This window comes from Rana temporaria, chromosome 9 (genome assembly GCF_905171775.1).
Source record: "Rana temporaria chromosome 9, aRanTem1.1, whole genome shotgun sequence".
In the NCBI taxonomy this organism is placed as follows: domain Eukaryota; kingdom Metazoa; phylum Chordata; class Amphibia; order Anura; family Ranidae; genus Rana; species Rana temporaria.
In genome coordinates, this window is record NC_053497.1 from 163,955,978 (window position 1) to 164,028,066 (window position 72,089).

At 44.3% G+C, this 72,089-nt stretch overlaps 1 protein-coding gene across 1 annotated transcript; it reads right to left on the reverse strand.

Moving 5' to 3' along the window:
* Positions 1-10,728: 10,728 nt before the first annotated feature.
* LOC120914268 (zinc-alpha-2-glycoprotein-like) lies at positions 10,729-43,111 on the reverse strand. Its single transcript, XM_040324895.1, has 5 exons — positions 42,974-43,111; positions 32,847-33,104; positions 26,991-27,266; positions 16,807-17,076; positions 10,729-12,287 (listed from the first exon to the last, which is right to left on the reverse strand). The coding sequence occupies exons 1-5, from the start codon at positions 43,041-43,043 to the stop codon at positions 12,112-12,114; spliced, it is 1,050 nt and encodes a 349-aa protein (XP_040180829.1). The 5' UTR covers positions 43,044-43,111; the 3' UTR covers positions 10,729-12,111.
* Between the last annotated feature and the right edge of the window lie 28,978 nt (positions 43,112-72,089).

The following is a 72,089-nucleotide window of genomic DNA, read 5'->3' on the forward strand; positions in this document are numbered from 1 at the left end:
ATCATTAGAAGTGGGTGGATGAAGGGAGGTATTCTAATGGTGGGCATACCCACCGATCAATCTCTTTTTTTCGTTCAGCCAACAGGCTGCATGAAAAAAAAAAAGATTACAATACATGTCCAACAAGAACCATCAACGTATGGTATGTTGCTGGACTTTGAATGGTTATACCAGAATGATGCCTGCGGGTTTAGGTATCATCTTGGTATCATTCTTTTCAGCCAGCGGTTGGCTTTCATGTAAAAGCAATCCTAGTGGCTAATTAGCCTCTAAACTGCTTTTACAAGCAGTGGGAGGGAATGTCCCCTCCCCGGATATAAACCGCGCCATTGGAAAAGTGGATCTTGGTGTGGTCAGATGCTTTAAGGGCAGAGGAGAGATCTAGGGTCTAATAGACCCCAATTTTTTCAAAAAAGAGTACCTGTCACTAACTATTGCTATCATAGGGGATATTTACATGCCCTAAGATAACAATAAAAATTATAAAAATTATAAAAAAAAGTAAGAAACAGTTTAAAATAAAATTAAAAAAGCTAATGAAATAATAAAAAAAAAAAAAAAAGCACCCCTGCCCCCCCCTGCTCTCGCGCAAAAGCAAACATAAGTTTCAGTCTGGCGTCATATGTAAACAGCAATTGTACCATGCATGTGAGGTATCACCGTGAAGGTCAGATCGAGGGCAGTAATTTTAGCAGTAGACCTCCTCTGTAAATCTAATGTGGTAACCCGTAGAGGCTTTTAAAGGCTTGTAAAAATGTATGTAGTTTGTCGCCACTGCGCATTTGTGCGCAATTTTAAAGCATGTTGTGTTTGGTATCTATGTACTCGGCCTAAGATCATCTTTTTTATTTCATCAAACATTTGGGCAATATAGTGTGTTTTAGTGCATTAAAATAAAAAAATATGTATTTTTGCCCAAAAAAATGCATTTGAAAAATCGCTGCGCAAATACTGCGTGGTAAAAAAAAATGCAACACCCACCATTTTAATCTGTAGGGCCTTTGCTTTAAAATAATATATAATGTTTGGGGGTTCAACTTAACTTTCTTGCAAAAAAATAATATGTTTTTATGTAAACAAACAGTGTCAGAAAGGGCTTTTTCTTCAAGTGGTTAGAAGAGTGGGTGATGTGTGACATAAGCTTCTAAATGTTGTTCATAAAATGCCAGGACCCCCCCAAATGACCCCATTTTGGAAAGTAGACACCCCAAGCTATTTGCTGAGAGGCATCTCGAGTCCATGGAATATTTTATATTTTGACACAAGTTGTAGGAAAGAGAATTATTATTATTTTATTTTATTTTTTTTGCACAAAGTTGTCACTAAATGATATATTGCTCAAACATGCCATGGGCATATGTGGAATTACACCCCAAAATACATTCTGCTGCTTCTCCTGAGTACGGGGATACCACATGTGTGAGACTTTTTGGGAGTCTAGCCGTGTACGGGACCCCAAAAACCAATCACCACCTTCAGGCTTTCTAAGGGTGTAAATTTTTGATTTCACTCCTCACTACCTATCACAGTTTCGGAGGCCATGGAATGCCCAGATGGCACAAAACCCCTCCAAATGACCCCATTTTGGAAAGTAACCTTGGGGTGTCTACTTTCCAAAATGGGGTCATTTGGGGGGATTTTGTGCTATTTGGGCATTTTATGGCCTTCAAAACTGTCTTAGGTAGTGAGAAGTGAAATCAAAAATTTGCGCCCTTAGAAATCCTGAAGGCGGTGCTTGGTTTTCGGGGGCCCCCGTACGTGGTTGAGCTCCCAAAAAGTCTCACACATGTGGTATCCCTGTACTCAGGAGAAGCAGCAGAATGTATTTTGGGGTGCAATTCCACATATAACTATGGCATGTGTGAGCAATATATAATTTAGTGACAACTTTTTGTAATTTCTTTTTTTTTTTTTTTGTCATTATTCAATCACTTGGTACAAAAAAAAAAAATATTTAATGGACTCAACATGCCTTTCAGCAGATTCCTTGGGGTGTCTACTTTCCAAAATTGGGTCATTTGGGGGGGTTTTGTACTGCCCTGCTATTTTAGCACCTCAAGAATTGAGATAGGCAGTCATAAAATAAAAGCTGTGTAAATTCCAGAAAATGTACCCTAGTTTGTAGACGCTATAACTTTTGCGCAAACCAATAAATATACACTTATTGGCATTTTTTTTACTAAAGACATGTGGCTGAATACATTTTGGCCAAAATGTATGACTAAAATTGAGTTTGTTCGATTTTTCTTATAACAAAAAGTAGAAAATATAATTTTTTCTCAAAATGTTCGCTCTTTTTCCGTTTATATCGCAAACATTAAAAATCGCAGAGGCAATCAAATACCATCAAAAGAAAGCTCTATTTGTGGGAAAAAAAGGACGCAAATTTTGTTTGGGTACAACATTGTATGGCCGCGCAATTACCAGTTAAAGCAGCGCAGTGGAAAATTGTAAAAACACCTCTGGTCTTAAGGCTGACAAATGGTCCGGTGGGAAAGTGGTTAATACCATTTTACCTCAGGAATGCTTAGATGAGAAATCCCCTCCTCCACTTCTCTGAGGGGAATGAGAAAAAAAAAGCCCATGAAGACTCCTGGAATGTATGAGATCATTTTGGCCTAGGCCAGAAACCAGGAAGTAGCTGAAGGAATGTAAAACATAGTTTAAAAAAAGTAATTATAATATACTTTCCTATCTATTTAATAGCATCATAGCCAGTTAAAGCATAGTTTCAGTAATTTTTGTGTTTATTAAAAGTCAGCAGCTATGGGGGGTGGAGCCGGCAGCCAGAGCTAATGGATGTGTGTTAGGTGAGCTCTGACACACCGGGTGATAGAACGCGGCTCACAGCACACCAGAATACCAACAAAGCACCTTGCGGGGTAGAGGAGGAGTGGGGGCACACACTGGCTACGATGCATAAGCGTAAGGAGAGAGAGGGACCCTGAAAATTGACGGATTTCTTTTCTCCAGCCGGGAGCCGAGAAATCCAAGATGGCGCCGGCGCCGGGAGCCACGCTTCAGACCCCACACACGCTGCTGCAGCTAATCTTCTGCCATTCTCGGGTGAGTCACATTCCCATGGCCATCCTCCGCCAGCTTCCCCCTTTAGTAGCCCTGTCAAGCAAAAAAGGAAGCTTGGGGAGGACTCTGGGACCCGGGGTGGTGCTGATACAGCAGGGGAGGACATGGAGGAATCCTCTACATATGCCCAGCAATTGGATGCATTCCCCACCTCAGGGCAGCCCATTATTGACACCACCATGAAGGAGATGCTGCAAACGTTAAGGGGGGCCCTCCAGTGTGACATGGCAGCGTTCATGCAGACCACTAAAATGGAAGTCTCTGCAGTCAGCAACAGAGTGGAGTATGTAGAGCAGAAAATGGAGGAGTTTACATTGGCACATAATGAGCTGGTGGATGCTCACTTTGAAGTGGAAGAGGAACTTAAAGCTATGCGCCTCAAAATGGCAGATTTAGAGGACAGGGCTAGACGAAACAACATTATATTCAGGGGGATCCCTGAGACAGTAAAACCTGCAGAGCTTACGGCATACCTGCAAAAACTGATGATGACAGCCCTTCCAGCCCTGAGCCCAGCGGACATCACTATCGGCAGGGTCCACAGATTACCAAAGCCTTCATTCCTGCCTGACCAAATCCCTAGGGATGTGATAGCAAGAATCCACTTTTATCACAAAGGATCAGCTTATGCGCTACGCCAGACAACATCCTGAGTTACCTGATCCCTTTGCTGGAATCGGATTCTATGCTGACCTGTCGCAAGCTACACTATCTGCAAGACACAACTTGGTCCCCATCACTAAGATACTGCGTAACCACAAGATCCTCTACAAATGGGGCTTCCCAGCTAAACTGCTAGTGGACATGAACAACGAATTGCATTTGATCGCATCGCTGGATAAAGGTCTCGGTCTCCTCCACAAATGGCGTCTGATCCCTGCTGACAGTCTCCCTCCAGAACTTGATCCTCCTCTCCACAATCGCAATTCCCAACGGCAGAACAGGAGGAGTAAGTAACTTTTATTTGCAGAAATGCTATGCTGCCTGATATTTTCTTCTGAGAACTGCCTTCCCTTTATCTTAAATGTTTTTTTCGTTTTTGCTTGAACCTGGTGACATTAAATTTGTCTTTTACTACCTGTATGGCACCCGATGTTCGGCTGATACTATGTTTCTTTCCTCCACACTTTGTTACAAGATGTTTTCCGTAACGTGCTCACCGCGTGCCAAGCGGCCTGACCTTTTTGGGACGTTTTTGGTTTCAAGAGTCGCAAGGACACTTTTTTTTTTTCATTTTGATTCTATGCATTCTGAACATACCTAGACTTATCCTGTTGCCGCTCAAAACTACCACTAGATGGCACTGCTGCTCAGCCTACCAGTGGAATGACACTTAAATTCATGTCATACAATGTGAGGAGACTCAATAGCCCTTATAAGCGCAGGGCCCTTTGGAAATCAGCTCTAGATTCCAAATGTGATGTTTTATGCGTACAAGAAAATCACTTTTCTAGCATACAACCCCCAAAATGTACGCATGCCAAATTTCCGCACATCTTTACTGCCAAGAATGCTACCAAAAAGAATGGGGTCATGATAGCTTTTAAAGACACACTAACCTTTTCTTTGTTGCAGAATTATACTGACCCCTATGGACGCTATCGCATACTGGTTGCAGAAATAGACCATGTCACCTATACTCTGGTAAATCTGTATGCGCCTAATGTCAGGCCTTTAAGGTTTATTCGAAAGGTTATCAAAAAGGCAAAAAAAATGCAAAGGGGTGGTTTAGTAATATGTGGTGACTTTAATATGATTATGAACGAGGAATTAGATGTGTCTTCAGTGGCCCTCAGGCGGAGGCCCTCCTTAGGATCATTGTGCCATGAAGAAAGACTCTTTCATCCATGGCGATGCCTGAGGACTACCGAGAGAGACTACACCTTCTACTCAAATGTACATGATAGCTACTCCAGAATCGATTTCTTCTTGACTGATATGCATATGCTGCAGAATGTTCAGAATGTTCAGGCTGCTGACATCCACAGCATCATGTGGTCAGACCACACGCCAGTGGGTGTGGATGCCAGCAAAACGTCCCACAGACAGTTGTGGCGTAATAATACATTCCTCCTGTCGCACCCCAAAACCAGGGATGAGATAGGTGAAAAACTGAAAGAATTTTTTCTCCTTAATGACAATGGCGAATGCTCTCCTATGACAATATGGTGTGCACACAAGGCTTTCGCTAGAGGTACCCTTATACAGGTTGCCTCCAGGGAAAAGAAAAAGAAACAGCAACGTATGGTGCAACTGCACGAGTCCATAGCAGAACTGGAAGCACAACACAAAAATCCCAACACCAGGTCCAGTGACATCCTTAAGCGCCTCAATGCCTGTCGTGAGGAATTACGGCAAGTACTAAGAGCGGACTATGACACCTTCTTTAAAAGTCAGCAGCTACAAAAATAAAATTATACATTTGGGTGTGGTCAAATTTCACTAACATCTGAAGTCTTTACTCTTCCTTCTTGCAAGATAGAAGCACTCCTCCCCAAGATAAGTGATTATACATCGGGGCCGGCAGGCTGATGCACAAGCTCATCTGACCTCCTTAAAACCGGGGTCCAACGATTGGGTAAGAGTCAGTGGGGTAGATTCAGAGAGCAATTACGCCTGCGTATCCATAGATACGCAGCGTAATTGCTTAGTTGCGCCGGCGTATCTACTTTCTGTATTCAGAAAGCTAGATACGCCGACTTTAGCCTAAGATACGACTGGCATAAGTCTCTTATGCCGTCGAATCTTAGGGTGCATTCTGACGCTGGCCGCTAGGTGGCGCTTCCGTAGTTGTCAGCGTACAGTATGCAAATTACATACTTACGCCGATTCACAAACGTACGTGCGCCCGGCGTTCGTTTTTACGTCGTTTGCGTACGTCGTTTTCGTCGTAAGGCTGCTCCTGCTTAGGAGGGGCAGCCAATGTTAAGTATGGACGTCGTTCCCGCGTCGCGATTTGAAAATTTTACGTCGTTTGCGTAAGTCGTCCGTGAATGGCTCTGGACGCCATTTGCGTTCACGTCGAATCCAATGACGTCCTTGCGCCGTCATTTACCGCAATGCACGTCGGGAAATCTTAGGGACGGCGCATGCGCAGTACGTTCGGCGCGGAAACGCGCCTAATTTAAATGATCCACGCCCCTTACGAGATCATTTGAATTACGCGCGCTTACGCCGGCCCCTTTTACGCTATGCCGCCGTAACTTTACAGGCAAGTGCTTTGTGAATCAAGCACTTGCCCATTAAACTTGCGGAGGCGTAACGTAAATGTCATACGTTACGCCGCCGCTGTTTTGCGCGCCCCTACCTGAATTCACCCCAGTATTTATAATTCTTCAGCTGAATATATTGCTGAACTATTGCTTGGAAGTATCTGGTGGTCAGGATTTTCTTTGATATATTTTTTTTGAGGACTTTGATCACTCAATTACCTCTTTCTTTATTCGTTTTGGGTTTATTTATATATTTTTTGTTCACCTGGTACAGGGTGTATCAACACATCAATTTTCTCATCACTTTATGGTTTTCATATAACATTATTTCACTCCCTTGTGATTGCACATTTAAATGTTTGGAGCTGCGCGCTTATTTCTTTTTTGTATATACGTCTTTGAAGTTTAAGTATTTGAGCTTTGAATAGGCAGCAGCACTCCCCTATTTAAATTCATTTTTCACTCATTTTTTTCATTCCTTCCTCTATTTAGAGGTCATATATCAATTTTTCCTCACTTGTAAGTGGGTTTAGCGCAGAGTTTTCCCCCTTTTTTTTAGTGAGGGGGTCTTAATAGAGCCATTAAATACCAGAAGTGCATTATTTACAGAGTGCAGAGTTCAGAGGGGGGTTTACACACAGACTGCAGAGTTTGAGGTGCACTACATAAATAGTGCAGAATTCAGGGGTGCGCTGCATACAGAGTGAAGAGTTTTGGGGTGCTCTACACAAATAATTCTGCCTTCTTCCACAGCTGCTTAAATCTGCATCCACAGCTCACTTTCACCACTCTTCAGCTCTGACCTCTGCATGCAACCCCTCTCCACTGCCCCCATCTTCTACCCATCGCCTTAAAAGCTCCACCATCTTCCACGTGTCTTATTTTTGTTGCTGTATTAAACTAAAGCACCCAGTCTGCTCTTGTACCTCCCTACATACTGTAGTTGTCTCTGCCCCTCTCATTTTCAGGGAGATCATCCAGTGGTGATGTTGGCATTGCACTGCACCCTGGACACCTGCATCTCCATTGTCCCCATCCCACTCAGTGGGAGCCACTCAGGAGATTTAATCTGTGGGAGCTGTTTGGAGACAAGCTGTCACTTGTAAGCATAGAAGCCGGACTTTTGTGTTTTCAAGTAATGGTGGTGATCAGGGAGCAGTGGACCTGAGCCAGAGGTGATGGAACCCAGTTCCACCACCTCTGGTTCCACCAAGTTCCAGCTGAAAAAAAGCTCTGGTGCTACAGAATATTTACAGAGATCACATCATTGACAAGAGTCACCCATGAAAAGACATTGCTCTTGTCAGTGGTGCCATCTCAATAAACATAATAGTTTCCTGTGGATGTTGGACAGCTTGCACCCTTCCTTCATCAAGAACTGAATGACAGCACATTGCTTCTGCTTGGAGACCAATATTTAATTGCAATTAACCACTTAAGACCCGGACCAAAATGCAGGTAAAGGACCAGGCCCCTTTTTGCGATTCTGCACTGTGTCGCTTTAACTGACAATTGCGCAGTCGTGCGACGTGGCTTCCAAACAAAATTGGTGTCCTTTTTTTCCCACAAATAGAGCTTTCTTTTGGTGGTATTTGATCACCTCTGCGGCTTTTATTTTTTGCGCTATAAACAAAGATAGAGCAAAAATTTTGAAAAAAATTCAATATTTTTTACTTTTTGCTATAATAAATATCCCCCAAAAATATATAAAACATTTTTTTTCCTCAGTTTAGGCCGATACATATTCTTCTAGCTATTTTTGGTAAAAAACAATCGCAATAAGCGTTTATCAATTGGTTTGCGCAAAATTTATAGCGTTTACAAAATAGGGGATAGTTTTATTGCATTTTTATAAAAAAAAAAAAAATCTACTACTAATGGTGGCCATCAGCGATTTTTTTCGTGACTGCGACACTATGACGGACACATCGGACAATTTTGACACATTTTTGGGACTATTGTCATTTTCACAGCAAAAAATGCTACAAAAATGCATTGTTTACTGTGAAAATGACAATTGCAGTTTGGAAGTTAACCACTAGGGGGCGCTGAAGGGGTTAAAGGGGTGTTCCAGTCAGTTTTTATGTTTATTAAAAGTCAGCAGCTACAAAAAGTGTAGCTGCTGGCTTTTAATAAACAGACACTCACCTGCTCCACGTTCCAGCGATGCTCCGGCCGGGGCTCCGCTCCTCTCCCCCCCTCTCCGGCCGGCGTCTTCATTCCAAGTGTGGGCACCTGGCCGTGACAGCTTTCTGCTTCACGGCCAGGCACCCAATGTGCATGCACGAGCGCCACTGCGCACCGCGCCATCCAATTGGACAGGCGATCGCCTGGGACCTGTCACGTGTCCCAGGCGATCGCCTACAGGGAGGGGCTGCAGAAAGGCGATTAGGCTATTCGCCTTAGCAGCCCCTCGGGGCTTCCTCCTGAAGCCCCCACTCCCCCCCCCCCAAAAAAACTACATGCCAAATGTGGCATGTAAGGGGGCGAGGAGTGGATTAAGCGGAAGTTCCAACTTTGGGTGGAACTCTGCTTTAAGTGTGACCTCATATGTGTTTCTAACTGTAGGGGGGGCGGGGTTGGACGTGTGACATCATTGATTGCCTTTCCCTATATCAGGGAACAGACGATCAATGACAGCGCCACAGTGAAGAACGGGGAAGCTGTGTTTACACACAGCTCTCCCCGTTCTTCAGCTCCGGGGACCAATCGCGGGACTCCGGCGGTGATCGGGTCTGCGGGTCCCGCGGCCGCGGAGCTTCGAACCGGGTCGCGGGCACGCGACCCACGGCTGGGTACTTAAAGAGGACGTACAGGTGCCCAACCTTAAGTGGTTAAATCGAAGAAGACTTGCTACAGAGGAAGAGTTACTCTAGCAACATGTTACATTTGAACAACCTATGTAAGTTTATAAAAAAGTTATGCCCACTTTCGCATTAAGTTCAGTATAGCTCTCATATTTACAATATATTGGATCACAGAACTACAACTAAATTAATCCCAGTTGAATTTTAGCACAACAACCTCCAGTAGTAAATGTGGATGATACATATCACCTGTAGCACTACCCCCGTAGGAGCTGCTGGTTTAAATTTGAGCCTTGTGTCTCTGACATGTGGTGAACTTTGGAGGAGATATGGGGTTACACACTTGGTACATATCTTCTCTGGGGGCCGTCTGCTTTCCTTTGCAGAGCTCCGGGAGAAGTTTGATCTTCCTCAGACAATGCATTTCTACTAATTGCAGTTAAAACATGCCATCAGGACCCAGGCTGGAAGCAACCCTTGGATATTATCCCCTGCCCCGATCTTCCACTTTATGACTGGGATAACTAGCTTTAGGGGCTTAATTTCAAGCTCGTACGCCATGTTACTGACAGCATTTTTGACGGGCCTCCCTTCTAGGGTGGTGACCTCCTGGGAAAGAGATGTGGGTGTTTTCGAGGAGGAACAGTGGGGAGAGGCATTACTAGCTATACAGGGAGCCTCGCTCAATGTAGCACACCGCTTGTCACAACTATACATTGTTCTGCGAGTACATTTTACCCCGGCCAGACTGCACAGGATGGGGCTGACAGATGATAACTGTCATAGATGTGCCAGGGACCATGGAGACCTCATCCATTTGATGTGGCGGTGCCCCAAGCTACACCTATATTGGGCGGGGGGTTCTCAAAACTCTGAATGAGGTGTTTATGATTCAGGTACCACAGACCCCCAAATTGTGCATCTTGGGTATTATAGAGGACCTCCCACTGGAGGATAACCCTAAAAAAGCTGTTGGTAGGGCCCTTTTCCAGGCCCGCAAACTTATCCTTAGGCACTGGAAGGATGCGGAGCCCCCAAGGTTGGGGGAGTGGATAGCCCAGATGGGATTCACTCTCCGGGCAGAGAAATACATCTATCAGCACAGGAAACGGTGGGGAAGGTTTGAGTTGCTGTGGGCCCCCTGGTTAAATTCCCCGGGATTAGCCCCGCTTGAGCTGGTACTGGACAGGCTGCTCATATAAAAGGCCGGAGGCGAGGGTTCAAGACCGGATCAGGGGCATACCGTCAAGGGGGGAGGAGGAGAGGGCCAGGGGATTGAAACTCTGTATACAAAGGAGCGGATTGAGAGGTGTGAGAGCTAGCTGTTATTCTTCAATTGTACTAATGCAAAATGTGATGGTTTAGTGGGAGGAGAATGTAGCATTCCAGAAGTTTTGTGTGGTTTGTTTTCTTTTTTATTTTATTATTTTGTTGTTATGTATGGATGTACAAAAGAGGAAGAGAAACGAAACATACATAATGTATGTAACCATGTATTTTTGCCATATTATTCAATAAACATCCTTTTTTGAGAAAAAAAAAAAATTGAGCCTTGCACGTTACCTCGCTCTTCGTTTTTCTACGGGATGAGATGAGAGTCTAAGAAACTTCAATGTCCACACAAGTTGTAAATCCTTTTTCTGTCAAGTTTTATTTCACACAAACTTGTATAGGTAGAGGAATGGATGGTCAGGGTAAGGTTCAGGCACACGATGCAGATCACTGGGGAACTTCTACGTTTCAAAAGTCAAACTCACCACTTTCCTCAGAGTGGGTATTGCTCACCCGTATAGGCCCCTCTCACTGGCCTAGCAGCCGGGATGATGCACGGACAAAAAGAATAGAATACAGTCTCTGCCACAGACCTTTCTTTGAAAGTAGAAATAAACTGTTCCAGAATCTTCTGCCACAGGATTTAGTACCCTGGATTTCCAGCCATACAGTTTAGAGCCTTTAAGCCGACCTAGCAACACTGTAAGGCATCATAGAATACAGTTTATCCTCCAATAAAGTTACCAGGCCTCTCCCGAGATACCAGCCTTCCACTTGGTCCTCCCCAGGACAGGTCCTCCCCTGGTTTTCTCCATTGAGTGGCTTCCTCCCGCAGGAATGACAGAACAGGATCACCTTCAAAGTGCAAGCCCCAGTCAAGACAACTGGGCCTACCTGGCGGAATTACAGCCTCGGGCCAATGTGGTCCCAAGGCTTAAAATGGACCATCACATACCTCGCGCCAGGAGGGCCACGAGGCAAAGAGACAGAGAAAATGGCATCTACCCCTTAAGTATCCTTCCCCAGCATGCCCAGCGGGGAGAACACTCCCACTGGCCTGTTCGCAGGGAAAAACACTCTATACACTCTGGTCTGCCCGTGTTCCAACATTGGCCTGTGGTGGTAATGCCACCTACAGGCAAACAATGGGAAAACCCTCCAAGGACAGCCATAGCCGGAATTGAGGCTGATTTAGCCTTAATCATCGGAGTCCCAGCTAACTACCAGCTCAGACACCCAAAAAATTTAAACATAGCGCCTGGTCATCAGGAACAGGGCGCTACACACCAAAAAACAAACATTCGTCTTCCAAACCCAGGGTGCTCGATTATGCAAATATTGGTTTGAACTTATGAAGGCTGCCTTGGTCCATCCTTATTACACATCTTGTGCCCTGCTGGCTAGTTTGGATGATAAGATTCTGGGCTTCTGGGAAGGGAGCATGAGATCAGATCTGCACCATGTCCATGGAAAAAAAAATTAAGAGATGATACCGAAATACCGAAATACAGGATTTGCAGGAATAGATAAAACATGCATATGCCATAGCACAGATAGGTGCCATAAGTTGCTGGCAAATTCAAATCAGGGACTTGAATGGTTACCAGTGGAAGAAAGACTTGGCCAAGTTTTTTTTGATGGTTACAATAAAAAATAAAAAAAAATAAACAGTCTTGGTTTCTTCTGCCATTCATAATTAAAAGTAGATGTCAATGGTTTTGTGCTAGTGTGACACATCAGGGTCTTCTGTTCTTTGCCCACCATATAGAGGAAAATACTAGAAGAACCACCAATATGACGATAGCTAGACATATGCCGATTATTCCTCCAGTGAAATATCCACTGTCACTGAAGTTTTCGTCACTGTTCCCACTGCTGCTACTGCTAAGATCAGTTACGTCCTGAGAAAGCCCTGCATAAAGGAAATAAATAAATAAGAACCAGGTTCCAAAAATTATAAAACAGACATATATAAGTAATCAATATAGCCATGATTTCTTAACTGAATTTTCTGTGTATTCCTTTTAAATAAACATCAATGAGAAGCTCTCTTACTACCAAAGTCTCAGACAAATTTTAGAAGCTGTTGAGTATTTTAATTTTGGTGGACCTTTCCTTTAACATGTAATTGGTCAGCTTCCAGGGGCCATTGTGTTTTGAACACAAAGGCGCTAAATGTACAGATTAGACATGTGCAGAATGGAAATTTTGTTTTGTTTCCTTTTCGATAGATTTGTTATTTTTGCAAATTTCATTTAGTTATGAAATTCATTTAGTTTTGTTTAGTTTTCATAAAATGTAGTTTAGTTTTTGTTAAAATTTGTTTAATTTATTAAAGTGGATGTAAACCCTCCGTATACCCAGTGAAGTGAACAGCCTCAAATGATACACAGAGATGAAACAAATCTCCCTACATATGTTTTACATGTACCGTATTTATCGGCGTATAACGCACACTTTTTCCCCCTTAAAACCAGGGGAAAATCGCGTGTGTGTGTTATACGCCGATCCATGCTGTCTGAGTGAAGAGGAGCGAGCGCTGCTGAATTACATAGAGCCGGGATCTCCTTCCTGTGTATCCGTCACTCCGTAGCGCACAGCCACACCTCCTGGCCCCGCATTGGACCACTATACTGTCAGGAGGCATGGCTGTGAGTGACAGAGCACCGGGTACACAGGAAGGAGAACATGGCTCTATGTAATTCAGTGGCGCTCGCTCCCCCTCCTCCCTCGGAGACAGCAGGGATGATCTGACAATGAAAGGTAAGACTGCAGATGGGCACTGAACAGGCAGGGCATTTTGGTAAATGTATAGGCTGCAGATGGGCACAAATCAGGCTGCAGTGAGGAGCAATGTTGCAGATGGGCACAGATCTGGCTGCATCGAGGCTGCAGATGGGCACAGATCAGGCTGCATTGAGACTGCAGATGGGCACAGATCAGGCTGCATTGATGCTCAGATACCATCATTTTGCTTCAAAGTGGTTTATAGTGGGGTGAGTGTTATACGCCGATAAATACGGTATATTGTCTGTCTTTACCTTGATATACTGTTTAGAAAGTTCACGATCTGTTAGAATTTTCAATTCCTGGTTCCCCTGTAGGAGGGGATCATTGCTAGACACTGTGAGAGACTGTGAGACAGCTGATTGGAGGAAAGGCACACACCCCCTCCCACACATGCAGAGCTTTCCTGTGTATAGTTTAGCTCTGCGCTAATCTATTTATAGCTACCTTCTCCAACACACAGCTTAGGCTCCCGTCTCGGAGAGCTTGTCAAATGTTATCAGGTTAATAACTAGGGATGAGCTGAACACCCCCCGGTTCGGTTCGCACCGGAACATCTCAAACAGGCAAAAAGTTATAGTAACCATGCAAACTCTATTAAAGTCTATAGGACACGAACATGAAAAATCAAAAGTCCTAATTTTAAAGGCTTATATGCAAGTTATTGCCATAAAAAAATGTATGAGGAGCCGGGTACTGCCCTAGGGGACAATATCAATTCAAAAAAAACTTTTTGAAAACAATTGTTTTTTCAGGAGCAGTGATTTTAATAATGCTTAAAGTAAAACAATAAAAATGAAATATTCCTTTAAATATCATCCCTGGGGGGGGGGTCCCCTTAGTCTTCCTGTAAAGTTGAACATCTGTGTAATCTGTAGAACAGTGCCGCAGCAATAATTAAATTTCTAAAGGAAAAAATGGCATTTAAACTTGCTCGCGGCTGTAATGTATTGCCGGGTCCTGACAATATAGATGAAAAATCAATGAAAAAAATGGTAAACCTTTTGGTTTGGTATGGATTTTAAGGGGAACTCCACGCCAAAATGTAAAAAAAATTGCGTGGGGTTCCCCCAAAATCTTAGCTGAGCATTATCTGAGCATTCAGCCTGGAGGTCAGGATAGGGGGCACGAGTGAGCGCCCCCCCGAACCATACTAGGTCATGGTGGGGTTGAGGGCATGTGGCAAGGGCCTCTTCCTTTGTCGGGGTCTGCGGGCGGGGAGCTTACCAGAACCTGGAAGCCCTCATTTAACAAGGGGGCCCCCAGATCTCCCCCCACTATGTGAATGGGTATCAGGTACATTTTACCCCTACCCATTCACTAAAAAAAGTGTCAAAAAGTATAACAGTTTTAGAGACAGTTTGTGACACTTTAAAAAGTGTCCCACGATGTACATCCACCGTCAATCATGCCGACCGACAGATCCGAAAAATAGAAAAAAAGGAAAAAAACTCTGCCTTTATGGGAGGCCCCCCGGCAACTGCTGGCTTTTCGCTTTGGCAGCTCTTATATAAGCAAGGGGCCGCCCACTGACGCAACCAGATGACCCCATCCCCCCTGTCATATGATGTCAGAAAGGGGCAGGGTATATAATACCGAGTGCGGTTACGTCCCCGAGTGGCCCCCGCTCTTGCCTATATAACAGCTGTTAAACTCAAAAGACAGCAGACGCCGGGAGGCCCCCCATGGAGGCGGGGCTTCTTTTTTTTTTTATAGATTTTTCGGGTCCGTCGGGCAGCGTAATTGAAAATGGATGGACATCGCGGGACATTTTTTTTCCCTTTTTAATAAAGTAATTGTCAAGAACTGCCTGTTGTGGTTTTTAATTTTTGATAAATTTTTGGGTGAATGGGTAGAGGTACAATGTAACCAATACCCATTTACATAGGGGGGGGCGGGATCTGGGGGCCAAGGTGTATTGGGGCACCCCAAAGCACCATTCCCATGTTGAGGGCAAGCGGCGGCTTTGGCCAATTATGGCTCATGGGGTTTAGTACACGCCCCACACTATAAAAGGCCGCCTGCAGGTTGGCCTTGTGTAGTGTGTTGCAGTGATTAAGAGAGAACAGAGAGAGTGGCATTTTTTGCAGGTAGATAGAGCAGACAGGCAGGCTAGTCAGTTAATGTTACAATGTGTAGAGGATATATATACATCCCAGGTGTTGTACATACAGTATATTTATACACTGTATAGTTTAGCTAGATTAGTTCTTCCTAATTTACTGGCAGGCAGGTGATGGTGCTAGCTGCAGTATTCTTACGTGGTTTATTGCCTGTGTCCTCTGTAGTTTGCACCTAAAGCTACTTGGTGTGTACTGCCCATGTCCTCTGTAGTTTGCACCTAAAGCTACTTGGTGTGTACTGGCCGTGTGCTCTGTAGTTTGCACCTAAAGCTACTTGGTGTGTACTGGCCGTGTGCTCTGTAGTTTGCACCTAAAGCTACGTGGTGTGTGTACTGTCTGTGCTATTTTTCGCAATGATTTTCATCCATATTGCAGGGACCAGACATTACATTAAAGCTGCAAGCTTTAATGTAAGTGGCTAAACACGTGCCACTTCACAGGCATAGTATAGACACCCAGCAGGTACAATATTTAAAGGAATTTTTCATTTTTTTATTTTTTTTTATTTATATTGTATTTTATTTGTACCTGCTGGGTGTCTACAGTATGCCTGTTAAAACGTATTTGAGAACACGGGTCTTGCCCAAAGGAACATGTATCAATGGAAAAAAAGTTTTAAAAACGGTCGTTTTTTCAGGAGTCCTAAAAAAAGGACAGTTTTTAAAACTTTTTTTCCATTGATACTGTACATGTTCCCTGGGGCAAGACCTGGGCTCTCAAAGACGTTTTCACAGGCATACTATAGACACCCAGCAGGTACAATATTTAAAGGATTTTTTTATTTTTTTTTATTTAAGCATCATTAAAATCACTGCTCCTGAAAAAACTACAGTTTTTAAAACTTTTTTTCCATTGATACATGTTCCCTGGGGCAAGACCCGGGTTCTCAAAGACGTTTTACGACAATAACTTGCATATTAGGCTTTAAAATTAACACTTTTAAATTCGAACGTTCGAGTCCCATAGACGTCAATGGAGTTCTAAATGTTCACGCGAATGATCGGTCCATTCAAAGGTTCTGGTGCGAACCGAATGGGGGGGTGTTCGGCTCATCCCTAGCTCTGATAAGGGTCTGGTGTGGATTTTGGGGGGACCCCATGCAAATTTTTTATTTTGGCGTGGAGTTCTCCTTATAATATATGTCAAACCCAAAGGGCCTTGTATGGATTTTGGGGGCACCCCACACAGTTTTTTTTTTTCTGTCATAGAGTTCCCCTTAACCACTTCAATACACTGTATTATATACTCTGCACTGCACTTTATACCCTGCACTGTATTATATATATTACACTATATATTCTTCACTGTATTAAATATACTACACTGACTACACTATATACTCTGCAATGTATTATATATACACTACACTGATGGCACTATATACTTTCCACTGTATTATATATACTACGCTGACGGCACTCTATACTCTGAACTGTATTATATATACTACACTGACTTCACTATATGCTCTAAAATGTATTATATATACTACATGGACTGCGCTATATACTCTGAACTTACTTGCCATGAGTGGATACATGTTGCTGCTGTGATTGACAGAACAGATATAGATGTCATCATCCTCCAGGGTGGTGTACATTGAAAGTTGGGTGAGGTAGGTGATGTCAGGGAAAGGTAAGGTCACTTTCTCCATCAGACTCTCTGACACCGGCTTTCCATTCTTGTATAATGTCATGGAGATGTATTTGGGGTAGTGTCCATATGCCTGACAGCTCAGTTTGTAAGTGGAATTGGCAAAAAATTTCAGTGTCAGCACCACAACTGGTTGTTCTGCCGGAGAAGAAGAATGACAACACATTTCAGAGTTATCTGAGATGCTTTGTATCAGGCCACATTGCAGCAATTCAAGCAATGATAATAAAATACAATCTACTAGGGCTGTAACTGATTAAAATTTTCGTGTTCGGTTAATCGATTTTTTTTATCGATTAATTGACTAATTTCGATTAATTATAACGCACATACATTTTTCGGATCACCACCATATATAGTCCCCACTGTAATATCCACATACATCTCCCCCACTGTAATATCCACAGACATCTCCCCACTTTAATATCCACAGAGACATCTCCCCACTGTAATATCCACAGACATCTCCCCCACTGTAATATCCACAGACATCTCCCCCACTGTAATATCCACAGACATCTCCCCCACTGTAATATCCACAGACATCTCCCCACTGTAATATCCACAGACATCACCCCCACTGTAATATCCACAGACATCTCCCCCACTGTAATATCCACAGATATCTCCCCACTGTAATACCACAGACATCTCCCCACTGTAATATCCACAGACATCTCCCCCACTGTAATATCCACAGACATCTCCCCACTGTAATATCCACAGACATCTCCCCCACTGTAATATCCACAGACATCTCCTCCACTGTAATATCCACAGAGACATCTCCCCTACTGTAATATCCACAATCACCCCCACTGTAATACCACAGACATCTCCCCACTGTAATATCCACAGACATCTCCCCACTGTAATATCCACAGACATCTCCCGCACTGTAATATCCACAGACATCTCCCCCACTGTAATATCCACAGAGACATCTCCCCCACTGTAATATCCACAGACATCTCCCCCACTGTAATATCCACAGACATCTCCGATCGTCTGTGTGGAATTCCATCGAAGAAAAATCCACACATGCTCAGAATCAAGTCGACACATGCTCGGAAGCATTGAACTTCATTTTTCTCGGCTCGTCATAGTGTTTTTTACGTCACCGCGTTTTGGACGGTCGGAATTTAGTCTGATAGTGTAAATGCAAGACTGATGAAAGTCAGCTTCATCGGAATTCCGACGGAAAATTCCATCGGATTTTTTTCTATCGGCATTAGAATTTAGCTGTATACTATTATAGCATGACCATCTGTTTTGGTTTTATTAATATAATATAATTTTTTCATGTACTGAAATGTCTTTTGCAGGGCCGATCCTAGGCAGGGTGCACAGGGAGCTTTGCACCCAGGCTCCTGCAGAGGTGGGGGCGCCAAAGTGCCAGAGTTCTTCCCTCCCTCCTACTCTCCTTGTTTGTGTCTGTCCAGAACTAGTGTTCTGAGCATAGGTGTGTGTCCGTCCAGAACTGATATGTGAGCATAGGGCAGCCCGTCTAGACTGGCAGTGCTCGGACAAGGGGCCGCTCCTCTTCCTGGAGTTCTAGTTTTCAGTGGCTGTTGAGTGCTGATGTGCAGGAATGAATTCCTCACACTGGGAGTCCCTTGGATCCTGCACTGTCTCCACCAACTCCAGTTGGAATGCCTCCCCCTCCCATTTCTATCTCGGGCTGCACAGAGTGAGAACCGAGGTGAGTCACAGTGTTCAGTGAGCTGTGTGCTGGGGGATGGCATCCCCAGCATCCCTTTACATGTGCTCTTGGCTGCCCCTGCTCTAAATGGTTTATCACATGATAGATTGCATAGGATACACAGCCCCTGCCCATTCCTGCGCCTCAGTAGTCCATCTAAAGATGTGATGTATAATAAGATGTACCAAGAGCCCTTTCACACTGACAGTGTGGGGGCGTCGGCGGTAAAGCGTCCTTTTTTCCCCACAAATAGAGCTTTCTTTTGGTAGCATTTGATCACCTCTGCGGTTTTTAGTTTTTGCGCTATAAACAAAAATAGTAACAATTTTGAAAAAAAAAAATTGCTTTTGTTATAATAAATATCCCCCAAAAATATATAAAAAAAACGATTTCTTTCCTCAGTTTAGGCCGATACGTATTCTTCTACATATTTTTCGTAAAAAAAAAACAATTGCAATAAGCGTTTATTGATTGGTTTGCGCAAAATAGGGGATAGTTTTATGGCATTTTTATTAAAAACATTTTTTTACTAGTAATGGCAGCGATCAGCGATTTTTATTGGTACCGCGACATTATGGCGGACACTTTTGACACATTTTTGGGACCATTGGCATTTTTATAGCGATCAGTGCTATAAAAATGCATTGATTACTATAAAAATGACACTGGCAGGGAAGGGGTTAACACTAGGGAGCGAGGAAGGGGTTAAGTATGTTCCCTGGGTGTGTTCTAACTGAAAGGGGTGGTGGACTGACTTGGGGAAATGACTGATCGCTGTTCATACATTGTATGAACAGACGATCAGGCATTTCTCCCCCTGAGAGGACCGGGAGCTGTGTGTTTACACACACAGCTCCTGGTTCTCGCTCTGAAACGAGCGATCGCGGGTGCCCGGCGGTGATCACGCTCGCCGGGCACGCACGGCGGCTTCAGGGGCGAGCGGGGGGCGCGCGTGCGTGCTTCCGGCGGCGTGGCCCTATTGGCTGAACGGCAAGATGACGTAGATCTACGTGATCTCGCCCAGCAGAGCCGACCTGCCGCCGTATAACTGCGGCGGCTGGTCGGCAAGCAGTTAAGGATCCCAGGTTAAAAAAAATAATAAAAAATAAATAAATAGCCAAAAAGGCTACAAAAAAATAGAAAAAATATATATATTTTTTATACTTACCAGAAGTGCCTGTTACTAAGCAGATCTCCTAATCTGCCACTTCCTTGTCCGCGGTGGGCTTCGACTGCCGACATCGCAGGCACCCTGGACAGGTAAGTGTCCTTATTAAAAGTCAGTAGCTAAAGTGTTTGTAGCTGCTGACTTTAATTTATTATTTTTTTTAAGCCAAAGCTCAACTTTAATGAAGACTTTGTGGGGGAGCATCTCTGTGGTTGAGTCATTGCCATAGAAACATTTGTAAAGGGGAGGAGTTAGTAAAATAACCACGCCCATGTAGGGGCTCCTGAAATATTTCTGCACCCAGGTGCCTGCGACCCTAGGATCGGACCTGGTCTTTTGTAATAAACTTGTAATACTTTTATATACATACTCTTTACTCTTATCTGGTTCTTATCCTTGGCCCATAAAGTCCTTGGGGAACCTCCTTTGTTTTTTTTCCCATCTAAGCCCCAGGCTTCCAGCTCTGGTAGGGCATCCATGGATATTCTCTCATGACCCTCCTCCTGCTTGTCCCCTGGTGCGTGCATCTCACATGCTCTGTGTCCCTCAGACACAGCTAATCACAGAGCATGGTAAATGGCCAATCACAGCGGCCCCTTACCATGTGATCAGCTGATCGCGTGTAAACAGACTTGTCAGTTATTGACAGTTCTTTCTTCCCACGCTGTGTCTCTGAGGAAAAGAGAGATGTTAACCAGAAAGACTGTCAGTACATTGTTTAAACTTAATCAGGGCTTTGATCATCAGTGTAGCCTATCAGTGACATCTACCGATGCCCATCAATGCTACCTACCATTAACCCAATTAGTGCTGCATGTCAGTGCCCATCAGTGCTCATTAATGCCACCTATCAGTACCCAACAGTGCTGCCTATCAGTAGCGCCTATCAGTGCTGTCTATCAGTGCCTCCTATCAGTGCTCATCAATGCGACCTATCAGTGCCGTCTATGAATGCCCATCATTGCCGCCTATAAGTGCTCATCAATGCTGCCTATCAGTGCCAATCAATGCTGCCTGTCAGTGCTCATCAATGCTGCCGATCAGTGCCCATCAGTGCCACCTATGAGTGCTAATCAATGCCACCTATCAGTACCCATCAGTGCTGCCTATCATTCCATGCATAAAGGTAAAAAACCTCCTCTGTGTAGCAGCCCCCCCGAATCTTGATCCAGTGATGTGCATGAGAGGCGGGGACTCTCCCTCCTCATTAGCTGAGACAATGGCTCCAACTGCTGTCAATCACAGCCAGTGAGCCAATGAGGAGAGAGAGAGAGGCTCTGTGTGTGAATGGACACGCAGAGCTGCGGTTCGGGAGCAAGCCTGCTTGCGTGCCTCCATTGCAAGCTGCCTGCTCTGGGGGCAGGATGGAGGGGCCAAGAGTGTCGGCAAGGGACCCAAGAAGAGGAGAATCAGGACTGCTGTGTGCAAACCCACTGCAGAATAGGTGAGTATGACATGTTTGTTATTTTTTTTATTTTTTTAAAGAAAGCCTTTAGAATCACTGTAAGTAATATAATTTTTTATTCTGAAATGAGGTACCAAAATGCTTCCACATACTGGAGGTCTAAGAATAAGAAAACTGGACTACCAATATACTGTATCAAACAAATGGGTTTCCTGGCCTTTCAGACACTTGTGTCCTCTGACTAGACATGCAATTTATTTCGTTCCCAAATCGTTTTTCGAATAAATTAAACAAATTTGTTCAAAAATATTCAAATTAAAGAAAACCTGTTTAAAAAAAAAAAATTTATGAAAATTTGTAAATTTGAAAATCTGAAATTCTGAAATTAGGAAAACCGAAAATACGAATGAAAATCTGAAAATTCAAATAACGAAAATCTGAAAATAAGAACGAAAATACTCAAATTTGAAAACCCGAACATTCTAAAATCCAAAATAATAACTATCTAACTAATAATAACTATTAGTAACTATTAAATTATAGGTATTGGAATTTTCTTTCAAACCTGTCTGTTAGTGACCGTCAGGAACACAAATTTATCGAAATAAATAATGAATGCCGCATCTAAACGAATGGAACGTAAAAAATGTATAATAATAAATAATAATATAACCTTTTTATTATTATTGTTTATTTTTATTAATTTGTTTAGATGCGGCATTCATTATTTTGTATAATCTGTAACTTCAGATAAATTAATTTCATTCACTAACAGCCAAAAAAAAGGAAATTCCAATACCTCTAATTTAATAGGTAGTTATTATAAGTTAGTTATTACTTAAAATTTGGGGATTTTCATTCTTATTTTTGTATTTTCGAACTTTCGAATTTTTAAATTTCCAAATATTCGAATTCTCGAATTTCAGGATTTTAGAATTTATGGATTTATATGAAATAACGAATTTCGATCATAACGAATGATGACCCGAAAAAACAAAACAAAAAACAAAAAAACAGGTAAAAAACAAACAAATTTTTCAGCAGTTCACATGTCTACCTCTGACCACTGCAGGCTCACCTAAAAAAAAGAATTTGACTTTGTCCTCATACTGTAGGTCCTTTGTATCATTGGGCTTAGAACAGCTGTATAGGGTTAAATTCCATGTTTACTTGGTTTTCATTAGAGGTGGGAAAGAACAGTACCCCCGTAGGGCTCCATTAGAGAGATTTTCATTTACTTCTGCTGTTTTATCAGACCGAAAGTGAAGGAAAATCTCTAGCAGCAGCACAGAAATAAAAAAATATTTTTAACCGCTAGTTGACCAGCCACCGCAGTTATACTGCAGCAGGTTGGCACTGCTACACAAATCACTGTAGCTGTAGGTCGCTCCTTTAAGACATCACAGCAGGCACGCGCGCACCGTCAGAGGCACGCTCACGAGCCCGCTGCATGTCCCTGGAGCCGATGCGCATGCCTGGGGTAGATGCTCTTTTCCCCGGAGCCGATGCCCGTGATAGAGTGAGAACCGGGATCTGTGTGTGTAAACACACAAATCTGGTTCTTTCAGGGGAGAAGAGACAGATCATGTGTTCATACACAGTATGAACATCGATCGGTCTCCTCCCCTAGTCAGTCCCATCCCTCCCACAGTTAGAAAACACACTGAGGGAACACAATTATCCCCTTGAACGCCCCCTAGTGTTAACCCCTTCCCTGCCAGTGACTCTTATACAGTAATCAATGGCTATTTTTAGCTCTGATCAATGTATAAATGTCAATGGTCCCAAAATAGTGTCCACCCTGCCCACCGCAATGTCGCAGTTCTGATAAAAATCGCAGACCGCCACCATTACTAGTAAAAAAATAAGATAATACAAATTCCAATAACCCATTGTCACTGTAATTATTTCCCTTACTTCTGTCATCACTCTTCAGGGAGTTACACTCGGTTCATTATTTACTAAATAATAAATTATTACTTTTATTATTATTGTAGTGCTTACCCCCGAAGGAGCCGCTGGTTTATTCGGGATCTGCGTATTAAGTTACCAAATTCTTCTGTCTAGGGGTAATACTTGTGAATGTGGGCAAAAGAACAAGTGTCCAGCCGGTAGTATAAGTTTCCAATGCTTTATTCCAAGGCCAACAAGGCCAACATCAACATGACACACAGTAAAGGAAAAGGTTGATGAGAAAGGAAAGCATATAGCATCAGGCCTTGGAAATCAGAAAGCATAAAAGAGAGCAAGCCTGCTCTCAGCACAGACAATTCAAAACGTCGCCACCCTAGCCAGGGTGGGTAAGTGCCCCCTGGACAGGCAATTAGCTTAAACCTGGCAGCCAAAGGGTCACTTGTAATAACCAGATAACTTGGAGGAAATAATGCCTCTGCCACAGGCGTAGTAACTGTATTCAATATAATCCTGAAGGTGGATGCCGCACCTGGAACTCGGGCCCCGCAGACTTTTAGAAAAAATGGCCGGTGCTCCAGATATACCCCCTGCCAGCATGCCCAAAGAGGGAAACTCCTCTGATTGGCTGCTAGGGAATGGATGGTTCTGTCAGAACCCCCGCAGCGCCAACTGCCGCCCAGGGTCCACCCCTGGACACACAGACTGACCCAGGAGGCAGTTCTGAACTGGCAACAGCACAAACTAACAATCAGTGAATGGGAGCAACTAAGATCTCCCATTCCCCACTAACTTTAGCGTAACGCCCCAGTTATTTAAAAGGGGGGGGGCGCTACATTATTATCATACATTTTATACATACTCTAATTAATAATTTTATGTTCCCAGATACCCACATTTGATGAGCTTTACATTTCAAAAATCTTTTTTATTTAGAGATCATTACTTCATTTATGCACTCCCCAGCACTGTCCAATGCTGTACCCCTGTATATGGCCACCTCAGCTCCCGCAGCGAGGTTGGTTCTTGTGGCTCACCCTTTGCCATTTGCCGCATATTGCATTCACTATCCTAGTTGGTAAGTGTGGTGAACCAACTATTTATAGATATTCATCTTTCATGATACTTTCCCTCTATAGTCAGAGTATGGGTTTTTATTACATTTATATTATTTTATAGGAATTTCTGTCACATCTGCTCCTGATGAGTGGAGACATCCACGAAACGTGTCGAGCTATGTATCCAGACTTTGGGGACCCGGTACTGGCCGGCCGTAGGTCCCCTGGACCCCAAACTTGGCACACATATAGCCCCACTCTTACTCTACAAGTGTGCAAAGATTGTCATTCGGGGGACCTACAGCCGGGAAGCACCGACTTTTCAAAATCGGCACCCCTTCTATAGACTCCCATGTTAAACGGAAATTTCTCTGGTAAATTTTGTGACCCGGTATTATCTGGCCGTAGGTCCCCTGGACCCGACAATTGGCACACATGTAGCCCCAGTTCTCCTCTATAAGGGTGCATTTTTTCTAAGCCAGGCACCCCTTCTATATACTCCCATGTTAAACGTAAGTCTAGTCATGGACACAGTGAGGCATGGGCACAGTGAGGCATGGACACAGTGAGGCATGGACACAGTAAGGCATGGGCTTAGTGAGGCATGCATATGGACACAGTGAGGCAAAGTGAGGCACAGTGAGGCATGCAGATGGACACCCTAGGCTTATACTCAAGTCAATAAGTTTTCTCATTTTTTTGTGGTAAAATTAGATACCTCGGCTTATATTCGGGTCGGCTTATACTCTTTTTTATACTTACTTTTTTACCGAATATATATCCATGTTATGAATTAAATGACACCTCCACATCTCACTTGCTTCATTCAAAGTCCCAAAATTCCCTTTCCTCATTTACTTGAGCCAGGGATGGAGGCACTGAATTGTGCTTCACTTAACGTCCCAAAATCTCCCCCTTCTAAATTTCATAAATCTATCACCTATTTTGTAGACATTATAACTTTTTCGCAAACCAATCAATATACGCTTATTGCGATTTTTTTTTTTTTTTACCAAAAATATGTAGAAGAATACAAATCGACCTAAACTGATGAAGATTTTTTTGGAGGGGGGGTATTTATTATGGCAAAAATTACAAAATATTGTGTGTTTTTTTCAAAATTGTCAGTGTTTTTTGTTTATAGCACAAAAAATAAAAACCACATAGGTTAATTAAATATCACCAAAAAAAAGATCTATTTGTGGGTAAAAAGGACATAAATCTTGTTTGGGTACAACGTCACATGACTAGGCAATTTTCAGTTAAAGCGACGCAGAGGCGTATCGCAAAAAAATGTCCTGGTCAGGAAGGGGGAAAATCCTTCCGGGGCTGAAATGGTTGAAGGAGGATGTGGGAAAGCTAGAATCCCTGTCAGATTTGTAATGCTATATTCATAGGCATGCGCAAGGGGTGTGCCAGGTGTGCCTGGGCACACCCTAATCCTGGGATTGGCAACCTGTCATTGGTGGGCAGGTGACAGGTAAACCACAATGCTTCCTTGCCGACCCTCAGAACCTGGACAGGAGAGGTAGCGGGGGTGCAATTTAGTGAAATTGATCTGCATTTTCCTCCTGCAGCAGCTGAAGGTAGGCTTCTCCTCCTCTCCCTTTTGTCAACATTCAGCTGCCACAAGCGGAAAATATAGGGGATTGGTACCAATATATGACACCCCCGCCTCCCCTCAATTCCCTGTTCCTCTTCCTTCTGTTGCCCGGGTCCCCCATGTGCTCCTTTGCTCCCGCTTTCCCCCATTGTTTCAGGATGGAGAGCGGGGAAGAGGCCAGTTAATATTTCAAACGCATATATGTTGGAGCTTTGAGGTGCACACCCTAATGCAATAGGCTGCGCACACCTATGGCTATATGTATCAATGCTACAGATTTTCTTCCATTTCCTGTTTGGTAAAACTGTTGTCACCGGGACAGGAAGGGAGAAGAAAACTCACCAGCAGAGCCGTGTATAGCAGTAGCTAGAGACAAAGGGGCAGATCCTCAAAGAAATTACGCCGGCGTATCTGTAGATACGCCACGTAATTTAAAATTTTGCGCGTCGTATCGTTGTTTTGGTATCCACCAAACAAGATACGACGGCATCTGTGTTAGATCCGACAGGCGTACGCCTTAGTACGCCGTCGGATCTAAGATGCAATTTTCCAGCGGCCGCTGGGTGGCGTTTACGTCGTAATCCGCGTCGAGTATGCAAATTAGCTTTTTCCGACGATCCACGAATGTACGAGCGGCCGTCGCATTCTTTTATGTAGTTTTCGTTCGGCTTTTTCTGGCGTATAGTTAAAGCTGCTATCTGGTGGTTTACTCAATGTTAAGTATGGCCGTCGTTCCCGCGTCTAATTTTGAAAATGTTACGTTGTTTACGTAAGTCGTCTGTGAATGGGGCTGGACGCCATTTACGTTCACGACGAAAACAATGACGTCCTTGCGACGTCATTTGGAGCAATGCACCCTGGGAGTTTTGACGGACGGGGCATGCGCAATTCGTTCGGCGCGGGGACGCGCTTCATTTAAATGAAACACGCCCCCTACTCGCCGCATTTGAATTCCGCGCCCTTACGCCGCGAGAAATACACTACACCGCCGTAACTTACGGCGCAAATTCTTTCTGGATTCAAACCAAAGCCAGGTAAGTTACGGCGGCGTAGCGTTTCTCAGATACTCAGCGCCGGTGCAGATCTTTGAGGATCTAACCTTCCAAAAATGTAAAAAACAAATAAAAATCCTTTGGCATACACTTTAAAAAGCTTTAATTCCACTTATCCCTTCACCAATTCCATGCAAAAGTGATAGACAGTACCTCTCCTGCTAAGTGTGCAGTTTCCTAGGGAGAGAAGCTCATATATATGTGGAACACATATACTCTTCATACTGTTCTTGATCTGCTCTAACACAGTCTTGTTCCTGTTATTTTTGTCAGCGAAGACCTGCGCTCTTGGGTCATCTGCAATCCAGCTCCCATTCTCCGCGCTGAAAGCCATGAATGGTTTCCCGTTGTAGCGAAAACTGAACGTTGCGTCAACTGTGTCATCATCATAGAGCATACAGCCATCCAACAACTGCAATACTTGGAATTCTGAAATCACAAAAATTTGAATCAAAATTGTAAGTTTTTGCTTTTATTCCAGTTTGTGGCATTCACCTGGCTACGTATGTCTTGTAGACAACTAAAAGACTACAGAAATTTGTAACATGAAGAATGTGAATTGAGCTATTCACATGTAACCCATTTGGGCACCATCCCCATCAAATAGACATGTGCACACTGAAATATTTTGGAATTTCGTTTTCGTCCGAAAAATACATTTATTTTGTTACTCCCGAAATTCGTTTTTATTTATTTTGTTTCGTTAAAAAATGCTTTAGTCCGAAAATCCGAATGAATTAAGGTCGAATCTGTCATTGAAGGCTTATGGTGTCTGTCGAATGTTGTAAGAAGATTAAACGGAGCAGCTAAACTGTACGACGCAGCAATCGTACCTTTTTCAGTCGAATGTTCCGCCTACAAGCTATAGAAGAATTCTAATGTTGTATGACACTAGTAATTATTATATTATTATTATTACTAGTTAACCAACATTTGAATTCTTCAATAACCTATGGGCCGAGCATTTGACCGTAAATTTACGATTGCGGCGTCGTACAGTTTAGCTGCTTGGCGAATCTTCTTAGACCTTTCGACAGACACCATAAGCCAGGCATGTCCAAAGTCCAGCCTGCGGGCCACGTTCCGGTTTTGAACGGCCCGCCGGGTTATTTGTATATCTTTTGTGGCCCCCGACAATCACGCAGCGCCGGGGCCACAAAAGATGTATATGCCTTGGAAAGGGACAGGCAGGAGGCGGGACGAGCGCCGCCCCAGCCGTACACACACAGGAGAATTTCCTTTTTACGGGCGGCCTCTGTAATAGGAAGTCCCGCGCTGCCATTGGACGGCGGGACTTTCTATTAAAGAGGCTGTGTAAACAGGAGATTCTCCTGTAATAAATTGTTGTCGCTCGTGAGTGCATTCCTGGCAAATGGTGCTGCATTCCTGGCAAATTGTGCTGCATTTCTGGGTGCGTTCATTCCTGGCAAATGGTGCTGCATTCCTGGCAAATGGTGCGTGCATTCCTGACAAATGGTGCGTGCATTCCTGGCAAATGGGCTGCATTCCTGGCAATGGTGAGTGTATTCCTGGCAAGGGTGCTGCATTCCCGGCAATAGTGATGCATTCCTGGCAATTGGGAGTGCATTCCTGGCAATGGCGGGTGCATTCCTGGCAATGGTGAGTGCATTCCTGGGAATGGTGCTGCATTCCTGGCAATTGGGAGTGCATTCCTGGAAATGGCAGGTGCATTCCTGGCAATGGTGGGTGCATTCCTGGCAATAGTGGGTGCATTTTCTGGCAATGGTGCTGCATTCCTGGCATTGGCGGGTGCAATTCTGGCAATGGCGGGTGCATTCCTCGCAATGGCGGTGCATTCCTCGCAATGGTGAGGCTACATTCATGGCAATGGTGGGTCTGCAGATGGGCACTTGTGAGGCTGCAGATGGGCACTGACTCTTATTTTGGTTCACAGTTCTTTATTAAAATTTGTATTTATTTTTCCTGAAACTTCGCTCTTAAAGTGAAGGTGTGTGTTATACGCCAAATAATACGCCCAAGCTCATCTCTTTACTCACATACAGCCACAAAGGCAAGACAATTCTTGTTGGGCAGTATATTAGTGCTTGGAGGAACACACTTAAAACTAATTTTAATGGTTCAAAGAATGTCAGGCAAAATGGTCGGCTCTCACGCTTGTTCACTTCATCAAATCTGGCCCTCTTTGAAAAAAGTTTGGACACCCCTGCCATAAGCATTCAATGACAGATTTGACGTTTGTATGTTTTTCACTGCTTTGTCGAATCTTCGTCGTTCATATCGAATGGCCTCCTCCAACACTGTCTCTATTATGTCGAATCTTTCCTCTCTATGTCGAATCTTTCCTCTCTATGTAGCATAATCTTGGACAAATAGAGTTACGGTTAGGCACATTCGACCACAGGTTTAATAGACACAGATTGCTATTGTTAGCGTCATGTCAAATCTTCTACCTATATCGAACTGTTGTAGCAACGAAAATGAAAATAAAGCATTTTTTTTATGTCGGATCTTTCGGATTTCGGATTCTGAGCGTTCGTTTTCATTTGTTAAAACGATAACAAAAATACCCGAAATTCGGGCGAAATTGCATTCGGACGAAAACGAATGCACATATCTACAAATTATTATACAACAAAAAAAAAATTGAATTCACCATCCCCATGGAATAAATCCCAGGGTAACGTAATCTTTTTCTGAACACACCATCTGCCATATACAAAAAAAAACATTGGATATGGCTGATGGCATAGTCAGATATGCTGTAGATTACTTTCAAATGTGGTTTTTAACTATTCTAATAAAGACTTGTGATTTTATTGATGTAATGTGATGTTCATTTTTTCCTATTTTGGCACAATTGAAAATCCTGTGTTTTGTGGTCTCTCTTTTACCCTGGGATTCCATTTTTTGTTCTATACTAAAGAAATTGCAAGCACTCCTTAGCCCCTGGCCACACTGGTACAACTTCATGTATGATATGCGATTTACAGATCGTACCTGAAGTAGCATCTAATATTTTTCTTTGGCAGTGTCTTAAAGAGGAAGTAAACCCTCTTGTCAAAAAAAAAAAAAAAAGACAACCTGCAAGACAAAGGCATAATGAGCTAGTATGCATAGCATACTAGCTCATTATGAATTACATACCTGAGATCGAAGCCCCCGCAGCGGCCCTCGTTCACCTCCTCCGACATGATGCCATGATGCGCATGCTCACGGGAGCTGCCACTAACAGCATAATGCCGTTGGTAGCGGCACACTCAGTGCGCCTGCACCCGATGTCTACGGCACATGCGCCGTAGACATTGGTACCGCTATTTTTTGTAAATATCTCTTAAACCTTTTAGGTTAGGGAGATATTTCTTGCACCTACAGGCAGGGCTGGACTGGGACAAATATTTGGCCCTGGACTTCATCCAGACTGGCCCACTTTGACAGGTCTCTCCTATGGCGGCCGGACAACTCCAGCCCCCCTCCCCAGCCACCCAAGCCCCCTCTCCCCCTTCACTAGCCACTAGCCGTTCTACTTTATTAGAGTAAAACGGCTGGTACTGGTACTCTTATAGGCAGTATCAGTGGGGAAGCTATACATTATTTCACCCGGGCAAAGAATCAGTTTGGTGCCCCCCCCCTCATGGGACAAGATTAGACAGAAGTGAGAAACTCCCAGGCCATAGCTGTTGAGTCAGCTGTCTGTCCCCTCCCCCGTGCTCCTTCTGGTCCCCCCCATGCTCCTCTGTCATCCCCCCTGCTCCTCTGGTCCTCCCCCTGCTTCTCTGTTCCCCCCCCAGGTGAGCACTGCGGGGAGGGAGAGGAGGTGAGCGCTGCAGGGAGGGAGAGACAGAGGAACGGAGGGGGTGGCGGTCCGCTGTCACTGAAGCCGGCCCACTAAGTCATCGGCCCACCAGGAAACTCCCTGTAGTCCCAATGGCCAGTCCATCCCTGCCTACAGGTAAGCCTTAATCTAGGCTTACCTGTAGGTTAAAGTGGTTGTAAAGGGTTTACAACCACTTTAATAGGTACAATTTCAAGTAGTATGATGTGAGAAGTAGTTAATGTATTACTTTTTCAGGACTTCAACACAATTTCTTTGCCACAGACCAGCGATCTCAAAACTTTTTAATGAGGGGGCCAGTTTACTGTCCTTTAGACTTAAGGGGGGCCAGACTGTGGTTATTGGGAGTAGAACAACGATCAGTGATGTGTCACGTGTAGCCACGCCCCCCTACAGTAAGAATCACTTCCTAGGGAACATTTAACCCCCTACAGCGCCACCTAGTGGTTAACCCCTTCACTGCCAGTATCATTTTTACAGTAATCAGTGCATTTTTATATCACTGATCGCTGTAAAAATTACAATGGTCCCCAAATGGTGTCAAAAGTGTCTGATGTGTCCGCCATAATGTCGCAGTCATGATAAAAATCACTGATCGCTGCCATTACTAGTAAAAAAAAAAAATATTAATAAAAATGCTTATTGCGACTTTTTTTACCAAAAATATGTAGAAGAATACGTATCGGCCTAAACTGAGAAAAAAAAAGCTTTTTTTATATATTTTTGGGGATATTTATTATAGCAAAAAGTAAAAAAATGTTTACAAAATTGTCGCAAAAAATAAAAACCGCAGAGGTGATCAAATACCACCAAAAGAAAGCTCTATTTGTGGGAAAAAAAGGACGCCAATTTTGTTTGGGAGCCACGTCGCACGACCCCGCAATTGTCAGTTAAAGCGACGCAGTCCCGATTTGCAAAAAGTGGCCGGTCATTTAGCAACACTATGGTCCGGGGCTGAAGTGGTTAAAGAGGAACTAAACCATCTCAATCAACATTACCTATTTTTAATCCTTATGCTGCTAGCATTTGGAAATAAAAAGGGAGGTATATTATATTAACTTTTTTTTAACGTTTTTAAAAATTTCTTCAGTTCCTTCCTGGTTTCTGGCCTAGGCCAAAATGACATAATACATTCCAGGAGTCTTCATGGTATTTTTTATTTTATTTTATCTGAAGAAAAGGTTTTCTCAGCTAAGCACACCCTCCTACCTGCATGCCTGAGCTAAGGGCAGATTGATTCCAGGGGGTAGATTCAGATAGATTAGCGGATCTTTAGATCCGCGTAATCTATCTGATTTACGATCCGCCGGCGCAAGTTTTTGAGGCTAGTGCTGTATTCAGAAAGCACTTACCTCAAAACTTGCGGTGGCGTATCGTAAATCCCCCGGCGGAATTCAAATTCCGCGGCTAGGGGCGTCTACAATTCAAATCAGGCGTGTCCCCGCGCCGATCCAACAGCGCATATGCTGTCCGCGATTTTTCCCAGCGTGCATTGCTCCAAATGACGTCGCTAGGACGTCATGGGTTTCGGCGTGAGCGTAACTTGCTTCCGGCCGTATTCTGAATCGACTTGCGCAAACGACGTAAAAATTCAAAACTCGGCGCGGGAACGACGGCCATACTTAACATAGGATACCCCTCACATAGCAGGGGTAACTATACGCCGGAAAAAGCCGAACGCAAGCGACGTAAAAAAAAAAAGCGACGGGCGGGCGTTCGTTTCTGAATCGGCGGAACTCCTCATTTGCATATTCGTCGCGTACAAAAAACGAAACGCCACCTAGCGGCCAGCGGGAGATTGCAGCCTAAGATCCAACGGTGTAAGTCACTTACACCTGTCGGATCTTAGGGAGATCTTTGCGGAACCTGATTCTATGAATCAGCCGCATTGATCCGACCGTCGGAACTCAGAGATACGACGGCGTATTAGGAGATACGCCGTTGTATCTCTATCTGAATCCGGGCCCAGGGGATAAACGCTACACGAATCATCTGCCCTTACTCAAGATGGCCTCAGCTAGAAAGTACGTTTTCAGCAAAATAAAGCATGGAGACATGGAAGGATGGGCATGCTTGCTTTCACAATGAGAAATTAAGTAAATAGCATTTTCAGTTTGTGGTGCTCAGATACAGTTTAGTTACAATTTTAAGAAACACATCAAATAAGACTATAAAATGATGAAATGTTCACTTACCTTCAGTATCATTCATATAATTCCTATATTCCTCAAATAGATTTTGTAGCATTACCTGGAATTTATATTCATCAATAGAGGCAGTCAATAAGTTGCCAATGGTACTCCTAAACCATGGTACCCTGCGCTCTATAACCCCATTGTCACTGTCATACCAGTACAGCATGATGTCATCCAGGGATCTGGTGGTGAAGTAGGAGGGGTACTCATATGTAGAGTCATTAGTGACAGTTGTGAAGTAAAAATGTGAATGGGTTTCTGTACAAGAGAGAGAATAGTGCAGAAAATAAACACTGCTTGTAAAGAAACGGAAAGGAAAAGCAAGCTTATAATGGCCTTCATTATAGGATATTCAACGGCAAAACTTTTTTTCTTTTGAGTTTTGGACAGGGCAGGGGAGGGTTAGAACCTTTGTCAGGAGTTTATTGCTGTCTATCTCCCCTCTGGGGAAATCCACCCGCTCTATTTGTCCTGGTGACCTCTATCTGGACAGAAAGTGATGGAAATACAAAATGTTACACCTAAAAAGGAGGTGAGTGGACTGCTGGGGACCACCTGATCTGGTGACAACTCTTGAAGAAGAAGGGATTTCCTCAGGTTCTGTAATGTTCAATGAGTACATAAAAGGGAAATCTCCCCAATGAGACAGACAGCCGTCCTAATAGGGGTTTTAGGCCCCTTTCACACGGGGCGGATCAGTAACCTCTGCTTGCTCAGCGGGGATCGCTCCGTTGATCCCCGCTGAGCTGGCAGATGACAGTGTGGTCCCTGCACACTGTGCAGGGACCGCCCTGTCTTTTCTCCGCTCTCCCCTAGGGGGGGATCGGATGAACACGGACCGTCTGTCTGTGTTCACCCGATTCGATCCGCCAGACGGATGGAAAAGTAGGTTTTTCCTCCGTCACACTTTGGCGGATCGGAGCGGGTCGGATGTCAGTGGGCATGTCACCGCTGACATCCGCGGCTCCATAGAGGAACACGGAGCGCCCGTTTAGGTCTGCCTAAAAAACTGACAGACAGACCTGAACTGGCCTCCAGTGTGAAAGAGCCCTTACCCTTTCCCTCCTCTGACCGAAAGAAAAAAAGTTTTGGCTGTAGAACAATAAATAATATTCATTGGAATAGAATTTTCTTGATGCTTATCCAATATATACTCACCAGCAACTTTATTAGGTGCACCTGTTCAACTTCTTGGTAACACAAATTGCTGATCAGCCAATCACATGGCAGAAACTTAATGCATGTAGGCATCTAGATGTGGTGAAGATGACCTGATGACGTTCAAAACGAGCATCAGATCGGGAAAAAAAGGGGATTTAAAGCGGAGTTCCACCCTCTTTCACAACATAGCTTCATCCCCTGTAGGTCTGTCCCCTTATGACGTTTTGGCATATATTTATTTTTTATCTTTTAAACTCACAGTTATATTGTATTCCCATTTACATCCCCGCCGCGGCGGCAGCTGCCTCGGCGTCATACACGGACCGCTATGCCTCCTGGGAGAATACATCGCAGAATTGCAGAGGAATCAGCTCGATGTCGGGGGGGGGACCAGCACAGCAGCTGAAAACACCAACATCAGCTGAGCCAATGGTATGGGATCTGGGCGGGACGCTACGTGTATGTAGCCCCGCCCACTTTCTAAAGCAGCCCAATCATTGGCTGATGTTTGATATCTGCATGGCTCCGCCCCCCGGTCCCGCCCGCCCCCGACATCACGCTGACAGCTGGTCTCTGCATTTAGTTACATATAGTGTAACTGAAGCAGACAAATCGGCTCAGTGTGAAACTGCCAGTGCCAAGCAGTGACACCAGCCAGTGCCAAGCAGCGACACCAGCCAGTGCCAAGCAGCGACACCAGCCAGTACCAAGCAGTGACACCAGCCAGTGCCAAGCAGTGACACCAGCCAGTGCCAAGCAGTGACACCAGCCAGTGCCAAGCAGTGACACCAGCCAGTGCCAAGCAGTGACACCAGCCAGTGCCAAGCAGTGACACCAGCCAGTACCAATCAGTGACACCAGCCAGTACCAATCGGTGACACTAGCCAGTACTAAGCAGTGACACCAGCCAGTACCAATCAGTGACACCAGCCAGTGCCAAGCAGTGACACCAGCCAGTACCAATCAGTGACACCAGCCAGTACCAAGCAGTGACACCAGCCAGTACCAAGCAGTGACACCAGCCAGTACCAATCAGTGACACCAGCCAGTACCAAGCAGTGACACCAGCCAGTACCAAGCAGTGACACCAGCCAGTACCAAGCAGTGACACCAGCCAGTACACCAAGCAGTGACACCAGCCAGTACCAAGCAGTGACACCAGCCAGTACACCAATCAGTGACACCAGCCAGTACACCAAGCAGTGACACCAGCCAGTACACCAAGCAGTGACACCAGCCAGTACCAAGCAGTGACACCAGCCAGTACCAAGCAGTGACACCAGCCAGTACCAAGCAGTGACACCAGCCAGTACCAATCAGTGACACCAGCCAGTACCAATCAGTGACACCAGCCAGTACCAAGCAGTGACACCAGCCAGTACCAATCAGTGACACCAGCCAGTACCAATCAGTGACACCAGCTAGTACCAATCAGTGACACCAGCCAGTACCAAGCAGTGACACCAGCCAGTACCAAGCAGTGACACCAGCCAGTACCAAGCAGTGACACCAGCCAGTACACCAAGCAGTGACACCAGCCAGTACCAATCAGTGACACCAGCCAGTACACCAAGCAGTGACACCAGCCAGTACCAAGCAGTGACACCAGCCAGTACACCAAGCAGCGACACCAGCCAGTACCAAGCAGCGACACCAGCCAGTACCAAGCAGCGACACCAGCCAGTACCAAGCAGCGACACCAGCCAGTACCAAGCAGTGACACCAGCCAGTACCAAGCAGTGACACCAGCCAGTACCAAGCAGTGACACCAGCCAGTACACCAAGCAGTGACACCAGCCAGAACCAAGCAGTGACACCAGCCAGTACCAAGCAGTGACACCAGCCAGTACCCGGGAACTCAGCACAGCACAGGGATGGTGGGAACCCCTCATAATGAGCACAGCAGGGGTACAAACCCAGGAAGTCAGCACAGTACAGGGATGATGGGAACCCCTCATGAGCACAGCACAGGGATGGAGGGAACCCCTCATAATGATCACAGCAGAAGTACAAACCCAGGAATTCAGCACAGAACAGGGATGGTGGGAACCCTTCATGAGGGGTTCCCACCATCCCTGCACTGTGCCGACTTCCTTGGGCTGTACTTCTGCTGTGCTCATTATGAGGGGTTCCCTCCATCCCTGTGCTGTGCTGACTTCCTGGGTTTGTACTTCTGATGTGCTCATTATGAGGGGTACCCACCATCCCTGTGCTGTGCTCATGAGGGGTTCCCACCATCCCTGTACTGTGCTCATGAGGGGTTCCCACCATCCCTGTACTGTGCTCATGAGGGGTTCCCATCATCCCTGTGCTGTGCTGAGTTCCCGGGTCTGTACTCCTGCTGTGCTCATTATGAGGGGTTCCCACCATCCCTGTGCTGTGCTCATGAGGGGTTCCCACCATCCCTGCACTGTGCTCATTATGAGGGGTTCCCACCATCCCTGTGCTGTGCTCATGAGGGGTTACCACCATCCCTGTACTGTGCTGAGTTCCCAGGTCTGTACTCCTTCTGAGGGGTTCCCACCATCCCTGTGCTGTGCTCATGAGGGGTTCCCACCATCCCTGTACTGTGCTCATGAGGGGTTCCCACCATCCCTGTACTGTGCTCATGAGGGGTTCCCACCATCCCTGTACTGTGCTGAGTTCCCAGGTCTGTACTCCTGCTGTGCTCATTATGAGGGGTTCCCACCATCCCTGTGCTGTGCTGACTTCCTGGGTTTGTACTTCTGCTGTGCTCATTATGAGGGGTTCCCACCATCCCTGTACTGTGCTCATGAGGGGTTCCCACCATCCCTGTGCTGTGCTGAGTTCCCGGGTCTGTACTCCTGCTGTGCTCATTATGAGGGGTTCCCACCATCCCTGTGCTGTGCTCATGAGGGGTTACCACCATCCCTGTACTGTGCTGAGTTCCCAGGTCTGTACTCCTTCTGAGGGGTTCCCACCATCCCTGTGCTGTGCTCATGAGGGGTTCCCACCATCCCTATACTGTGCTCATTATGAGGGGTTCCCACCATTTCTGTGCTGTGCTCATGAGGGGTTCCCACCATCCCTGTACTGTGCTGAGTTCCCAGGTCTGTACTCCTTCTGTGCTCATTATGAGGGGTTCCCACCATCCCTGTACTGTGCTGAGTTCCCAGGTCTGTACTCCTTATGTGCTCATTATGAGGGGTTCCCACCATCCCTGTACTGTGCTCATGAGGGGTTCCCACCATCCCTGTACTGTGCTGAGTTCCCAGGTCTGTACTCCTGCTGTGCTCATGAGGGGTTCCCATCATCCCTGTACTGTGCTGAGTTCCCAGGTCTGTACTCCTTCTGTGCTCATTATGAGGGGTTCCCACCATCCCTGTACTGTGCTCATGAGGGGTTCCCACCATCCCTGTACTGTGCTCATGAGGGGTTCCCACCATCCCTGTACTGTGCTGAGTTCCCAGGTCTGTACTCCTTCTGTGCTCATTATGAGGGGTTCCCACCATCCCTGTACTGTGCTCATGAGGGGTTCCCACCATCCCTGTGCTGTGCTCATGAGGGGTTCCCACCATCCCTGTACTGTGCTCATTATGAGGGGTTCCCACCATCCCTGTGCTGTGCTCATGAGGGGTTCCCACCATCCCTGTGCTGTGCTCATGAGGGGTTCCCACCATCCCTGTACTGTGCTCATTATGAGGGGTTCCCATCATCCCTGTACTGTGCTGAGTTCCCAGGTCTGTACTCCTTCTGTGCTCATTATGAGGGGTTCCCACCATCCCTGTACTGTGCTCATGAGGGGTTCCCACCATCCCTGTACTGTGCTCATGAGGGGTTCCCACCATCCCTGTACTGTGCTGAGTTCCCAGGTCTGTACTCCTGCTGTGCTCATTATGAGGGGTTCCCACCATCCCTGTGCTGTGCTCATGAGGGGTTCCCACCATCCCTGTACTGTGCTGAGTTCCCAGGTCTGTACTCCTTATGAGGGGTTCCCACCATCCCTGTACTGTGCTCATGAGGGGTTCCCACCATCCCTGTACTGTGCTGAGTTCCCAGGTCTGTACTCCTGCTGTGCTCATGAGGGGTTCCCACCATCCCTGTACTGTGCTGAGTTCCTGGGTCTCTACTCCTTCTGTGCTCATTATGAGGGGTTCCCACCATCCCTGTACTGTGCTGAGTTCCTGGGTCTCTACTCCTTCTGTGCTCATTATGAGGGGTTCCCACCATCCCTGTACTGTGCTGAGTTCCTGGGGCTATACTCCTTCTGTGCTCATTATGAGGGGTTCCCACCATCCCTGTACTGTGCTGAGTTCCCGGGGCTATACTCCTGCTGTGCTCATTATGAGGGGTTCCCACCATCCCTGTGCTGTGCTCATGAGGGGTTCCCACCATCCCTGTACTGTGCTGAGTTCCCAGGTCTGTACTCCTGCTGTGCTCATTATGAGAGGTTCCCACCATCCCTGTGCTGAGTTCCTGGGGCTGTACTCCTGCTGTGCTCATGAGGGGTTCCCACCATCCCTGTGCTGTGCTGAGTTCCCGGGTCTGTACTCCTGCTGTGCTCATGAGGGGTTCCCACCATCCCTGTACTGTGCTGAGTTCCCGGGGCTGTACTCCTGCTGTGCTCATTATGAGGGGTTCCCACCATCCTTGTACTGTGCTGACTTCCTGGGTTTGTACCCCTGCTGTGCTCATGAGGGGTTCCCATAATCCCTACAGCGCCAGGAAGTCAGCACAGCACAGGGATGGTGGGAATCCCTCATAATAAGCACAGCAGATAATATTAGTCCAGCTTTTAAAAAATTCATCATAACGAATGTGGGTAATTGTTACGAAAAGTGAACGAATCTAACGAAAATTCGTATTTCGTACGAATCTGAATTGAGTTTCGGGCACGAAATACGAAAATAACGGCTAATGCGAAACGGAACTAAACAAAATGAATTTATTGACGGCGCAAATGTCTAGTATATGTATGTGTATATATATATATATATATATATATATATATATATATATATATATATATATATATATATATATATATATATAAATATATATATATATATATATATATATATATATATATATATATATATAATCTTGTTTCTGTGCAGATATATCTACATAACAAATGATTTAGTATATTTACTGGTTCCTGGAGGGAGGAGGGGAGGAGAGTTTTGCATAGACAAGGGGCAGCAAGTTCCTCCCGTTGCTATGGAAACCTGACCTGAAACTATTACATGCTTGTGCAGCACTGAGCATGTGCGAGATCAAGGCTGAAATCCAGGAAGTCATACAGTCTGGCTTCATGATGCCCACACTTAAGATGGCCCCAGTCAATTTCTATTTTATAAAGTGTCTAAATGCTGTAACAACCGAACAAAACGGACCTTAGTTTACAGACTAACTGTAGTAGAATACATTAAGCTTGTGTATTACAGGGGTTTTCATATTTAAAAAGTTTTTATTTTTAAAATTGTGGCCGGAACTCCGCTTTAAGTGATTTTGAATGTGGCCTGGTTGTTGGTGCCAGACGGACTGGTCTTAGTATTTCAAATAGGGTTGTCTCGATACCACTTTTTTAAGACCGAGTGTACTCGCCGATAGCGATTACCGATACTTTTTTAAAATGTCATGTGACAGTTCCTCAAAGCACAATTCAGATTAGGTGGCACTGATCTGCAGTACTGATAGGATTAGGTAGCACTGATATGCAGCACTGATAGATGGCTGAGTGGCACTAACTGCTGGCTGGCACTGGCAGGTGGCACTGATGGCTGGCGGGCACTGGCAGGTGGCACTGACAGCTGGCACTGGCAAGTGGCACTAATGGCTGGCGGGCACTAATAGGTGACATTTTATGGGCACTGATTGGCTGGCACTAAAATGCCATTAGGGAAGGCTGCCTGCAACGCCCATCCTGGTACTCCTTGCACTCGGACGCATAAAAGCAGCAGAGGCCATCTTGTTATATAATTTGGACTGGGTGTAACAAGCTGTAGCTGCTGGCATACTGTGGCCGAGTGCAGGGTGTACCAACACTTCCGCGACCGAATGTGACGCTCCGGTCGCCGATCCCAAATGATGATGCAGCTGCGCCCTGAACTCTGCACTCCCTGCCAGCCGTCCGCTCCGCCTGCTGACTCTGCCAGGTATCGGGTAAGGCATCGGGAGCATTTGTGCAAGTACAAGTACTCGCGCAAATGCTCGGTATCGGTCCCGATACCGATATTAGTATCGGTATCGGGACAAACCTAACTTCAAATACTGCTGATCTACTGGGATTTTCACGTACAACCATCTCTTGGGTTTACAGAAAATGGCCAGAAAAAGAAAAAAATATCCAGTGAGCAGTGGTTGTGTGGAGGAAAATGCCTTGTTGATGTCAGAGGTCAAAGGAGAATAGGCAGACTGATTCATGATGATAGAAAGGCAACAGTAACTCAAATAACCACTCATTACAACCAAGGCATGCAGAATACCATCTCTGAATGCACAACACATGGAACCTTGAAGCAGATGGGCTACAGCAACAGAAGACCACACCGGGTGCCATTCCTGCCAACTAAGAACAGGAAACTGAGGCTACAATTCACACATGATCAGACAATAGAAGATTGGACAGTTGGACAGTTCTCCTCCTGTATGTGCTTGATTTAGGTATACTTTATATTAAAGCAGTTGTATACCGCTGGAAGTTTCGTTTTTTTCTTCTTCCTGCAAGGTAAAGTCATAGGGGGGTTATTTACGAAAGGCAAATCCACTTTACACTACAAGTGCACTGCAAGTGTAGTTGCTGTAGATCTGAGGGGGACATGCAAGGATTTTTGCTTGCACATGATTGGATGATAAAATCAGCAGAGCTTCCCCTCATTTCAGAGCTTCCCCTCAGATCTACAGCGACTGCACTTTCAGTGCACTTGTAGTGCAGAATGGATTTCCCTTTAGTAAATAAACCCCATAGGGGTTGATTTACAATTGTCGCCACTGTGCCATGCCATTGTTGCCACTGTGCTCATCAATTGTCGCCACTGTGCCATGCCAAATGCAGCCACTGTGCAATGCTATTGTCGCCACTGTGCCCATCAATTGTCGTCACTGTGCCATGCCAAACGCAGCCACTGTGCCATGCCAAACGCAGCCACTGTACCATGCCATTGTCGCCACTGTGCCCATCAATTGCCGCCAGTTTGGCCCTAAAATGCCGCCAGATTGCCCCAAAATACTGCCAGATTGCCCCCCCCCCCCCCACCTGGCACTTACCTTCCTCGGTCAGCCATCCTCGGATCCTCTTTCACGATCCCTTGATGTAGTCACCGTCCTCGACGTCGCGTCAGCCAATCAGGTTACCGGTAACCAGATCCGGTGAACCTGATTGGCTGAGATGCGTGTCAGTGTTAACCAGGGAACACACACCCTGTGTGTCCCCTGGTTAACTATTTGGAAGCCGATTACAGCCCTCAGGCTGTAATTGGAAAGCCTATCAGAGCCGCTGGCTCTGACAAACACTTCCAAAGCCAACCAGCTGCCGTTATTCAGATGGCCGGCGCTCGCCAGGGGTCTGACCCCCTGAATAGTGGGCGGAAGCGGCGCCGGCGACAATACATAGATTCATGCAATACATGATTCGTTACAGCACAAGCTGATTTTTGGGAAGGTGTCCCTGAATGGTAGTTTGGAAATGTGGTCACCCAACCGGGGGGGCATAAAAATTTTGCTATGGGGTCCCATGATTAGTAGCTACACCCAGGGGCGGATTGACAACTAATGGGGCCCCCAGGCAATAGGAGATTATGGGGCCCCCAGGCAATAGGAGATTATGGGATCCCCAGGCAATAGGAGATTATGGGATCCCCAGGCAATAGATTATGGGGCCACACAGTATACACATACAGTATACACATAGGGCTAGATTCACATACCTTAAGGCGGGCGTAGCGTATCTCCTATACGCTACGCCGCCGTAACTTTGAGAGGCGAGTATGGTATTCTCAAAGATTTTGGGGCCCGAAATTACGGCGGCGTAGCGTATTAGGGCCAGCGTAAGCCCGCCTAATTCAAATGTTGAAGCTGTGGGCGTGTTTTATGTATATTAAGTGTGACCCCACGTAAATGACGTTTCGATCGAACGGCGCATGCGCCGTCCGTGGACGTATCCCAGTGCGCATGCTCCAAATCACGTCGGCAAATAGTCAATGCTTTCGACGTGAACGTAACTTGTGGCCAGCCCCATTCACGGACGAGTTACGCAAACGACGTAAAACTTGAAAAATGTGACGCAGTTCCGACGTCCATACTTAACATTGGCTGCGCCATTTTTTTGGTGGTTTATCTTTACGCCTGAAAACTCCTTACGTAAACGGCGTATCTTTACTGCGACGGCCGGGAGTACGTTCGTGAATAGGCGTATCTAGCTGATTTACATATTCTAGGCGTAAATCAGCGTACACGCCCCTAGCGGCCAGCGTAAATATGCAGTTAAGATAGGACGGCGTAGGAGACTTACGCCGGTCGTATCTTAGCAATATTTAAGCGTATCTCAGTTTGAGAATACGCTTAAATTTACGACGGCGGGGATTCAGACTTACGACAGCGTATCTACTGATACGCCCGTCGTAAGTCTACCTGAATCTGGCCCATACAGTTTACATACACAGTATACACACACACACACACACACACACAATATACACACACAGTATACACACACACACAATATACACACACAATACACATACAACACTGAAAAGGTACTGGAGAGGCGAGGCAGCTATAATCTTGGGATTTTTTTTTAAATCACATATTTTTACATACTGTTCCTGGTTTTACTGAGGCTGGCAACCCTGATGGGGCCCCCTAGTGGCATGGGGCCCTGCCCAAATGGTCAGTCTGCCCCTGGCTACACCCGATTTCTCTATTTAGTAATACAGTACATGAATCAGCTATAGCAAAGGGAAGAAAAGAAAAAAAAACATGAAATTGTAATGTAGATATCCTACCTGCAAAAACAAGGGGAAGAGATGAGAAAAGTATCAGCAAAGGTAACATAGGCAATAGATATCCCTCCATTATCCAGCTACGGATGAGACTTCCACCTGCTCGGTGTCTCCTCCAATCTATGATAGAACCCGGCTAACCTGTGTCTCAATTTAGAGATACAATTCCCACCCTGCTGCCACCCAACAGGTCTAGGTGTGTCCTGGCATTTTCTTGCCAGGCCCAATAAATGCTTGTTACTTAAACTTTGTGTAGAAATACAAAAAAAATTCAAATTGCACTGCATTCTGTCAATGGCCAAGGGGGCACAAAGATACTATCCCTTCCATGTATGAGAGCCACAGCTGTCATAACCCAGTGGCCCAAAAGTTCAGCTAAAGCTAGAGGGCATAATTAAAAATAATAATAGAAATCGTGGTTTGACAAATTTGCTTTGAATCTAGGAGCCAGTTTACAATGTTAGGAGTCAGTTTTTACGTGGTGATATGTAACCTGTGTATTACAATCTATGCTTTTGTGCATATATGTGGGGGTGAGAGGGCCTTTTTGGGGGGGATTTTATGTGCTTGGGTGGAACAAATTTTTTCCCTAAAAATATTTTTTTTGCTTAACTTTTTTTTCATCACATAGGGGAGAAGAGGTCCCTTATGTGATGATTTTTCTTGCACATTGCACTGCATTACATTCTTTCCCAGCCATGCTGGCCAGGGAAAATGTCTAATTCAATAATTTATTTTTTCTAATTCAATACAGTTGAACCTCGGATTACGAGCATAACCCGTTCCAGGAGTATGCGCGTAATCCAAATTACTCGCATATCAAAGCGAGTTTTCCCATTGAAGTCGATGGAAACGAAAAATAGTTTGTTCCGCATTGACTTCAATGGGATTCAATACTGAATGCGGCCAGAGGTGGGGGGAGCCAGAGAGCGCCTAAAACGTCCGAAAAGGTCCGAGGACACTTCGGCTCGGCATCTGTGCCCCCGTACCTCAGGCCAAATGAGGTACTGCCGGCCAATGTTTAGCTCCTGCACCCCCGTACCTCAGGCAAAATGAGGTACTGCAGGCCTATTTTTGGCTCTGCTCGGCTCCTGCGCCTCCGTACCTCAGGCCAAATGAGGTACTGCATGCCTATTTAGTTTGAATTCTGTTGGTCTTGAGAGTCAACACTCGCAAACCGAGTCAGAATTTTTTTTAAAAAGATACTCACAAATCAGAACGCTCTCAAACCAAGTTACTCTTAAACCAAGGTTCCACTGTAGTTTTTCATTTTTATTGAGTTTTTCGTGTTTTTAGAGGGAGAATGTTAATGGGGACCCAGAAGTGACATCATACACATTGCTTCTGGGACAGGAACAAGATAGGGAGGGAGGAGAGTGGACCCACATCCCCATCTAAAAAATCCTACATGTCTCCCATATGCTACACTGAATGTAATGCAATGCAGATCGCACTGCATTACATTCTTTCCCAGCCATGTTGGCCAGGGAAAATGTCAACTGGGACCCGGAATTGACGTCATACATGTTGCTTCCTTGTTAGAAACAAAATGGGGAAGGAGAAGAGGGGACCTACATCCCCATTTTAAAGACCCTGCATGACTCCCCTATGCTCCACTGAATGTAATGCAATGCAGATCGCACTGCATTACATTCTTTACAGACTATATTGGCCAGGGAGAATGTCAACGGGGACCCGGAAGTGATTTCATCCACGTTGCTTCTGGGTCAGGAACAAGATGGGGAGGGAGGAGAGCGAACCTACATCCCCATTTTAACCACTTTAGCCCCGGAAAAATGTACCCCCTTCCTAATCAGAACACTTTTTGCGATACGGCACTGCGTCTCTTTAGCTGACAATTGTCGTGCAACGTGGACCCCAAACAAAATTGACATCCCTTTTTTCCCACAAATAGAGCTTTTTTTGGTGGTATTTGATCACCTCTGCGTTTTTTTATTTTTTGCGCTATAAACAAAAAAAAGGGACAATTTTGAAAAAAAGCTATACTTTTTACTTTTTACTATAATAAATATCCCCCAAAAATATATATATAAAAAAAAAAAAATTCTTTCTCAGTTTAGGCCGATATGTATTCTTCTACACATTTTTGATAAAAAAAATCACAATAAGCGTATATTGATTGGTTTGCGCAAAAGTTATATAGGTAGATTCACATACATTGCCGCAACTTTGCGGCGCCGTAGCTTAAGGCATTTAAGCTACGCTGCCATAAGTTAGCGAGGCAAGTACATGGGGCCAGATTCACGTAGAAGTGCGGCGGCGTAACGTATCGTAGATACGTTACACCGCCGCAAATTTTCATCGCAAGTGCCTGATTCACAAAGCACTTGCGAGAAAACTTCCGCCGCCGGCCTCCGGCGTAAGCCCGCGCAATTCAAAGGGGCATGTGCCATTTAAATTAGGCACGCTCCCGTGCCGGACCTACTGCGCATGCTCCCTTTTGAATTTCCCGCCGTGCTTTGCGCGAAGTGACGTCATTTTTTCGAACGGCGACGTGCGTAGCGTACTTCCGTATTCCCGGACGTCTTACACAAGAAGGAAACATTTTCAAATTTCGACGCGGGAACGACGGCCATACTTTATACAGCACATACGTGTGCTGTGTAAAGTTAGGGCACCAAAAACGACGACTAACTTTGCGACGGAAACTAGACTAGCAGCGACGTAGCGAACGCGAAAAACCGCCGTGGATCGCCGTAACTCCTAATTTGCATACCCGACGCTGGTTTACGACGCAAACTCCCCCCAGCGGCGGCCGCGGTATTGCATCCTAAGATCCGACAGTGTAAAACAATTACACCTGTCGGATCTTAGGGCTAACTATGCGCAACTGATTCTATGAATCAGTCGCATAGTTAAGAATACCCTAAAACAGAGATACGACGGCGTATCAGGAGATACGCCGTCGTATCTCTTTAGTGAATCTGGGCCATGATTCACAATGTACTTGCCTGCTAAGTTACGGCGGCGTAGCGTAAATGCGGCGGACGCAAGCGCGCCTAATTCAAATTCGCCTGAGGGGGCGTGTTTTATCCTAATATGCTTTGACCTTACGTTTTTGACGTATTTCTCTAACTGCGCATGCGCCGGGCGCCTACATTTCCCAGTGTGCATTGCGGCTAAGTACTCCGCACGGGCCTATTGATTTCGACGTGGACGTAAACGACGTAAATCCCTATTCACGGACGACTTACGCAACATTTCGAATTTCGACGCGGGAACGGCGGCCATACTTGAACATTGGCAATGCCACCTAGGGCCCAGCTCTAACTTTAGGCAGCCTATCTCTTACGTAAACGGCGTAAATGTACTGCGTCGGCCAGGTGTACATTCGTGAATCGGCGTATCTACTAATTTACATATTCTACGCCGACCGCAATGGAAGCGCCACCTAGCGGCCAGCCTCAATATTGCAACCTAAGATAGGACGGCGCAAGCCGTCGTATCTTAGATATGTTTAAGCGTATCTCTGTTTGAGAATACACTTAAACATAAGTCGGCGTAGATTCTGAGTTAGGTCTACTGATACGCCGGCCTAACTCTCTCTGAATCTACCTAATAGCGTCTACAAAATAGGGGATAGATTTATGTAATTTTTTTTATTTTATTTTTTATTAGTAATGGCGGCGATCTGCGATTTTTACCGTGACTGCGACATTATGGCGGACACATCGGACACTTTTGACACTCTCACGATGGTGGGCGCGTTGCGCTCCCGTGGCGTGCAGTGGGCGTGCGCGTTAACAAGGCGGAAAATTCAAAGGGAAATACCTGTATGCCCATTTGCCTGCCTGTGCCATTCTGCCGACGTATATGTGTGTGCGGCGATCGGCAAGTGGTTAAAGACCTTGCATGTCTCCCCTATGCTCCACTGAATATAATGCAATGCAGATTACACTGCATTACATTCTTTCCAGACTATATTGGCCAGGGAGAATGTCAACGGGAACCCGGAAGTGATGTCATACATGTCTCTTCTGGGTCATGAAAAATATGGGGATTGAAGAGAGCAGACTCACTTCCCCAGCTAACAGATCCTGCATGTCTCCCCTATCTGCACTGCATTACATTCTTTCCTGGCCATGCTGGCCTGGGAGAATGTCAACAGGGACCAGGAAGTGACGTCATACACGTTGCTTCTGGGTCTGGAACAAGATGGGAACGCGTGTCTACTCTCCTCCCTCTACCTTGTGGTGCCTGCTATGCCAGTCGGGGCCCGCAGTAGGGCAAGTGAAGCCTGGGATACATAGTGGAAGACGCACGCGGGGGGGGCCACTTTACCTACATGTGGAGCCATCCGAATGCTTCCAGCTGACAAGTGAGCCCTCTCGAGGATTTGTGCGGATTTCCATGCGATGGAGTGTACTCACCATCGCATTAAAATCCACGCCGAAATCCTCTGGCGATGACGTGTCGCGCCGTCGCCGCGATTATGACGCAGCGACGTGCGCGCCGCTGTCATATAAGGAATTCCACGCATGCGTCGAATCATTACGACGCATGCGGGGGATCCCTTCAGACGGATGGATCCGGTGAGTCTATACAGACCAGCGGATCCATCCGTTGGGATGGATTCCAGCGGATAGATTTGATAGCATGTCATCAAATATTTATCTGCTGGAAATCCATCCCAGGGGATAAATATCCGCGGAAACAGATCCGCTGGAATGTACACACCATAGGATCTATCCGCTGAAACCCATTCGCTGGGATTTTCCAGCGGATGGATTCTATCGTGTGTATGGGGCCTTAGTGTTTTACGTCACTGCATTTTGGACGGTCTGGTCTGACAGTGGGGTAGATTCAGAAAGCAATTGCGTCTGCGTAACCATAGTTACGCAGCGCAATTGCTTAGTTGCGCCGGCGTATCGACTGCTCCTGATTCAGAGAGCTCGATACGCCGACTGCAGCCTAAGATATGACTGGCATAAGGCTCTTATGCCGTCGTATCGTAGGCTGCATTCTTACGATGGCCGCTAGGTGGCGTTCCCGTAGTGGTCAGCATATAGTATGCAAATTGCATACTAACGCCGATTCACAACCCTTCGCGGGCCCTGCGTACGCAGTTTACGTTGTTTCCATTCGTCGGGTTCCGCGTAAGGCTGCTCCTGCTATTAGCAGGGGCAGCCAATGCTACGTATACCCGTCGCGAATTTAAAATGTAACATTGTTTGCGTAAGTGAATCGTGAATGGCGCTGGACGCCATTTACATTCACTTTGAAGCAAATGAAGTCCTTGCGACGTCATTTGCCGCAATGCATGTCGGGAAAGTTTCCAGACGGAGCATGCGCACTACGTTCGGCGCGGGAACGCGCCTAATTTAAATGATCCACACCCCCTACGGGATCATTTAAATTACGCGCCCTTACGCCGGGCAGTTTTAAGGAGCGCCCGCGCAAATTACGTAGCTACTGCTTCATGAATGAAGCGTAGCGCAGATCATTTGCGTAGGGCGCAGGGTAAAAACGGTGCGCTGCGCCTTCGTAAGAAGTGTGCAGCGGTACCTGAATCTACCCCAGTGTGTCTGACAATGCAAGACAGCTTGAACGGAATTCCGACGAAAAATTCCATTGGATTTTAGGCCATCGGAAATTCCGATAATGTGTACGGGGCATAACACTTTGTTTTAAAAAAGATATGATGGGAGTTCTGCTTTAACTGTAGCAGAATAAATCAGGTCTCCTCCCCTGTCAGAAAGGGTTGTGTGTGTTACAGAGCTGTGTAAATCTTGGAACTCGATAGAAAGATATGTAAATCCTTTGACAGGTATAACAGTTGCATAAGCCGCTGTTTGAGTGTATGGCTTGCAAACTTCCTCAACCCCTGAACACCAGGGGATTTCCTTTTCTGTTTGCGTAATTCATCCACCAGTGATGGGTGGGGCACATGAAAGATTTAGGTGTTTTTTTTTTATTGCTGAAATTGGAACAATACCCAGACAGATTCTTCTTAATACATCTGTTTGCCACCCAGCAATTTATAAACTGTTAAATGCAAACTAATTAAAGATGAACTGCAAACAGATTTAAAAAAAAAAAAAACACAGATGGATGCAGCTCTGTAATTATTATTACATCATTAAATATATTTATTGAATGCAAGCAGTGTAAGTATCTGGTTTTAACTTGATATCAGTTTATGGCAGTCTCTGCATGGCAGAGTTGGATCATGAGAGAAAGAAGCAGCACAAAGAGCCTATCCGTTTATTGAAGGGCTGTTACTGATTCAAATTTTCGTGTTCGATTAATTGTTTTTTATTTATTTATTTTTTATCGATTAATCGACTAATTTCTAATACTTATAACGCACATACAGATCCAACTACTTTTAGCTGATCTCCTTGAAGGCTGATTTCCAGTGCAGCTACCAACCACTGAAAAATGTATAGCAAAAACACACAAAGGCAGCGCTTGATGGGAATAGCATTAAAAGTTTTATATAGGTAGATTCAGGTACATGGGTGCAAACTTGCGGCGGCGTAGCTTAGCCTGTTTAGGCTACGCCGCCGTAAGTTAGCTAGGCAAGTACATGATTCTCAAAGTACTTGCCTGCTAATATACGGCGGCGTAGCCTAAAGCGGGCGGGCGTAAGGGCTCCAAATTCAAATGTGTGGAAGGGGGGCGTGTTTAATGCTAATCAGGCTTGACCTTACGTTTTTGAAGTTTTTTTGTTACTGCGCATTTGCCGGGCGCCTACATTTCCCAGTGTGCATTGCGGCTAAGTACGCCGCACGGGCCTATTGATTTTGACGTGGACGTAAACGATGTAAATCGCTATTTGTGGACGACTTACGCAAACGACGTAAACATTTCGAATCTCGCGGCGGGAACGGCGGCCATACTTTAACATTGCTATTCCACCTAATAGATGGAATAACTTTAGGCCTGATAATGCCTTAGGGAAACGGCGTAAATCTACTGCGGCGGCCGGGCGTACGTTCGTGAATCGGCGTATCAACTCATTTACATATTCTACGCCGACCGCAATGGAAGCGCCACCTAGCGGCCATCCAAAATATTGCAATCTAAGATAGGACGGCGCAAGCCGTCCTATCTTAGATATGTTTAAGCGTATCTCTGTTTGAGAATACACTTAAACATAAGTCGGCATAGATTCTGAGTTAGGTCGGCTTATCTACTGATAAGCCGGCCTAACTCTTTCTGAATCTACCTAATAGTCTTCAAGTAGGTAATTGAGTCCAGATGAGGAGGGGTTAACATCAGTCCGTCGGCATGTAGATGTTCCGTGAAGGTGAACTTTTACAACTCCCAGTGATAGAGGGAAGTGTAATAGCCCTTGCGTGTGGCAGATAGTAAGGTCCCGCCGGCAGACAGGATTCTTGTAGAGTCCAGCAACACTGCCGACTGGACCCCCCCAGGGGCAGCGAAAAAAACATACAAATGCTGATTCTGTCTTTCAGTGGTGGCTGGTGCTAAAAAAAATTGGGGGGGGCACAAACAAACAAAAAAAAAAAAAAAAATTGCAGCCTCACTGTGCCCATCAAACGCAGCTACTGTGCCCATCAAATGCAGCCACTGTGCCCATCATATGCAGTCACTGTGCCATCAATTGTCGCCACTGGCCCATCAATTGGAAAAAATTAATGTTCCTGGACTGCCGCACTCTGATAGGCGATTTATTGAATCAAAATAAACAAAGGATAAAATCCAAAGCTGTATAACATCCAAAAATGCATGCAACACTGTAATCAATGGTAGAAAGTGGACATCGGGGACAAAAAAGCTAACATGTTTCACATAATGGATAGATGCTTAGTCATAGCTGGGTTGTGTGAGGATCTGAAAGGATTTAAATAGAAAACTTTGAATGCATCCAAACCAATTGGAGCTGGTCTGCACAGCATTAGAAAATTAGATACCTGATTGAAACTGACACAACCCATGGTCAGAACAGCATCTGCACAATCAAAAATAATCAAAAACAAAAACACACATGTGTATGTGACATTCTAACCTAAAACACATTTTATGATATAGACTTTATAAGTGTATGTAAAAACATACAAAGAAATGCAATAAATATATATAAATATATATAAATATACTGCAAAAATAAAGTGCTATTAAATAAATATAAATGAAAACTGATATTAATGATATCGTGGTAATAAAATGTGGAGAATATGCGTGAATGTGGAGTTGTTCATAAATACGGTGCTGATCTGTGTTGGAAATAAAACATAACAACAATGAATTGTTGATATGCTAGTGTGCAAAAACTGCAATAAATATATGAATATAAATGTGTCATGTGTATATATATAATAATGAAAACATGGTCCAACATTAAATTAAATAAATGGAATTGGATTAAATCAAATTTAAAATTAAGATCTGACCCATGTAGTGCAATAAATTAAATTAAATATTTATTTATGTGCAGACAAATATGTTCAATGTTTGTATAATATAGTCATGCCCATGATGTAATGTGGGCAAACCCCGACAAGCATGATGAGCATGCATGAAGAGAAATTATTTATGAACAAAAACATAAAAACATAATATAATAAGTTGCTAAAATTTGTATAAATTAATATACTAAAGTTGTTATAATTACTACCAACAACACTTGTCATATAAACGAATCCATTGCATCTAAAAGAAATATAAAGAATAATATCATTAACATAAATCTATGGACAGCAAAGGAATATATGGAATAAAATGACAAGTGTGATGTGGGTCGAGCCCTAAACACTGAACGTTAAATTTTAAAGGACGTGTCTGCGTGGTGTAAATGTGTATTTCATAACCAAAAAAAAGGTCTGTTTTGATTTATTTCATCCCAAACAAAGGGAGTATATATAAACCAAATATACGTCCTGAAACTAATCCTGGAACAAGAAAACTTGTGTGCATTCAAAGAAAAGTATAATGTAAACAATATATAATCAATATATGAATGAGGATGGTGGAAATTACTAATAAAAATGTAATTTAATCCTAAGGGGCGTCTAATATTCAAGAGAAATATCCACCTCTTGCTTACACAATATATTGAACTTATCACCACCTCTCAGTGTTTTTTTTTCTAGTCCTTGAATAACTAAACTGGAGGTGTCCTTGTGATGGACCTCATTCCAATGCCGTGCCACGTTAGTCATATGGTCCTTTTCAATGTCATAAAGATGATCATATAGACGATCCTTAAGACGTCTTGTAGTTCTACCTACATACTGAACTGAACACAACCTGCATGTAATGGCATATATAACGTAACGTGTGTTACAATTGATAAAAGAATGCAGCTTGTGTGTCTTTTTTGTGGACATAGAGACAATGGTGTCCCCTCTTTGAATAAAGAGGCAATAAGCACAATTTGAAGGTGCCCTTGAAAGATAACCAATTGCCATTGGTGTCCTTACTTGAAAAGAAACTGGGTGACAAAAGCGCACCCAGAGACGGTGCTCTTCTAGACACAGTACGTATGCCTCCTTTGAGGATTTCGGCATACGTTGGATCATGAGATAGGATGGGAAGGTGTTTGGTGACAATGCGTTTTATTTTCTGAAATTCCGTGCTGTATGCAGTGGAAAAAGTGGGAATAGGATTGATAACCCCATTATCCCTAGCTTTGTTTCTATGTTGTTTATTAGTATTGCCACTGTAGCGCTCACCCCCGAAGGAGCCGCTGTTTAGTTTGGGATCGGCCTATTTGAGTTACCTTCTGACTGTCTAGGGGTGATAGCTGTGAGTGTGGATAAAGAACAAGTGTCCAGACGTCAATTGAGTTTTCAATGCTTTATTCCAAGGCCCAACATGGCCAACATCAACATGACACACAATAGAGAAAAGTTGATGAGTGTAGAGAAACTTTAGTATCAGGCCTTGGATATGAAAGAGAGCAAGCCTGCTCTCAGCAATAATGTAACACAATTCGTCGCCACTACGATCAGGGTGGGTAAAGTGCCCCCGGACAGGCGTCTATCACAGGCCTGGCAGCCGGAGCGCTACTTAAGGATCACTGGGATGAACAGGCCTCTGCCACAGGCTTGACAAATTTGAGATTTGTGAAATTAGATTTTAGCGAATCCTCCCAGTCAGTTCAGATAGTGTCACCCACTGACAGCTTGAACATACCTGTCATGCAGTGTGGTGACTGGATCCCCGATGGTTTGTCTAGGCCTCCTGGACAACCTCTGATTCTAGGTTCTCCTGATGCCAATCCCCCATCGCACAGCTCCCGGCTTAGGATCCTCTCAGCAGAGGGTTGGGACCCAGCCAGTCACTGGGGGCCCTCTGATTGGCTGCTGGGAGAAGGTGGATCTGTCAGAACCCCTCTAGCATCAGCTGCCGCCCGGGGGTGATAACGCACCCCCCGGAGCGCAGACTAACCTACAGGACAAATTCCGAAATTGGCAACAGCCTGAATTTCCAGAAACTGTGAATGGGAGTAAACTAATCCTCCCATTCCCCACTAATTTTAACGTAGCACCCGTACTGAAAAGTAAGGGGGTGCTACATACTCCTCCCACTTGATTGGACAAAGCATTCGAGCCCGAATGCTGACCTGATACTGAACCAGACAGGAAAGTAGGAAAAAAACATTTGCAAACATGGCATTGCAATCTATCAATATACATATGACATACAGACATACACAACGCTGCTATCTGACTGCCCATTCTCCGCAGATTGATGGCAGGTGGGTCCAGGAATCAAAAAAAAAACATGTATATACAAAAGGAGCATGAAAAAGGAAAAAAAAAAACAACATGCATCCTGACATATTAATGCAATTATTTATAACATTTGCAACCTCTCAGGTCAGGATGAGGATTGCATGCTCAGGCCTGAACGCGAAATCCCCTCCAATAGGTCAAAATCTATAAGTGCTGAAAAGGGATACTCTATGCAAAATATATCAAACACATTAGTAACAGTATTGTCCTTTGTAGTAACAGTGCAGAGCACTGCCCCTAGCGGTCAGTGCGCTGGTACTGCAACAGTTCACAAAAAAGAAAAGGAGAAGCCAAAAAAAAAATAATATGCGGAAGTAGCAGCCCCTAGCGGTCAGTGCGCTGGTACTGCAACAGTTCACAAAAAAGAAAAGGAGAAGCCAAAAAAATTAATAATATGCGGAAGTAGCAGCAAAGAGGATGAGGAAAAAAAGGGAAAATAGTTATTTTCCTGTTAAATCTTTCAATACTGTACCTCCAAAGTTGACAAAGTTCCACTCTAACTGACTGAACCCACCCCCAAAGAATTCTGCACAAAAGGGGCCCCAGATGCGGATCTGGTGGGGCAGGGAACGTAAGCTTGAGCAGGGGGAAAGGAACGTCTTAGCTCACACCTCTGGAAGGTGGAGGTGAAGGGAACACAGGCATCCAATCTATCCGTAAAAACGCGGGTGTCAGGAAGGATGTAAATTTCGCCCATTCCGTTAATAGATGCCACTGAGAACACCAAGTCTCTTTGTCCGGGGTATCTCAGCATGACGCGGTCTCGGTATAAGTACCGGCCCCAACTCCAGTCCCGGAGACAACTTTCCAGGCGATTTCCCACGCAAAGGAGTGCGAATGTCGTCTCACGGTCTCCGACTTTGATGTTCAAATGGTCCCAGTGGTCCCAGGCAGCATTCCGGCACCACATTTCCCTGTTTCGGTCAATGTCCTGAAAGAGATTTGGGGGCACATATGGGTATTCCCAACCATAGTCAACAGCCACCCGGCACATGACTACGTACTGTAGTTCGGAGAATTTCGGCATCATGCCAGGCCTTCCGAGCCCAGGCAACACGAGGGTGTCTGGTGCTCTTCTCAATACAGGCAGAGTGACGGGCATCGAGGTAATTACATGCCGGCCGAACTCGCCAACTCCCCAGGCCAACAGCGGGGTCCTTAGATCCATAGGCTCCGATCTGATCACAGCCTCCTGGTTGGGATCATGGCCACCACAGGTCTTTGGCACCAATGCAGACGCTGCCGATGTGGACTTGGTTCACAACGTCCGACTCTGGTATAACATCAGTTTGCACCCCAACCTTGCGAAGCTCATACTCACACAAAGTGTCTTTAACAAGTCCTGAGGACCCTGGCCTTCTGCCCGGGTTTGAAAGAGTAGCCATCTTCGCGGGCGGGGCCGCTCGGTGAGTTTTAGCGCGAATTTCCACCGTACGTCTCGCACAGGGGAGGCTGGCTCCCCCCACTTGGAAACTTGTCCAGGCATGTTGCAGGCGCGTGCTGAGCTGCACGTATGCCCAAGCTTAACAGTGCAAGGTTAACTCCCTCATCGCCGGAAAGTTTTCACACGACACCGAACACTCTTCGCTCTTTAGTAAATTACACCCACTATTTTCTCTGGTTGTCAATGGCAACGGCCGAATCCCAGACGAGCCCCCACGTGTAGCGCTCACCCCCGAGGGAGCCGCTGTTTTGTTTGGGATCGGCCTATTTGAGTTACCTTTTGACTTGGTCTAGGGGTGGTAGCTGTGAGTGTGGATAAAGAGCAAGTGTCCAGACATCAATTGAGTTTTCAATGCTTTATTCCAAGGCCCAACATGGCCAACATCAACATGACAAACAATAGAGAAAAGTTGATGAGCGTAGAGAAACTTTAGTATCAGGCCTTGGATATGAAAGAGAGCAAGCCTGCTCTCAGCAATAATGTAACACAATTCGTCGCCACCACGATCAGGGTGGGTAAAGTGCCCCCGGACTGGTGTCTATCACAGGCCTGGCAGCCGGAGCGCTACTTAAGGATCACTGGGAGGAACAGTCCTCTGCCACAGGCTTGACAAATTTGAGATTTGTGAAATTAGATTTTAGCGAATCCTCCCAGTCAGTTCAGATAGTGTCACCCAATGACAGCTTGAGCATACCTGTCATGCAGTGTGGTGACTGGATCCCCGATGGTTCGTCTAGGCCTCCTGGACAACCTCTGATTCTAGGTTCTCCCGATGCCAATCCCCCATCGCACAGCTCCCGGCTTAGGATCCTCTCAGCAGAGGGTTGGGACCCAGCCAGTCACTGGGGCCCCTCTCTAGGTTGGAATGAGGCTCCGCATGGTGCATGACCTCAGTAAAGCAGGCCACGGTGGCGGGGCCCATGGATGCGCGCACCCTGAGGGTGGATGCCGCACCTGGAACTCGGGCCCCGCACAGAACAGAATGGCCCAAAGGCGGTTGCCCAGATATATCCCCTCCCAGCATGCCCAACAAGGGAAGAACTCCTCTGATTGGCTGCTGGGAGAAGGTGGGTCTGTCAGAACCCCTCTAGCGCCAGCTGTCGCCCGGGGGTGATAACGCCCCCCCGGAGCGCAGACTAACCTACAGGACAAATTCCGAAATTGGCAACAGCCTAAATTTCCATAAACTGTGAATGGGAGTAAACTAATCCTCCCAATTCCCGACTAATTTTAGCGTAGTGCCCGTACTGAAAAGTAAGGGGGCGCTACACCACCAAAACCCCATCTGCGTTTACTTTTATTTTTGTTATTGGATTTCTTCATCAAAAGCATATCACGAGAAGAACCCTTAGCTATGCATAAGCCTCTATCAATGACAGGTTTAGGGTAACCCCTCTCCTGAAATCTAATGGACATGGCTGCTGCTTCTTGTGTGAAATCGCACTCCTTGCTGCACAGTCTTCTAAGTCTGAGAAACTGACCTGCTGTTATATTGTCAACAGTATGCTTAGGATGACTAGAGTCTGCTCTAAGAAGGGTGTAGCCAGCACTGGGTTTTCTGTAAGGCCGGAATCACACTAGTGCGTTGCTTTTTTGAGCTGCGTTGTCGTTGCAGATTTCTCTAGAGGGTGTTCTGCAGATCAACTGCGGTTTAGCTGCAGATCAGGTGCGAATTTGGAGACCTGGGAGAACTTCCGGGTGAGAGGAGAGTGGGGGAGAATTGTATTGAGCTGAATGAGAGAAACTCCTGCAGAGAACTGAACACATGTGCGAATTAGATGCGTACCCATAGAAGATAATGGGACTGAATTCGCACCTGAGCCGCACCGCAAGACATAAAAACCGCATGCGGTTTGGAGGCAATACGCAGTGCGGATGCATCGCACATATGTGAACCAGCCTCATTGAAAACAATGTATTTTGAAATGTCCTGCGAATTAGATGCGGTTTAAACCGCACTCAATTCGCATAGGTGTGAACCTGGCCTAAAGATTAGAAGTAATGATATTCCCCTCACCTGAGAGTCTCACATCTAAAAAGTCTATAGTTTTGACATTGAACGTGCCTGTGAATTTAAATTGAGTGAGTTGTCATTCATATAGGACAACCAAGATTGCAGATCACAACATTATACTTTTCTTTGAATGCACACAAGTTTTCTTGTTCCAGGATTAGTTTCAGGACGTATATTTGGTTTATATATACTCACTTTGTTTGGGATGAAATAAATCAAAACAGACCTTTTTGTTGGTTATGAAATACACATTTACACCACGCAGACACGTCCTTTAAAATTTAACGTTCAGTGTTTAGGGCTCGACCCACATCACACTTGTCATTTTATTCCATATATTCCTTTGCTGTCCATAGGTTTATGTTAATGATATTATTCTTTATATTTCTTTTAGATGCAATGGATTAGTTTATATGACAAGTGTTGTTGGTAGTAATTATAACAACTTTAGTATATTAATTTATACAAATTTTAGCAACTTCTTATATTATGTTTTCATTCATAAATAATTTCTCTTCATGCATACTCGTCATGCTTGTCTGGGTTTGCCCACATTACACCATGACTATATTATACAAACATTGAACATATTTGTCTTCACATAAATAAATAAATAAATAAATAAATAAATATTTAATTTAATCTATTGCACTACATGGGTCCGATCTTAATTTTTTATTTGATTTAATCTAATTCCATTTATTTATTTCATTTAATGTTGGACCATGTTTTCATTATTATATATACACACAAACACGTTTATATTCATATATTTATTGCAGTTTTTGCGCACTAGCATATCAACAATTCATTGTTGTTATGTTTTATTTCCAACACAGATCAGCACTGTATTTATGAACAACTCCACATTCACACATACTGTAGTCTCCACATTTTATTACCACGATATCATTCATATTAGTTTTCATTTATATTTATTTAATAGCACTTTATTTTTCCAGGATATTTTTATATATTTATTAATGTATTGCATTTCTTTGTATGTTTTTACATACACTTATAAAGTCTATATCATAAAATGTGTTTTAGGTTAGAATGTCACATACACATGTGTGTTTTTGTTTTTGATTGTGCAGATGCTGTTCTGACCATGGGTTGTGTCAGTTTCAATCAGGTATCTAATTTTCTAATGCTGTGTAGACCAGCTCCAATTGGTTTGGATACATTCAAAGTTTTCTATTTAAATCCTTTCAGATCCTCACACAACCCAGCTATGACTAAGCATCTATCCATGATGTGAAACATGTTAGCTTTTTTGTCCCCGATGTCCAATTTCTACCATTGATTGCAGTGTTGCATGCATTTTTGGATGTTATACAGCTTTGGATTTTATCCTTTGTTTATTTTGTTTCAATAAATCGCCTATCAGAGTGCAGCAGTCCAGGAACATTTCTTTTTTCCACGGATCAGCGCAGAGTCTGCACCTGTCAGTACTACAGGGCGGGAGCACAGCATAGGTCACAGGGCTTGGAGCGGTACTCTTTTCCATTACTGGCCCATCAATTGTCGCCACTGTGCCCATCAATTGTCACCACTGTGCCATGCCATCAAATGCAGCCACTGTGCCATGCCATCAAACGCAGCCACTATGCCATCATTTATCGCCACTGTGCCCATCAATTGTCACCACTTTGCCATGCCATCAAACGCAGCCACTGTGCCATCAATTGTTGCCACTGTGCTCATTGTCACCACTGTGCCATCAATCGTCACCACTGTGCCACAAATTGTCACCACTGTGCCCATCAATTGTTACCACTGTGCCATCAATTGTTACCACTGTGCCATCAATTGTCACCACTGTGCCCAGCAATTGTCACCACTATGCCATGCCATCAAACGCAGCCACTGTGCCATAAATTGTCACCACTGTGCCATCAAGTGTCACCACTGTGCCATCAATTGTCACCACTGTGCCCATCAATTGTCACCATTGTGCCATGCCAAACGCAGCCACCGTGCCATCAATTGTTACCACTGTGCCCATCAATTGTTACCACTGTGCCATCAATTGTTACCACTGTGCCCATCAATTGTTACCACTGTGCCATCAATTGTTACCACTGTGCCCAGCAATTGTTACCACTGTGCCGAGCAATTGTAGCCACTGTGCCCAGCAATTGTAGCCACTGTGCCCAGCATGCTGGCTCTGATAGGCACTTCCACAGCCGCAGTTTTCAGATGGCCGGCACTCGCCAGGGGGCCTACCATCTGACTATTCGGCGGCAATACATAGATTCATGCAATGCAATGCATGAATCTATGTATATTGTGTCAGTGGCGTGTGCGGGAGCCAGAGGGGGCGGCGCTCTGGTGCCCTCTATACACACACCGCCACTGCTGTCATTTGAAGGCTTATGGTGTCTGTCGAAAGTTCTAAGATTTGACAAGCAGCTAAACTGTACGACGCCGCAATCGTACATTTCCGGTCAAATGCTTGGCCCATAGGCTATAGAAGAATTTGAATGATGGTTGACTAGTAATAATAATTTATAAATATAATTATTACTAGTGTCATACAACATTAGAATTCTTCTATAGCTTGTAGGCGGAACATTCGACCGGAAATGTACAATTGCGGCATCGTAGAGTTTGGCTGCTTCGTCGAATCTTCCTAGAACATTCGACAGACACCATAAGCCTTCAATGACAGATTCGACCTTAAAGGGTCACTAAAGGAAAACAGGTTTTTAGCTGAAATGACTGTTTACAGGGTATAGAGACATAATAGTTAACTGATTCCCTTTAAAACTGATTAAAAATAGATAAAAACCAATCATATAATGTACCTACAGTTTAGTTTTGTTTTTGCTGTTGTTTCCTGGTTCTCTGGTGTACAGAGACAAAGAGCCAATTGAGGGCAGTGATGCTTTGTAAAACGAAACTGGATTGGTGCTGACACACAGTAATCACACCTCCTTGATTAGTCACCACAGAGAGAAATCTCCCAGTAATGTGGTGATCAGGAAACAGACAACCAGGAAGTGTCCAGAACAGAGAGGAATTACAGCAACATCAAAGCAAAAACGAACAATGAGGACATGAAACCAGGACTGCAGTAAGGTAAAGGAAGCTATTTAGCTAAAAAAAAAAAATCCTTTAGTGACCCTTTAATTAATTTTAACTAAACTAAATAAACAAAAACGAATTTCAGTGTGCACATGTATAATAGACAGCCACAATCTATGACTAACCTATCTAACCCTGTAAAGAAGAAATCAGTATATATACCTTTTTTAAAGCCGATCCGACCTGATCTCACACTGAGCCACCAGCTGCGGCTTTGCTGTGGAGTCGGGTGCTGAGGACACAGCTGACAATGGAAGCCCTATAGTAACTCTATGGGTGATGTCACTCGCCATTCATTTCTCAGCCATTGTCACCTGTGTCCTCTGCACAGTTCTGACTCTGGAGACCGGATTGGATCGGTTTAAAAAAAATGTGTGTTTACTGATTTCTTCATTATAGGGCTAGATAGGTTAGGCTTATATTGTGGCTGTCTGTAGATGTAGTGATTTTAGTATATTAGGGTGGACTTATCCTCTAAGAACATTTCACTTACACAGGTCCATCACACCCCTTTCCCTCATAATAATGTAAAAGCTTCCTGCAAATATGCTTTTTCAGTTGTTGACAATGCTGATCAAGAAGAATATATTGCTCTTGCTCTTGAGCTTGATCAATGTGCTCCTAATTTTCAGGTGTCATTTTCAGAATTTTTGGAAGGTCTTGGTTTGTAACACTTCCTTACTTGAAAATGCTGCTAGTGAAGAAACACTTTGTGATGATCCAAAAGCAGCAGAAAGAGTGTTTATATACAACTATATATATAGGTCAGACCAAAATGAGGAGGAAAGAGGTATAGAGGGACTTTGTTCTAAATCAGAGACAGTCCCTCAAAATCAGGGACAGTTGGGAGCTATGTTTGATGTGGTTAAATTGCCATTGGAACAGCCTTTTTACATAAGCATATTATTTTAACAACAAAGCAGTGGTTTTAAACAATATCATACTATGGAGATGTCTCTTTTATGAGGTACATGAGAGGCTGGAAGGATGTGGCTCTGAGGACCAAGAATATGGGAATGCTGTATCTAACCAAATAGATCATTTTATCTGGTGAGAATCCATTACATGGGGTGCACCTCTGATGATGCTCCCGGGGTGGAATGAAATGCATTAGGTACGGGGACTTCCAGTGACATAATTTCCTGAATTTTGGATATTGAAGAATCACAGCACCTTATGAACTTTTTATTGCAATGTTTTCTCATTTGTTAGTTGATAGATATTACAGATTATTTTTTATGAATCTATAGATTTTACCAAGCACAGACAGCGCAGGACTCTTTCCCACATGATTAAGAGTGTTTCTCTTGTTTATTTATATAATTCTACATTATGCTTTTTTTTGTTTGCTCTATTCTTTTCTAGACCCCTTTCACACTGAGGCGCTTTTCAAGCGCTTTAGCGCAAAAAAAAAGACACCTGGAAAGCTCACGAAAACCTATTTCCATTCAAACTAATGAATGCTTTCACACAGGGGCAGTGTGCTGGCGAAAAGGGGACAAAACTCCTGCAAACAGCATCTTTGTTGCATGTTTGGAGAGCTAAAAAAAAGCACCTGAAAAGCGCCCCTCTCCACTGAAATGAACGGGAAGCGCCTCAAAAGCACCTAAAAAGTGCTTCAAATGCGCCCCAAAATGGATCTTGAAGCAGTTTCAGAGTCACGTGACCTTCAAAAAAGCACACCGCTGACACCTCAAGCGCCACAAAAGCGCTCTGCATTTTGTGGACAATTTTCAAGTGCCTCAGTGTGAAGGGGCTCTTAAAGGGGTTGTACAGCTAAGTTTTATATTCTTTAAAAATAACAAACATATCAACTGTGCAGTTTGTTTTGTACAGAGTGGCCCGATCCTCAACTTCTGGGGTCCCTCTGCACCTCTTCCCCTGCATCAGATAACCCCCTAGGACAGTGGTTCTCAACCTTGCTAGTGCCGTGACCCCTTGATAAAAATTCCCAAGTTGTGGGGACCCCTAACAGTAAAATTTTCGTAGCGTGAGTTGTCAGCACCCAAGGCAAGACAAGCAATTTGCACCCCTAACCCATGGACATTTAAGGTTCTCTGAGTCCCTTCCACTCATACAGTATTAAAACCACTTATGGTACATTTTAGGATGTACCACTCTCTCTTTGTTCTCCTTTCTCTCCCTTCTATCTCTATCGGCTGCGAAAAGGCTGGGAAATCGCTGCAGGCTTCAGGAACAGCCAAGGATTCGGTGACCCCTGGCAAATTGTCATTCGACCCCCAGGTTGAGAACCACTGCCCTGGGGGTTACCTGGCTTGCAGGCATGTTCCCAAGTCCAGAATTTGCGTCCATAGACACAAATGCTGGACTCTGCCCCGCCCCCCCCCCCCCGATGCATAGGATGCATTAAGGTGAAAAAACATGAGAGTTTACAAGTGGGAAGTCAAGAATCTTGGTAACTTTGGTCCCTGGGGAAGGAGTGTGACACCTGTTGGCTGTTTTCATGATTGCACAAGCTTAATAGGACCCATTGATATTTAGGCCCGGATTCACGTAGAGCCGCGTAAATGTGTGCGGGCGTAACGTATCTGATTTACGTTACGCCTCCGCAACTTACACGGGCAAGTGCTGTATTCTCAAAGCACTTGCTCCGTAAGTTGCGGCGGCGTAGCGTAAATCGGCCGGCGTAAGCCCGCCTAATTCAAATTTGGATCAGGGGGGAGTGTTTTATGTTAAACTACTGTGACCCGACGTGATTGAAGTTTTTGCGGAACGGCGTGGAATTTCCCAGTGTGCATTGCTGCAAAGTACGCCGCAAGGACGTCATTGGTTTCAACGTGAACGTAAATGACGTCCAGCCCCATTCACGGACGACTTACGCAAACAACGTAACTTTTTCAAATTTCGACGCGGGAACGACGGCCATACATATCATTGGCTGCGCCTCATATAGCAGGGGCAACTTAACGCCGGGAAAAGCCTAACGTAAACGTCGTAACTTTACTGCGTCGGGCCCACGTACGTTCGGGAATTCACGTATCTAGCTAATTTGCATACTCACCGCGGAATTCGACGGAAGCGCCACCTAGCGGTCAAAAAAAAAATGCAGTTTAGATCCGACGGTGTAAGAGACTTACGCCTGTCGGATCTAATGGATATCAATGCGTAACTGATTCTAAGAATCAGGCGCATAGATACGACGGGTCGGATTCAGACTTACGACGGCGTACATGGCGCTGCACCGTCGTAAGTCCTCTGAGAATCCGGGCCTTAGGGTCTAACTTTCTGGTGAGCATTTAATCATATTTTTTTTTTTTTTTTTATGAAGTGCTGTATGGAAGACAACTTGAGGATTTGTATTGATTGACATGTACAATTTGTAGCTTTTAAAGTGATACTAAGCATGCATTGTTTAATTTACATGATCTCTTCTATATCTGTATGTGGATGATGGCACTGTAATTAATTTAGTTTTTTTTTTTTTATCTAAGTACCTTTTTCTTAATCAATTTAGAGCTGTCACATGATCTTTCCCAGCCTGTCTGCAAAGAAACATAAGCCTGAGGAGCTTCTAGTCCTCAAATGTACAAGATAAAAAAATAAAATAAAAAAACAGCCTTTGGAATACAGAGTAAAAATAATAATTAATATCAATAAATTGTTTAAATTGCCATACAAATTTATATTTGAAATCAATTTTTTATTATTATTTTTGGCAATAACATGGTATGGGTGGATTTCTGCCAGTCACAGGCTGTGTCACACCCCCTCCAGTCTGTATCTTAGAATAAGAGGAAGGTGAAGCTTCCATTAATCTACATGTGATTTCCCCCGCCCCTCCCCCTATTTTGTTTAGCTGGTTAGTGGGCATGGAGGAGGAGGGAGGAAGTGGGCTGTCATTTACCACTGTGTATACACCCACATGTGTGATTCTATAGTCACATGGGCTGCTCAGATGTGATAGGGAGGAAATGCTCAGCACAGAAACTCACTGAAAACTGAGCATGTGCAGTAGCTGCCAACGCTGCTCTGCAAAATCCTAAACTGTATTGGGGACATGAACAGAAGGTGGAGATAGAGAGCAGCGGGATCAACCAGGCTTTTTGCAGAATACAGAAATGAAGCTCATAGTGAGTATGAACAACAAGTAATACTGTACAGCATTTATTGAAAGTTTGTTATGATGTTTGTTTAGTAAAACGTTAGGAGAGTGGGTCTAGCACTGGAAATATGTTGTTGAAATAAATGATATGGCTATAAGCTCAAACTTCTACTTTTTTTTTTTTTTTTCATTTTCAAAGAAATTTATTGAAAGGCAGTACAGTACATTTTAAGAGCCTCCAGAACAACCTGGGGCTAAATGGTGTACATACAATTTGAAGTCAAAATAAAAAAATTAGCCTAGAGCAAAAACATCATTCTATATAAAATAGGCTATTTTTCTTTCACCTTAAACCTAAGTTTTACCAAAGAAAGAGTGAGTAGCACCTAGAACTGACTGCATTCCCGGCACCCTCAATGGGATCACACTGTGCCTAAGAAGCAATGAGTACGTTACGCTCGAAGGACGTGCTAAAAAAAAAAAAAAAAAAAAAAGGAAAAACAGGCGGGGATGCACCCCCAGCCCCAGAATAACTGGTGTTTCCAGGGTCTAGGGCCAAACCCGAAGTAGGGAATATCATAACTTATTCCCATGTCTTGGTGATGGCAGGAGACTCCGGAAGAGAGTATATGAATCTATTATATAAGGACAAGGAGGGGTGGCGGAACTCCACCTTATCGCTGTTCTCTCTCTTTTTATCATATATTCATAGGACTAAGGGACCGATTTCCAAAGTCCGTAGCTGGCAACACTAACCTATATTCTCTCTCTATCTATTTCTCCTTCTGTTTCTCCTTCCCTTTTCCTTCCTTCTTTTCTTTTCTCTTTTTTTTTATTTTTCTTATTATATCTTCATATAGCTTTGAAGAATAAGCAGTCAGTTTCAACTTGTAGGATTACATTAGAGAGTTTTTTTTTTTTTTTTTTTTTTCATTTTTCTTTCTTTACTACAGCAACTTCTACTTTTTCAATAGCTAACAGGTTAAAAATATGAGTGGTGTCATGAAAGCTTAGCAACGGTTGGGCAAGGCTGGTGAAGATACCTGCCCATTGTAATGACAATGAAGTCAATAATTATTCATCGTTCAACAATCTTTGTCTTCTCCTCGTTGCCAGAGATACAGATCCAAATACTACGAGAACTAGAAGCAGGATGATGACCAGGCATATGGCAATCACTACTCCATTGGAAAAGGAAGCCCGGAGCAAGAAGAAAAAGACATAGGTGCAGGGCGGCATGAAAAGGTGCCCAGCAGCCTGGGCTAGAAAAGGTTAACCTTCCGGCGGGAAGGTGGCAGACAGGGGATTGGCCAATTCATATTTGTGGGAGGGGCAGTGGGGGAGTTACGGCGCGCTGCACAGCGTGAGGTCGGCACACGAGGAGGAGAAAAGTTCCCGCCCACCCGCCCTACATTATTTGGAGTCTGTTCTGTGAGTATGGGGTGCCCCTGTTTTTGTGATCTTTCTTTTTATTGATTTGGTTTTGTTTTATTTTGTTTCCTTTTGGTACGGTCACGTGGGAGGTGGTTGGGTCTTTGGAGGCATGGTAAAAAAGGTTATGGAATTTAATGGGTGGGGACACATCTCAGGTATGGGTCCCCGGTGAATACCAGTTATGTGGATTAACTGGCAAAGGAATGGTATATATCTGCTGAAGGTGGTGTCCCCGAGTCGGTGCAATGCGGCAGGGACCAGGTAGTGGTTAAGCAGATATAAGGGAAAATAGTTTGCTAGTTAGTGCCTCCAGGGATTGGCAGCCATAATAAGATGCTTTACTTTGTGGTTTTTTGGTTATTGTTAAATTATTTTATTTTAATAAAGGGGGCCGTACAACGGCCAATTTTTTCCCAACACTTTGTGTCAGTCTAGTTAATATCTATAGTGGTTGTACATAAGGGGATGTGTTAAGAGGGTCTTTGCAGCGAGGCCAGGTACAGTATGGGTTACCTTTTCATGCCGATGCTAACTTCAGTTGTCTTCCTAGAGAGCCCTAAATAAAAAGGAAATACACACAGGGGTTGATTTACTGAAGGCAAATCCATTTTGCACTACAAGTACACTTGGAAATGCAGTCGTTGTAGATCTGAGGGGAAGATCTGAAATGAGGGGAAGCTCTGCTGATTTTATCATCCAATCATGTACAAGCAAAAATGCTTTTTTTTTTTTTCATGTCCCCTTCAGTTCTACAGCTACTGCACTTCCAAGTGCACTTGTAGTGCAAAGTGGATTTGCCTTTAGTAAATATACCCCATAATGTCAGGGATGAGTGCTACCAATGTTTTATGTCTCCCTCCCCTTTTGCATATTATCTGCCCTGCTACTAGGTGCCAACAGATATGGATTTTTCCATACAGATACCAATTATGGGCCACCTTTCAGGCCGATAACAATTTGAGGTACTGATATTCTGTTTACATCCAGCTGCCCCAGAAGTAGCCTGATATCAGTTGACACCTAGGCCTTTTTTTGTATTCTAACAGAAACTGGCCACTGTCAGAATACAGGAAAAAAGAGCAGATAGCAGGGGAATCAATAGCCAGGTTGCTATTGACTATTTTAAATTGCAGTAGCCAATAGCTAGTGGGCTATTACACCCGCCCACTGCCTGTTGTCAATCAGCAAAGGAGAGGATTTGAAGGAGAACATTCTTCTTCAGGTCTTCCTCTGCTGATTGACAGCAGGCAGTGGGAACGGGGCGCAATAGTCAGCCTAATTTTAAAATTGAAACAGCCAATGGCAGTCTGGCTATGGTTCCCCCACTACCTGCTGTTTACATTCAGCTGCCATCAAATAAATTGTGCAGAAGGTGGTTAGCTGTGTCTGGGGTGTGTATGTGTGTGTGGGGGGGGGGGGGGGGTGGATGGGGGGGTGTGGAGGTGGAAAGCTAAAAATTTTTTTTTTTTTGGGGAGGGATTCTGACAGATGGGCCACCAGCCGCTGTCAAAGCACCTGACCAAGACTGACAACTGGTGAATGGAAAACCAGAATAAGCACTTGGAAGAAGAAAACCGAGACAACTTGCCTTTGGTAAGCGGACAACTTAATTACGGTGGTGGGCACCTTCCATTTTTTTATATCACTGCATTCAACTGGCACTGTATCTGATCATCATATATGCATCATCCTTCATTATTCATTTGGTCATCAGTGTTTGAGTTTTGTGGTGATATCATTAAGAACTTCTGAGGTTTGGTTTGCCAATTGTGTGCTGTTGGCATACAATTTTGGGATCACAGATTTGGCGTATTAACCTCTCATTGTTTACACATATAATTGGACATTCATTTTGTGAATATAGGGCCAGATTCACGTAGAATCGCGGCGGCGTAACTTATCCTAGATAAGTTACACCGTCGCAATTTTTCATCGCAAGTGCCTGATTCACCAAGCACTTGCGATGAAAACCCACGCCCGCGGCCTCCGGCGCAAGGCGGGCCAATTCAAATGGGCGTGTGCCATTTAAATTAGGCGCGCTCCCGCGCTGGACCTACTGCGCATGCTCCGTTTCCTAACTCCCGCCGTGCTTTGCGCGCCGTGACGTCATTTTTTTGAACGGCGACGTGCATAGCGTACTTCCGTATTCCCGGACGGCTTACGCAAACGACGTTGATTTTTACATTTCGACGCGGGAACGACGGCCATACTTTAGACAGCAATACACTTGCTGACTAAAGTTAAGGCACCAAAAAAAAAGTGTAACTATGCGACGGAAAAATATACTAGCAGCGACATAGCGAACGCGAAAAACCATCGTGGATCGGCCGTAACTACTAATTTGCATACCCGACGCTGGTTTACGACGCAAACTCCCCCCAGCGGCGGCCGCGGTACTGCATCCTAAGATCCAACAGTGCAAAACAATTACACCTGTCGGATCTTCTGGCTATCTATGCGTAACTGATTCTATGAATCAGTCGCATAGATAGAAACAGAGATACGACGGCGTATCAGGAGAAACGCCGTCGTATCTCATTTGAGAATCTGGCCCTTATATACAAATTTTTCTGTGCACTCTGATTTTTTGTTTTGGTTCATTATTGTGCACCGTTTTTGGCATATCAGTCCCTGGATGCCAATCTTTCAATGTGAATTGGTATTGGTGATTTTTTTTCATTTTAATTGAATTTTTTATATTGGTGCAGTCTTTTCATTTTTTTTTTATCTATTTATTGTGTGTTATTCCACCAGTACTGCTGCCTTTGTTATTTTATTTTTTTTTATCTTTATTTTCTCTTTGACCAATCATTTGCCCTTTCATTCTACAGTATTTTAAGGCAGAGTTGGGCAACCTTAGAGAGGTGGAGATCTACCTGAACAACATGGGAGAAGTCAAAGATCACAGGGCACAGTGTCTTCCAATGTTGCCTCCTCCCACCTGACTAAAACCTATAATTGCCGTACTACCGCGCTGCAATCACGTGCCTTTCACTGCAATTACTGGTGTAAACATTTTGCCTCCTCACCACCTTGCAGAATTTCTCAGAGGCGCATTGGAGCATTGCATACCGCACTTGTGAATGAGCCCTTAGTTGCATTTGGCAAGAGCACTTTAAGGCTCATTCACATGTGAATTTGGGGGTGGTAAAACCCTGCCCCCAATCCCTACCCCCTTTAGCTGCTAAGTGGGAGGGGGTCAGGGTGCCATGGGAAGTGGATGCTTGAGAGTTACTATTAGCTCTCAAGCAACCAGAAACAACAGTACCAATGGGGATCGTTGGGTAACTGGGAGTTTACTGTACTACATTCATTATAGTATGAGTGAGTACACTGAGGTAACTATATACACAAGTAGGATTTTTGTTTTGTGGAACATCCTTACTTTTACCTTGGGTGAAACCCTCCTGGAATATTTTTGATCTAGTGGGGGGGTCAGCAGCAGACTGGAGGAAACCCTCTAATCATGTAAAAGTAAATTTTTCCACAAGTCATCAATTTCTAACAAATTAAATTAATGGATATAGTGAGAAAATAGGCCATTATGTTACTTAAAAAGTTTTTATGCATTTCCATAGATTTGCCTGGCGTAATGGATACTTTGAAAACCACGAGCGCAGCTAATAGTACTGAAGAATGATGGTGGAAGTTCATCCTGTGTGGGTGTATCGTGTGCATCACCTTCTGTCCCGTCTAAAGAGTTGAGCTCATCTCCTTGTCAAGTGTCGTACTCAAGGCCTAAACAGGTAGGTTTTCTTTTGGTACCGAAACATTAAAACGTTGTCTTTTTTTTAAATATCAAACATGTCCTACTCCTATTTACCTGCTCTGTGTAAGGGTTTTTGTACAGAGCAGCTCAGATCCTTCTCTTCTCAGGTCCCATGCCAGTGCTCCTGAACCAGAGCTCTGTGTGTCCAATCACACACTAAGCCTTGCCTTGGCCCCATCTCCTAATTGGCTCACTGGCTGTGATTGATAGCATCGGGAGCCAATAGCTCCCACTACTACAGAAAGCCAATCAGCAGTGCAAGTCCCTGGAGAGACAAGGCTCTCGTGGACATCGCTGGATCGAGAGGGGACTCATGTAAGTATAGGGGGGCTAAACCCTTGTGTCTTTACAACCACTTCAATAAAAAGTAACCTTTAAGGCGGTGCCTCCAAGCGGCTGACAGATGGAGAGAAGCAGGTACAGTTAGACCCTATGAAAACATCAGCTTTGACATGTATACTGTAAGCCAATTTGACTGTTGTGTCAAAATGAGATATCTTGCTCAGTCTGGTAGTAGTCTGAACTAATAAGGCAAGTTGTAGGCAAGATGTTGATTTGTATACTGATTTTTGAAAAGTCTACAATATTTTGATGTTTTTATACATGCTTAATTTTGTTAGTTTTATTTACTCAGCTGCATCTGTTAGACTCCTTTCACACTGAGGCAGTTTTCAGGCGTTTTAGCGCTAGAAATAGCCTCTAAAAAGCTCATAAAACTGCATCCCTTTCAGTGCAATGAGTAATTTCACATTGGGGCGGTGTGCTTGCGCAACATTATAAAAAGTCCTGCAAGCAGCATCTGGGGCGGGTTGGGAGCGCTATAAATAGCGCTCCTAAAACGCACCTGCCTATTGAAATTAATGGGCAGTGCTTCCAAAGCACCCTAAAAGCGCATTAAAAACTGGACTTTTTCCCTTTAAAAAAAAACGCCTAAAAAGTGCTACAAAAACACTGCAAAACCGCCGGAGCTTTAGCATCGCTGCAGTGTGAAAAGGGTCTTATATGGCTTTTGATTCACAGGGAAAATCTAATAAGTCTAATATTTTCCATTTACTTTTTAAAGCTGCTACTTTGGCAAAGTTTACTGGGACTTCATAAGCTGTGATCAGTGACGCTGCAGCGTTGAAATATCACCTGAAGGGAAACATCAGGAACCTTAGCAGAATACCACAAACTTTTATGTCATTAATGTCATTTACCACAGTTAACACCACTTTCTATTCCCTGTGTTGTAGTTTTTGTATATTTACATGATAATAAAGTTGTGTGTATTGTACTGTTATTGTTTTTTTTCCAAATGTTTGCTAGTTTTATAGGCCTACAATATATAAATACACAGCATTTCAAAATGTAATAGGAATGTATTTTTTTAAAATTTTGCATTCAGAAGTACATTTACATTTATATTTAAAATATATTTTAAAAAAACATTCTTAATATATTTTTCCGAAATATATTGCCATATATTTGAAATGCTACAATTTTGGCCAGATTCAATATATTTCAAAAATATATTTCAATATATTTGTGCATATATTTCGGAATGCATTGTGAAATATGTTGCACATATATTCATAAATATATGTTAAATGAACTTCTGAATGCATTTAGCAATATATTTTTGCAGCCATAAATATATTGCAAAGTGCATTTTGGAATGCATTGTGAATATATTCATAAATATATGTGAAATGTACTTCTGAATGCATTTAGCAATATATTTCTGAATATATTCACAATGCATTCCAAAATGCACGTTGCAATATATTTATGGTTGCATAAATATATTGCTAAATGCATTCAGAAGTACATTTAACATATATTTATGAATATATTTGCAACATATTTCACAATGCATCCAAAATATATTCACAAATATATTGAAATATATTTTTGAAATATATTGAATCTGGCCAAAATTGTAGCATTTCAAATATATGGCAATATATTTGAGAAAAATATATTAAGAATGTTTTTTAAAATATATTTAAAATATATTTTACTTCCACATGGGTGGTTAGGGGGGAAGTTGGGCTATCCGAAGTACACTGGTCATGGAATTTAATAAACAGTTTAAGCTCTGGATGTTTAACCCTCAACAACTGTGTGGATTGTCTCGTGATTGAGGGGTTAAGGGCTGGTTATGGCGAGGTTGCAGGCTGCGCGTGCGTTTGGAGCACAGGAGACACAGGTCTGGCGGATGTGCCCACCTGGGGTATCTGAGATCCATCACAGGGGTTGTAAAAGTTTCATTTTTTTTAAATAACAAACATACCATACTTACCTCCACTGTGCAGTTAGTTTTACAAAGAGTGGCCCCGATCCTCCTCTTCTGGGGTCCCTTGGCTGCTATCTCTGCTGAGCAATAATTCCAGGGCCATCATTAATGATGAACTCTAAATTGATACCCAGGCTTTTTAAAGTGTCACCTATGAAAGATTTTGCGTAGCGTAGTTTATCATTTCACGAGCTGCATGTAATATTGAATCTTGACATGTTTGGTATCTATCCCAACTTTTATATGTAGTGCACCCCTTAAAGTGCCGCTGGTGAATTTGGTCCTATTTCCCTCTTAGAA

Excerpts from the sequence above, each read along its gene's own strand:
- LOC120914268 (XM_040324895.1), bottom strand. The coding sequence starts at position 43,043 with ATGGAGGGATATCTATTGCCTATGTTACCTTTGCTGATACTTTTCTCA. Across the intron at positions 27,267-32,846 it reads TTATATGAATGATACTGAAG|AATTCCAAGTATTGCAGTTG; the intron begins GTAAGTGAACAT and ends TTGTGATTTCAG. Across the intron at positions 12,288-16,806 it reads CATGTATCCACTCATGGCAA|GGCTTTCTCAGGACGTAACT; the intron begins GTAAGTTCAGAG and ends TCCTTTATGCAG.